The sequence below is a fragment of the Cherax quadricarinatus genome, chromosome 48, assembly GCF_038502225.1.
Source record: "Cherax quadricarinatus isolate ZL_2023a chromosome 48, ASM3850222v1, whole genome shotgun sequence".
Classification (NCBI taxonomy): domain Eukaryota; kingdom Metazoa; phylum Arthropoda; class Malacostraca; order Decapoda; family Parastacidae; genus Cherax; species Cherax quadricarinatus.
The window spans coordinates 26,307,454-26,379,542 of NC_091339.1; the positions used below are offsets into that span (position 1 = coordinate 26,307,454).

A 72,089-nucleotide genomic window follows, 5' to 3' on the forward strand; every position below is an offset into this window, starting at 1 on the left:
AGAACTCTAGTAGGTTTGTGACACAGGATTTCCCGTCCCTGAAACCATGTTGGCTGCTGTTGATGAGATCATTCCTTTCTAGGTGTTCCACCACTCTTCTCCTGATAATCTTCTCCATGATTTTGCATACTATACATGTCAGTGACACTGGTCTGTAGTTTAATGCTTCATGTCTGTCTCTTTTTTTAAAGATTGGGACTACATTTGCTGTCTTCCATGCCTCAGGCAATCTCCCTGTTTCGATAGATGTATTGAATATTGTTGTTAGGGGTACACATAGTGCCTCTGCTCCCTCTCTCAATACCCATGGGGAGATGTTATCTGGCCCCATTGCCTTTGAGGTATCTAGCTCACTCAGAAGCCTCTTCACTTCTTCCTCGGTTGTGTGCACTGTGTCCAGCACATGGTGGTGTGCCCCACCTCTCCATCTTTCTGGAGCCCCTTCTGTCACCTCTGTGAACACTTCTTTGAATCTCTTGTTGAGTTCCTCACATACTTCACGGTCATTTCTTGTTGTCTCTCCTCCTTCCTTCCTTAGCCTGATTACCTGGTCCTTGACTCTTGTTTTCCTCCTGATGTGGCTGTACAACAGTTTCGGGTCAGATTTGGCTTTCGCTGCTATGTCATTTTCATATTGTCTTTGGGCCTCCCTTCTTATCTGTGCATATTCGTTTCTGGCTCTACGACTGCTCTCCTTATTCTCCTGGGTCCTTTGCCTTCTATATTTCTTCCATTCCCTAGCACACTTGGTTTTTGCCTCCCTGCACCTTTGGGTAAACCATGGGCTCATCCTGGCTTTTTCATTATTCCTGTTACCCTTGGGTACAAACCTCTCCTCAGCCTCCTTGCATTTTGTTGCTACATATTCCATCATCTCATTAACTGGCTTCCCTGCCAGTTCTCTGTCCCGCTGAACCCCGTTCAGGAAGTTCCTCATTCCTGTGTAGTCCCCTTTTTTGTAGTTTGGCTTCATTCGTCCTGGCCTTCCTGCTTCTCCCTCCACTTGTAGCTCTACTGTGTATTCGAAGCTTAAAACCACATGGTCACTGGCCCCAAGGGGTCTTTCATATGTGATGTCCTCGATATCTGCACTACTCAAGGTGAATACTAAGTCCAGCCTTGCTGGTTCATCCTCTCCTCTCTCTCTTGTAGTGTCCCTTACGTGTTGGTACATGAAGTTCTCCAGTACCACCTCCATCATCTTAGCCCTCCATGTATCTTGGCCCCCATGTGGGTCCAAGTTCTCCCAATCGATCTCCTTGTGGTTAAAGTCACCCATGATCAGGAGCTTTGCCCTGCATGCATGAGCTCTTCTGGCCACTGTAGCCAGTGTGTCAACCATCGCTCTATTGCTCTCGTCATACTCTTGCCTTGGCCTCCTGCTGTTCTGTGGTGGGTTATACATCACTGCTATTACCACCTTGGGACCTCCAGAGTGAAGTGTTCCCGCTATGTAATCACTTTCTTCTCCGCTGTCTCCTCTGTCCAGCTCATCAAAATTCCAGCGATTTTTGATCAGCAATGCCACTCCTCCACCCCCCCTGTTCCCTCTGTCTTTCCTCAGGATTTGGTATCCCGTTGGAGAGATGGCATCTGTTATCATACCTGTAAGCTTGGTTTCTGTGAGAGCTATGATGTCCGGTGATGCCTCTTTGACTCTTTCATGCCACTCCTCCCACTTATTTGTTATTCCATCAGCGTTTGTGTACCATACCTTCAGTTTCCTTTCCAACACTGTGGTTTGGGGGGCCTGTGAGGGTGGGAGACCTGGTAGCTCGGTGTTGGGTGGAGGCTGTGGGTATGGATTGTAGTGTGTGTTGGGATGGTGTGATAGGTTGTATGGTTCTGAGAATAGTTGTGTGTGTATTGCCCTTGCTGTTCTGTTCTGCTCTGACTGACCTCTGCTGGTTCCATCCTTGTCTCTTTTCCTAGCTCCTTTCGCTTTTTTGTCCTCCCCCTCAGCTGCTGTCGTTCTGTCTCTGTCTAGGAACACCCTCTTGTACTCTTCCGAGTATTTCAATCGTGGTTTCTCTTGGAGGATCCTGTTCCGCACTGTTTCCGTCCTGAGAATCAGCTTGATTGGTCGGTTTCTCCCCTTTGAGTACCCCCCTATTCTCTGAAAATTTACAATCTCGTCCATCTCTTCACCTATTTCCATGATGATTTTCTCAATCTCCTTTCTTTCTTCCTGCTGCCTTTCAGTGTGTGTCCTTTCCTCTCTCTCCTGAAGCCCATGGATAAACACTGATTTTGCCCTTTCCTCCTCCCGTTGCCTCACCCTCTGTGACTCTGGATCCTGCCTGTATGTGTGTGTGTGTACTCACCTAGTTGTGGTTGTGGGGGTCAAGTCACAGCTGCTGGCCCCACCTCTTCAACTGGCTGCTACTCAGTCACTCTTCCTGCTCTGTAAGCTCTATCATACCTCTTCTTAAAGCTGTGTATGGATCCTGCCTTCACTACATCACTACCCAGGCTATTCCACTTCCTGACAACTCTGTGACTGAAGAAATACTTCCTAACATCTCTTTGACTCATCTGGGTCTTCAACTTCCAATTGTAACCCCTTGTTTCTGTGGAAAGAAGGTGTCACAATTGTCAAAATAGAGAAGATTGTCACAATAGACATGGTGGACAGAGACATCCTGTCTCTGTCCACCTTGTCTGTTCTATGCAGTATTTTGTATGTCGTTATCATGTCTCCCCTAACCCTCCTGTCCTCCAGTGTCGTCAGGCCGATATCCCTTAACCTTTCTTTGTAGGACATTTCCCTTAGCTCTGGAACTAACCTTGTCACAAACCTTTGCACTTTCTCTTAATTTCTTGATGTGCTTGATCAAGTGTGGGTTCCAAACAGGAGCTGCGTACTCCAGTATGGGCCTGACATACACGATGTACAGTGTCTTGAACTATTCCTTACTAAGGTATCGGAATGCTGTTCTCAGGTTTGCCAGGTGCCCACATGCTGCAGCAGTTATCTGGTTGATGTGTGCTTCTGGAGATGTGCTCGGTGTTATACTCACCCCAAGATCTTTCTCCTTGAGCGAGGTTTGCAGTCTTTGGCCACTGCATGCATGCATATGTGAACGTACATACATAGTACTCACCTATTTGTGGTTGCAAGGGTTGATTTGCAGATCTGGCCCTGCCTCTTAACTTATGACTCATTAGATTCACTCCATCTTATCTTCATTGCCCCTATTGTACCTTCTGTTAAAACTGTGTATGGAGCCCCTGCCCTGCTGTTTTCTGTAACCTACTGATCATCCCTCTCCCCTCCTTCTGCTGCCCAATTCCCTTGCTTCCTTCCCTACCCTGCAGCTCTGTATAGCCCTTGTGGCTTAGCACTTCCTTTTTATTATAATAATAATAATGTGTATGGAGCCTGCATCCAGTACTTCCTTACCAAAATCATTCCATTTCCTGACCACTTTGAGACAGAAGAAATACTTCTCAACATCCCTGTGGCTCATCTGTGACTTTAACTTCCAACAGTGTCCCCAAGTTCTTGTTCTTTGCACTCAGACAGCCTAACCTTGCCCACGTCATCAATTCCCTTGAACATTTTGTAGGTTATTGTGTTCCCTGGTTCTTTTGCCGATCAATATTCTTAGCTCAGGAACAAGCCTTCTTGCATACTTTTGCACTTTCCCCAGTTTCTTAACATGCTTTCTCATTTGCAGGGTCAATACTGGTACTGCATACTACAAGATAAGCCTAATGTATGTTCTATAAAGGGCCCAGAATGACTCTTTGTTGAAATATCTGAAGGCTACACTTAGATTTAGCAAACATTGGCTGCAGAGGTTATTCAGTTAGTGTGATCCTCTGGTGGTTTACTAGGTCTTTGAGTGAAATCCACTCCCTCACAATTTTTCATTTTTTCGCCTCCCTCATATCTAGTTGAACCAAGGACTCTTTGTTTCTGCATCTTCTTGGCATGCAGGTCTCCTCAGCTTCCCTGCATTTCTCAGCTAGGTACATTATCATCCCATCCACTGACTTACCTTCCAATTCACTGTCACAATCCACTACATTCAGGAAGTCTGTGGCCTCAAAATTTCCTCTTCTAGTCTTGCATTTTGTGCTCTCCACTTACTATATTTCTCTACCTTTAGTTCTGCTATGTACTCAGTATTCAGGACCATGTCATCACTAGCACCAAGAGGGCTCTTATTTTATTTCACCTATGTCAGTTGTACCTGTGGTAAACACTTCTCCAGTCTTGCTGGTTCCTAATCTCTTTCTCTTGTCATATCCTCAGTGTGCTGACTCAGAAAGTTTTCTCTAAACATCTCTATCAGCCAAGCCCTCCACATTTGTGGTTCCCCATGTGGGAACCAGTTCTTCCAATCTATTTCTCTCTGGTTGAAATCTCCTATCATAAGAAGCTTCACTTTAGCTCTAAATGCACTCCTGGCTGCTTCTGCTATGAAGTCAACCATCACTTGGTTGTTGTCCTCATATTCCTGCCTTGGTTTCCTGTTATTAGGTGGTGGGTTTTAGCGTATATCACTGCAGCAACTACTTTGAGTTCCTCGTCTTAACTGAGCACACTAGGATATCGTTCTCCTCTTGGCTGTTTATTCCTCTTTCCTTTTTTCAGAATTTCCTCGTTTCTAGTCTTTCCTTAACATTAGTATCCTATTAGAAATACAGCATTTAATTTCTGTAACTGTCTCAGCAATAGCTATTATGCTTGGTGGGACCTCAGCTGTTCTTTCAACTCTTGCATTCATGCATATACATTTACCCAGCTAAGTTTGTAATTATTGTGCCTATTTATGGTTATGTGAATAAAACTGCTCTTGGTGTTGTTTCTACGTCATTTCATTCGTCCTAATCATACGAGAATGCTATAATACATTAGTTGTTGTACGAACACCTTACTCCTACAGCTATACCGTTTGTCAAGTACGGAAATTGTTTTTTACTTCTTTTAGCACTTGTGAAAGTGTTAATTACCAGAGATTATATATCAGAATTTCCAGTAGGCATTAGGCTTAAAAAAATTTAGCTTGGAGTTGGCCTATCAAAATGTTCCATAATGTCTAAGGGTCATAATTGTAGTGATGTAAGGCTGTTCACCTTCTTTAGTTTCAATGTGAACATTAAGAATTTTGATGGAAACAAGTTCAAATTGATCTCATGGAGTGCCTCGTAAATGTAAATTTATATTTAACAATTTTTTTTTAATTTTATAGGCTGATTACAAGTATTAACCAAACAAGTACATATATATAAATGTAGCAAAGAAAAGCAGTCAGGAATGGGAAGTCATCAGTGAAACAAAATTATTTTCCTATTATATAAACAATTTTAGGTGTGTTGTGATGAAATATACCTGTATCTAGGATCTGTAGTATATTTGCTTATCACTAATTTTTTCTACAATTAAATTTTGGATTTCCCATTTATATTCTTTTATTTTTCCTTATAACCATTAATAATATAATCAAACTAAGCACTAAACCTGAATGGGTAATACAGTGCTACAGGTGGAATGTGTTTAAGAAGGAATATGCAAAGGTAAGAGTGTGAAAAAGGTAGCATTAGCAACAGTAGTGAGGAGTGCTAAAGGTAAAATATAATCAAAGTTGATACAATAAGTTAATTTCCGATAAAAAGTTAAAAGAGGGAGTCTGTGTCAAAGGTGGGACTTTCAGTGAGATCAGTGTGTGTTAGATGATGAAGACATAGGAAGTAAACTCTTCATCACTGTAATGGGGAGTGCTAAACCCGTAGGATTATACAGGGCACCTCGTGGGAGGGGGGGGGGATTATTCAGACTCAATTCAGGGAACCACAGCACAGATCCAATTCCCTTAATCAAGAGCCCTTCATCAGCATCAAGGACCTCCCTTGAGGGGAGTAAATTCTTCATGCCCGCTGACAGACAGGACAATATTAACCCTTTGACTGTTTCCGACGTATAAATACGTCTTACGAGCCAATGTTTCTGACGTATTTATACGCACAAATTCTAGCGGCTTCAAATCGAGCGCCAAAGGCCTGATAGGCCTACACGGGAGAGAATGGGTCTCAGTGGTCGGTGTGCACCCTGTGAAAAAAATCTGGGACCTAGCGGTGCATTGTGGGAACGCCATGTTGTCAGTCCATTTTCACCATGCCTCTCGGTAAGAAGTTCCTCACTCCTCGGCGGATTGGAGGTCTTTTGTTCCCAAGTGATAGCTCTAACAGCGATGAAAGTGTCAGTGACAGTGAATTCAAGGGTTTTCAAGTGAGTGTTACCGAAAAAAGTGCCCAGGATAACGTAAATAGTGACGAAAACCCAGATGACCCACAACCTTCGACCTCTGGTGCTGTGCCGGCTTGTTCACGTTCACGTTCGCCTGTACCAGGACGAAAGAGGAAACTATTTGGTCGTGTACAACACCCTGATGATAGCAGTGATAGTGATAGTGATTTCAAAGTCATTGAAAGCAGTTCTAGTGACAGTGAGAGTGAATATTCCCCAGTGAAGCGCCAGTATGTACGACGTAGCATGCGGTCTGGTAGTGTTTCATATGTTGTTCCAAGGGGAAGGAGAAACTCTGGGAGCACATCCCGTGGCCCAACACCACGACCTGATAGTGAAGATGACGATATTGTAACGATGGGTATGAATGGTGACAGTGAGGGAGGAGGCAGTGGTGGTGATAGTGAGGGTGGCACGGCCCATGTGGCACCATCACCGGGCCACGCTACTAGCCACGCAGCTGACTCAGCAGACCAACCAGCCTCACCCTACCCCACACTGCCACAACCTGCACCACCACAACCTGCACAGCCACAACCACAGCCACAACCACGGTACAATATCCAGACCCCACCAGCAGACCGCATCTGGGATTGGCAGGACGGTGACGAGTTTGTTCCCAGTCCCCATGACTTTGATGAAACACAAAGTGGAATAAAGCCATCTTGTCCACTTGGGAACAATGCCAGTGAACTGGACTGCTTTGAGTTATTCTTCGATGAACCCCTGATGGACATCATTGTCAGGGAAACCAACACATACTGTGAATACACCATGGCAAATACAATTCTCTCACCAAAATCACGGCTACACAAGTGGAAGGAGACAACTGTGGCAGAGATGTACCTGTTTTTTGCCACAATAATGCTTATGCCACATGTGTATAAGCACACTGTCACCACATACTGGACAACAGATCGCCTGATTTCAACTCCAGGTTTTAGTGACATTATAGGTGTCAATCGTTTCCTGATACTGTTGCGTATGTTACACTTTTCAGACAAAACCAGGCCTGACAGAAGCGACAGGTTATATAAGATAAGAAATGTGTTTATGTACCTGAAACAAAAGTGCTGCATGTATTTTTATCCCTTCAGGAAGCTTGTTATTGATGAGTCCTTGATTTTATTCAAAGGAAGACTCTCATTCAAGCAATATATACCAAGCAAGAGGAAACGCTTTGGTATAAAGCTATTTGTACTGTGTGATTGCAGAAGTGGTCTTGTTTTAGATATTATTGTGTACACTGGCAGTAATACTTTGAGAGATACCATGAAGTTATTGGGTATCTCTGGTGATGTGGTTCGAACAATGATGGAACCATATCTTGGTAAGGGGCATATGTTATTTACTGATAACTGGTACACAAGCCCCTTACTCAGTGATTTCTTGCGAGTGAACTTGACAGACGTGTGTGGCACAGTGCGTGGTAATCGCAAACATATGCCAAGGTTCGACGCTGGCACTCGCAGAGGTGAGGTGCAAGCCTTTGCTGCCAATGACATCATGGCATTTCGGTGGCATGACAAACGTGATGTCACATTGTTGACATCAGTTCACACAAACGAAATGGTACCCAGTGGCAGGGACAACAGAGAGACCAATGAACCCATTCTAAAGCCTGCAGCTGTCATGGACTACAACCTCAATATGCGCTTAGTGGACAAATGTGACATGCAGATTGGGTTTGCAGACTGTGTACGCAAGAGTTATAAGTGGTATATCAAACTTTTTTTCCATCTTGTTTATATCTCTATGCTAAATGCTTATAACATATACAAGTTGAAGACCAACAAAACACCAAAATATGGTGAATTTTGCCTGTCAGTAATCAGACAAATAATTGCAAAGTACAAAGGAGCAACTCCTGCAATAGACCAGCGCCCACAGACGTCATCTCGTTTGAGGCCTGGTGATCACTACCCCATACAACTGCCTCCTACTACTGCCAAGAAAAATGCTCAGAAGAGGTGTTATGTATGTATGCATACCACAAAACGCCCACAAACACGCAGAGACACTCGTTTTATGTGTGAGGAGTGTGAAGTGTCCCTCTGCATATACCCATGTTTCAAAGAGTTCCACAAGCTGCAGCAGTTCTAGGAACGTGGTTAGTGACTGTACATATGTATATATATTATGGAACAATAGTAATAAACATTGTTTTGTATTGTTTGTTTGTGTAAACAAAGTGTATACACAAACTAATAGTGATAAAGTTTGTTCTGTTATTGTGTTGTAAATAATGAGTGTATATTTGAACAATGCACCTTACATTGGTCTCACAGGCCACATAAGTTACCTGGAAAAGAAAAATATTGAAAAATGCAAGAAACCTTTGAATTAGAGTAAATAAAAGAATACCGGGTGGGCGGCAGTCGCCGCTGTTGCCGTACACACGTCAATTTCTGCAAACTTTGCGGCTCTATATCTCGGTAAGTACTGATGGCAAAAATTTTTTTTAGGCTTAAAACACTAGTAAAAATATTCCTAACATTTTCATAAGAAAAAATAATTTTTTTTTTTTCGAATATTTGGCGACATAGAATGACAGTTTCAGAGAGGGGCCTGAAACAGTCAAAGGGTTAATATCACACAAGGCCTACTATTTTCTATGCTAATTCAGAATATACACCTAAAAATGTAAAATGAGAATTTTAGCATCACGCAATGCCTTAATTTAAAGGTAATTCCTAATGGAGGTAGCAAATATTTTCATTAGGACTATGCGTTATGGAAAATAAACTCGTGAAAATTCCTAAAAATAAGTTACCAAAAATAACAAGAAATGACTAAAAATTATGAGAAATAACAAAGAATTTGGAAAAATAACCATAAATTTTGAAAAATAATTACCCCAAAAAATCACTCCATTTCAAGCACTTTTGATGCTATTTAAGAACATGCATTTAAAAACATGAAAAAAAAAAAAAAAACAGTTTTAGCATGATACAAGGCTATTTTCTCTTGTCTGTTTCTTCCCTGTCTGAGGTGCTTTTTATGGCATATTTATCTTATAAAACTCTCATAACCATAAACTGGGGTTTTACCACCAAATATCTTATCACAATCACTGGATCATGAAATTATTAGGAGATTTAAGTGTAACGACATGAAGTGATACAGAAACTGGGTGCAGCAATGGATGCTGACTCAAACCATGGAGTACCAGGCTTTTGGCATAAATTTAACATTGCAGATGCCATCAGCCAATGTCAAAAATGCCCCAGCCAGCATTAAATGCAGGCTGGGGGAAAATTATGGCCTAGAGTGGTCAATAGCTTTACATATTGACCACATTTTAAGGTATTTTTTATAATTTACAATTTTGGAGAGATCTGCTGCTGTGATAAAAATTAAAATGTGATTATTTATTAATTTGTAAAAAAAAATAAAAAAATAAAAAAGCCATGGCACAATGGAGATAAAATAATTTTTTCTATTTCAAATTCTTCCTACAAAGTTAACAACTGAAACAACAGGAGATATCAATACATTTATTTAACTTCATATTAGAGATATTGATGGATAAAACATAAGTTCCCAACCACAAAAGCATGTTAAGAAAGTATTTGTAACATTCACTACTTGATTAGCTTGTTCAATAAGATGTCAACATGTGGGCCCCAAGATGTAAACCTAAAAAAAAAAATTTGAAATATTATACCAATAAAAAAAAAAATCCCCAATACTTTACTCTAATCTTAGATGTACATAGGGAAGACATTATGCATAAGCTATGATGTCTATAACGAATATTAAACTAGACTGATCATTATCTCCTGCACTATTTATTGCACTGTAAATACCTTCACTATTTTTATTTTACCTTGGCCAATTATTTCTAATTATGAATTCTGGAAAAACTATGTATTAACTTCCTTGTACATACTGAAAACTTAAAACTCACTTGAAAACATACTATTCAATTACTTTCAAAGCTGCAAATTAAATTTAACAATGATTTCATTTCTTGTATTGTACTATGTATAAACTGTAATATATATGTATAGAAATAATAACTTGGAAGCTTGATAGTTTACTTCAGCAGACTGCATTTCTCTAAACTGACATTACTCTCAAAATAATTTAAACATTAAACTGACAAAATAATTTTCTTTATCCCATTCATAAACCACAAAATATTTACATATAATAGAATAATGAGCTGAAAAAAATCACTTAAAACCCTGGTACTATATGACCCCTATTTTTCATTTTCTTCATCTTCTTATTTAGTTTTGCTTCTTTTCGAATCTTAATATTCTTCTTCCTGGTATTCAGCTTTTCTGTTTTTTTCTTCTCGATGATTTCTTTGCGCTGTTCCCAAGTCTTTTGACTGGTTTTCTTGTTTGATTCTTTCTTCTTGATAGTCTTCTTAATCAAATCTACATCATTTCGTACCTGTTTTTACATGAATAACATGACCGTTAACATTATAGCAAATTTTGAAGATAATTATGACAATTAAATTATATGCACTGATTTTTTATTGGAGGAAAAAGGATATACAGTGGACCCCCGGTTAACGATATTTTTTCACTCCAGAAGTATGTTCAGGTGCCAGTAGACCGAATTTGTTCCCATAAGGAATATTGTGAAGTAGATTAGTCCATTTCAGACCCCCAAACATACACGTGCAAACGCACTTACATAAATACACTTACATAATTGGTCGCATTCGGAGGTGATCGTTATGCGGGGGTCCACTGTACAGTACTATATATAGGCATTGTTAAGGCTTCAACAGTTCTGTATGGGACATGTATTGACAGAGTATAGTGTATGATTATTCACATGACTTAATTGTGCACACAAGATTAAAACTGCATATAGAAAATTAACAAAGATATAATTCAACCTGAAAATGGGACTGGTTCTTAAAAATAAAAACTAACACTTACTTTTACTCCTTCTGCTTTCTGCAAGGCACTTGACCATGCACTCTGTTCAATCACTTCTGAAGCCTTTTTTGTATGACCTTTCTGCTCCATCCGTTTTATCTGCAACATATACCACATTAGTAATTAGCAATATATCTCAAATTTTTGTAGGCTATAACAACAAACTTGTCTATAAATTTCAACTTGCTATGATATTCTAGTCATATATAATAAATTTTTTAAATTTTCTCATAAAAAAAAATTTGAACACACAAGTATAAGCCTACTGATTGCTTTGTCACAGTCACAAATGTTGCCTCTGAGTATTTTAACCCTTTCAGGGTCCAAGGCCAAAATCTGAAGTCACGCACCAGTGTCCAAGAAATTTTGAAAAAAAAAAAAATTATTTTTTCTTACAGAATTAAAGAGCATATTTTTGTGAAGGTAATAAAACAAAAAAAATTAGAATCTGATCAGTACTTACCGAGATACAGTGCCAAGAAGTTTGTAGAAAATGATGTGGTGGCGGCAACATCGACGAATTCCACATACGCGTATTATATTATTTTGTTGTTTTAGTTGTTTTTTCTTTTCTTTTCCATTTTTTTCTATTCCTACTAACATTTGGGGCCTGAGAGACCAGTACTGTATATAATTTATATATATAAACTCACTGTATTGAACACAATAACCGCACTAAAGTTATTATCATATTATTGTTTTCCACTGTTGTTTATTACAATAAACATGCACAAATATTGTATAATACTAATGTTCTATCATATATTTACATATTTACAATCACTGGACATGGTTTTAGAACTGCTGGAGCTTGTGGAACTCCTTGAAACAAGGCACCATGCACAGAGGCACCTTACATTCCTCACACATAAACCGAGTGTCTTTGCGTCTTTGTTGCCGTCGTTTTGTTTGTGCACAGACAATGCATCTCTTCTGAGCAAATTTCTTTTGAGTTGAAGGAAGCTGTATTATGAAATGATCACCTTCTTTCCTCAAACGCTTGGGTATATTGTGATGAATTCGAGGACCATGTTGTATTGCAGGTGTTGTTACCTGGTACTTCATTATGAGTTGTCTGACAACAGACAAACAAAATTCACCATACGGTGGTCTGTTACCAGTCTTTATTTGGTACATATTATATGCATTCAGCATTGAAATGTCCATGAGATGGAAGAAAAGTTTCATGTACCACTTGTAACTCTTACGAACACAGTCAACAAAACCAATCTGCATGTCACACTTGTCAACCAAGCGCATGTTTTGTGTATAATCAATCACTGTCACTGGTTTTCGAATACGTTCATTAGTCACTCGATCAACTTTGCCACTGTCTTGCATTTCATTACGGTGAATGGTTGTCAACAATGTGACATCTCGTTTGTCATGCCACCGTAATGCCATGATGTCATTGGCAGTAAACACCTGCACGTCATCACCACGAACACCTGCGTTGAGCCTGGGCATATGTTTACGATTAGAACGCACTGTGCCACACACATCTGTCTTGTTCACTCGCATGAAATCACTGAGTAATGGGCTTGTGTACCAGTTATCGGTATATAATGTATGGCCCTTACCAAGATAAGGTGCCATCATGTTTCTCACTACGTCACCTGATATACCCAATAACATCTTGGTATCTTTCAATGTTTTACTACCCGTGTATACAACAATATCCAACACCAGGCCACTGTCACAATCACAGAGTACAAACAATTTTATACCAAAGCGGTTCCTCTTGCTCGGTATATACTGCTTGAATGACAGTCTACCTTTGAACAAAATCAAAGACTCGTCAATTACAAGATTCTTGAATGGATAAAAGTACATCCTGAACTTTTGTTTGAGATACATGAAAACATTTCTAATCTTGTATAACCTGTCACTTCTGTCAGGCCTGGTTTTGTCAGAGAAGTGCAACATACGTAAGAGTAAGATAAACCTGTTCACTGGTATTATTTCACTGAAGGATGGGGTACAAATTAGCCGATCTGTGGACCAGTATGCTTTTATATTATGCTTATAGACGTGAGGCATAAGCATTATTGTTGCAAAAAGCAAATACATTTCTGCAACAGTCGTCTCTTTCCACCTGTGTAGTCTTGACTGTGGTGATAAGATCGTATTTGCCATGGTGTACTGAAAATACTTATTACTTTCCCTGACAATAGTTTCCATCAATGGCTGGTCAAAGAATAATTCAAAGAATTCCAGTTCATTGGCCGTGGTTCCAAGGGGACAGGTAGGTAGAATTCCACTTTGCGAGTCATCAAAGTGGTGAGGGCTGGGAACAAAATTGGGATTTTGCTGCCAATCCCAGATACGGTTTGCTGGTGGATACTGGACATCATAGGCTGGTTGTACGGGTGGTTGTGGCGGGCTGGTGGGTGACGCTCCGCTTTGTCCTTGAACTGACGAGTCAGCAGCGTGGGTTCCCGCGTGGCACAGCGAGTCACGCATGGCGGTGCCACTACCACCACCAGCCCCACTAACACCATCCACTGATGTCTGTGGCCCATCCATGCCAAGTGTAGCCACATCATCCTCACTATCACTACCTAAAACGGGTGTAGGGCCACGGGATGTACTCCGGGATGTACTACGGGATGTACTCCGTCCCCTGGGCATAGCATAGGGTACACTACCCGAGCGCATGCGGCGGCGCACATACCGACGCTTCACTGGTGAATATGTTTCCTCACTATCACTACTCGAATGATCGTCGAGCGCAATAAAATCACAATCCACGTCAGAATCATCGTCATTACTGAAGTCAGAGGCCAGGCCACGGGAAAATATTAGTTTTCTCTTACGTTTAGGAACAACCGACCGTGAGTCACGAGTGCCCACACCAGAGGTAGAAGGTCGAGGATCGTCGGGGTTTTCTGCACTATTATCGATATCCTGGTCATTATTTTCGGTCACTAACTCATCAAAGCCGTAGAATTCGTCTTCATTTCCACTTCCATCAGTGTCAGAACTATCAGACAGGAAGAGGAGAGTCCCAATTTTCCGGGGAGTGAGAGCTGACTTGCGACGAGACATGGTGAACAAGGGTAACTGAGCCGGCGTTCCCACAATGCTATGCAGGCGCCTAGATTTTTTGTTTACGGCGCACACCCACCGCGCAGACCCATTCTCTCATATGTAGGCCTATGAGCGCTTTCGCGCTAAATTTGACGGCGCTAGAATTTTGGCGTAGATCTACGGTTTGGACACTCACCGACCAGCCGTAGATCTACGGGACGGACCCTGAAAGGGTTAAACTAATTGCTATACTACATAAGGCATTGTGCAGCAAAAAAAAAAAAGAATAATTTCCACCACAGCCAAAGCTAGGGTAGTGAACAAATCGATTCCTCATTATTTTGTCTATTTGTAGGAATGCATAGATACTGTCTTCTGCATCTGTAAGCTAGGTTCAGAGCCCCACAACAAAGTATGGTAACTTGTGCTTTAAAGCTCCAATCTCACCTATAATTTTTGAATTTGGCACTTATTCTTTTTCTCATATGCAATGAATTATAAACATAGCAACTTGAGGTGTTTTTTTAGGATGGGTTATATGGATTAATTGGTTGTTTCTTGGTATCAATTGAAAGAATGGAAGACATACTATTGAAATAGCGATGATTTTGGTTGGTTTCAAGTAGCTTGAAATCAGCCTCAAAGTAGCAGAAATATTAGATTTCTCTCAATTTTCCTGAGGATGGGTCTGGCCTCTCTACGCTCTCCCAGTCTGTTTAATGGGTTTTTACTAGGTTTGATTTCATTATTGGGATGCCATCAACCATGACCAATCATTCCAGGTTATATTTTATTATCCAAGAGATAGGGTAAATCTTGAACTTTTTGTGATAAATCAAAATGGAAGGCAAGTGTACTACAGGAGAGACCTGGGGACATGATCAATAAACAGAGGAAATGTTGTTCTAGTGCCTGGAATGTATACAGTGTTTATTCTGAACTGTTTTTAAATTAGAATTTCCCTAAAATTGGCCAAATTATTGACTTGTGTCCACTCAACAGGGTAATTCTGCCATTTGAATGGTCAATATCGCATGTTCAATCGATGGAATAGAAGGCATACTACAGAAGTAGCTAAGAATTTGGTCGAATTAAGCAATGGAATTGGCTTAAAGTAGGACTCAAAATTAGTGAAACTGCCAATGCATAAATTGTTCACAGACTGCTAACTTTGCACCATCGAATTTTTTATTCTTGGTGTCATTACCTTCAGAAAGATTCTCTACCATAAAAAAAATTGTCTGGATGACAATGAAAGGGTTAATGAATCTAGGGATCACTGTCCCTGAGGCTAGGTCTTAGACCAGGCCTTCTTACCTAGAAAGGAAATACAACAGGAATAAAAAGTGCTGAGGTAATGATGCCACTTTTTGCACCATCACATGTGGATGACTCATTTTCTTTTACAAACCTTTTCTTTCTCTTTGAGAGCCTTTGAAAGTAACTGCTTTAGGTCTGTGGGTTTTAAGCTAGTGTCAATTTCCCCTGATGTTGAGGTGTTTGAGAAGTCAAATTTACTGAACACTAGCTTTCCTTCCTGATTGTAGATTGTATGTTTTTGTGACTTTGTACCTGTAAGATAAAGATTATTGCAAGTATTACATGGTGAACAGAATACGTAAACTTTAATACAAATGACACTTTACAAATTTGTAGTAATAATTAAATCAATGTGTATGATGTACACTATCCAAAACCTTGAATAAACAAAGAATGACTGATCTTCCTGGCAGATTATTTTCATTATGAGCACTTACATCTAATAGTCATGATCTTGATATAATATGGTTTGAAACCAAAAATTAATATGAATAAAGCTGGTTTACATATCACCCAGTGCCTATATTTTCATTTACATACAAAAACATGACTGAAAAAAAAAAAAGGTAAGCAGCACAATAATCACAACCTCTGAAATAAAACTTTCCATACAATACCTTGATCCATATAAAAATCATTAAAACTTTATAAATATTCACTATTATCTGCACTAACATTCTCAAACATTGTCATAAGTTTCTTCCTTCTATGTGTGGGTTATTTGCGTATTGCTCAAGTCATGATAATGTACCCTTTTACTCTTTATTCTCATAAACACTTAGCCTATCAGCAGACATTCATATCTCAGCCTGTACTGAGGCCACTCCTAAATATGACAATATTAAATCTACACTCTCACATACCCCCATTTCCTTAGAATCCTTATGCTTACTGTTACATCCACAGTAACTACTACTTCCACATTACCTCATACTGTCTACACTATATTTTGTGTTCATAATTGAAGGTAGGGCAGCGAGTTCGTGCACTGGGAAGGGAGGAATATAATAAGAATAACACCACAGGAACATCATATAACAGTGAGAAGGAGCCTGCAGTATATGTGGAAAAAGTGTGTTTACAACTACATCTACTATCTTTGGGTTCCAGTGAAGTGTACCAATTTATTTTTAATAAAAATATTCTCGAAGATATGTCAAATATTCCTCTTCTTCTTTCAACAAACCAGCCATATCCCACATTAAATTAGGATTACACCATGAAGGATGGTATCTAGTACACCTCCTACCCCTCCCAGAGATAATCTGCATACCCCTGGGGGTACACACACCAGCTTGAGAACTACTGGTATGGACCAAAGTATGTATAAAGTAGTTGAACACAAATTTTCATAAGAACAGCCACTTCTCAAGCCTCTTTTCTTACACTGCCTATCTATAATTTCATAAGCTTGCCTCTACTCCTAATAATTCCTGACGACCCTGTTTTATGAAAAATTAACTTTGCAACAATTTCACTTACCCTGACTGAAGCCCTTCTCTGTCTCAACATCTACCTGCTGGTTTATTCCTTCATGTTTTATGTTTGTTTTTTGTCTCTTATTTTTTCTGTATTGTAATCTGCTGAGCTTCTTTTTCAACTTGGACTCTTTTTTTCTTGCTGCAGGGTCCCACACCTTTTTTCTATTACCTTAAAAGATATAGCATTGTATACAATATTAAACATTATATGACTTCAAAATTTAACTAATTTTTAAATTTTAATTTGATAAGATTTATAAGCTATTCTAGATTGAGGGTAATACTTTATATGCCAAATTTAGTTGTAATGCAGTACTTATTAATATAATTTATGGGGAAGTAGTAAATCAGTAAGGATCATCTCGAGCCTGGTGAATAGGAAGCAATAAGGTTTGTTTCAAAGTGGAGGGTAACTCTAATTTCCTGGATGAAGAGCCATTTAGTAGTATTAAGGCACCTCCCTTAAAGAACAGTACTAATAAAATCAACACTGCAGTCTGCATGGAAAGTTATGATGCCAATGAAAAAAAACATTTATGATTATGTAAACTAAGCAATATAATGCTTACCAGTGAAATTAATACTTAGTTAATTCCCTTTGTGCTTCAGGCAATCCTCAAACCTTCAAGAAATATTGCCAGATTAAATCTGAAGGGTTGTAGGTGAAAATGAAGCCCAGATATCTTTAATTAACAGCTGCGTCTAGCTTTGGGACGTTTCATTTGTGACTACAAATGTTTTACTGGGTTTAGGTCTGAGCTATCACCTGGAGAGTCACTGACATAGGGCATTTCACAATCACTTTTTGACACATTTGGCAGTGTGACAAAGAGCATCGTCTTGTGTAAATAGTTACGCTAAGGCTTTCTCAAGGTAATTGCCTAACTAATGGATTAAAAAGCACCAAATAATTATATTTAATCGTATTTTTGGAAACCTCCTGAAAGATCAACACCTGAACAACAAGACTTACTGTTGGGTATGTGTATTTCAATGTACATACCAACAAAATCATGGTCCCAGACCAGGCTTCCTGATGGATCAAGGACTGGCAAACCATGCCATTACTTTAAGACGAATTACTAATTCCTCAACACAATAATAGGTGAAACATTCCCACGCCATGAGGGATGGAAGGTGTTTCAGTCTTGGCAGTGTACTCTGGGAGGTAAGTCAGAATCAGGTGCCTGGTACACCCTTCCTCTACTACTAGTCTCTGTAAAGGTTGATTCACCTGGCCACAAAATGTCCCTCTATTCCTCCAAACTTCATTTACTGTATTTCTTGCAAAATTTTACTCTCTTCTGCTTTTGCTTAACTGTGAGAAACAGTTTACTGTGGGCATGAAGACTTTCAAATCCCAAATCATGTAGTGTCTGATGAAGACATCCAAGGGACATGATCTGACAACTGTGAATCGTTGGCCTTCACTTCCAGAGTCCTTGGGGAGGTTAATTTAACCCTTTCACTGCCGAGATCCATGCTCACAAACTTGCTCTCAGTGTCGAAAAAAAAAAAACTTTTGAAATGATAGAGAATCTTTTTCTGATGATAATGACACCAAAAGTATGAAATTTGATGGAAAACTTACTCCTTTTGTTCTATCGATTGAGTACAAAAACTGCCCATTTACCGATTTCAAATACCCAATAGTGATCAGAAATTGGTAATTTGGCCAATTACATACACAATTCAAGGGAGGCCAATTTCAAAACAGGGTCCAGAATTAACAATGCAAACATTCATAGCACTAAAATAACATTTTCTCTATTCATTAGTCATGTCTCCAGGCCCCTCTTACATTACACTTGCTTTCCATTTTGAATTTTTATTCACACACAAAAACAGAAGATTTACTGTTATACAGACTACTGCATTATTGTAAAAATGGTATAAATAATATCAGGGCATTTGTGAAAGCATATTAGACCCACCAGTTGACATGTATTGGACACGTAATGTGATCTGTTTACTCTTGAACACTGACAAAAATCAAACATTTCCGCTAATTTGAGCTCAATTTCAAGGTACTTTTAGTCCGTAAACCATTCAAAGTCATCTCTAGTTCTGTAACATATCTTCCATTCTATCAAATGAGACCAAGAAAGCAAAATTACAACAATAAATACCAAACAAAAATACACTGCAAAGTCAGTTTTAAACAAAGAACACAGTTTTTTTTTCTCATTATGCACTGCATGCTGAAGGATTCTTTTTATACTGTGCACATTGACCACTCAGACCCATTCTTTCATATGTAGGCCTACCAGCTTTTTCCTGCAAGACTGGAAGTCGCTAGAATTTTGGCGTACTATTACAGGATCAACACTCGCTTGAAAGCCATAATATTATGGGACCAACAGTGAAAGGGTTAAGCCTACCAGTCCTGGCAAGAGGGACTGAAACATGGTCTGTCCCTGGTCACAAAAACATCTGATATGATGTATCGAATGCAATATCAGTCCTGTTTGATCAGAAATGTGTATCTTGGTCACTTGTGCAAGGCAATCACAACCAAAATATATTATTTTACTATTATCACACTGGCCGATTCCCACCAAGGCAGGGTGGGCCGAAAAAGAAAAACTTTCACCATTATTCACTCCATCACTGTCTTGCCAGAAGGGTGCTTTACACTACAGTTTTTAAACTGCAACATTAACACCCCTCCTTCAGAGTGCAGGCACTGTACTTCCCATCTCCAGGACTCAAGTCCAGCCTGCCGGTTTCCCTGAACCCCTTCATAAATGTTACTTTGTTCACACTCCAACAGCACGTCAAGTATTAAAAACCATTTGTCTCCATTCACTCCTATCAAACACGCTCACGCATGCCTGCTGGAAGTCCAAGCCCCTCGCACACAAAACCTCCTTTACCCCCTCCCTCCAACCTTCCCTAGGCCGACCCCTACCCCGCCTTCCTTCCACTACAGACTGATACACTCTTGAAGTCACTCTGTTTCGCTCCATTCTCTCTACATGTCCGAACCACCTCAACAACCCTTCCTCAGCCCTCTGGACAACAGTTTTGGTAATCCCGCACCTCCTCCTAACTTCCAAACTACGAATTCTCTGCATTATATTCACACCACACATTGCCCTCAGACATGACATCTCCACTGCCTCCAGCCTTCTCCTTGCTGCAACATTCATCACCCATGCTTCACACCCATATAGGAGCGTTGGTAAAACTACTCTCACACATTCCCCTCTTTGCCTCCAAGGACAAAGTTCTTTGTGTCCACAGACTCCTAAGTGCACCACTCACCCTTTTTCCCTCATCAATTCTATGATTCACCTCATCTTTCATAGACCCATCTGCTGACACGTCCACTCCCAAATATATGAATACATTCACCTTCTCCATACTCTCTCCCTCCAATCTGATATCCAATCTTTCATCATCTAATCTTTTTGTTATCCTCATAACCTTACTCTTTCCTGTATTCACTTTTAATTTTCTTCTTTTGCACACCCTACCAAATTCATCCACCAATCTCTGCAACTTCTCTTCAGAATCTCCAAAGAGCACAGTGTCATCAGCAAAGAGCAACTGTGACAACTCCCACTTTGTGTGTGATTCTTTATCTTTTAACTCCACGCCTTTTGCCAAGACCCTCGCATTTACTTCTCTTACAACCCCATCTATAAATATATTAAACAACCATGGTGACATCACACATCCTTGTCTAAGGCCTACTTTTACTGGGAAATAATTTCCCTCTTTCCTACATACTCTAACTTGAGCCTCACTATCCTCGTAAAAACTCTTCACTGCTTTCAGTAACCTACCTCCTACACCATACACCTGCAACATCTGTCACATTGCCCCCCTATCCACCCTGTCATATGCCTTTTCCAAATCCATAAATGCCACAAAGACCTCTTTAGCCTCATCTAAATACTGTTCACTTATATGTTTCACTGTAAACACCTGGTCCACATACCCCCTACCTTTCCTAAAGCCTCCTTGTTCATCTGCTATCCTATTCTCCGTCTTACTCTTAATTCTTTCAATAATAACTCTACCATACACTTTACCAGGTATACTCAACAGACTTATCCCCCTATAATTTTTGCACTCTCTTTTGTCCCCTTTGCCTTTATACAAAGGAACTATGCATGCTCTCTGCCAATCCCTAGGTACTTTACCCTCTTCCATACATTTATTAAATAATTGCACCAACCACTCCAAAACTATATCCCCACCTGCTTTTAACATTTCTATCTTTATCCCATCAATCCCGGCTGCCTTACCCCCTTTCATTTTACCTACTGCCTCACGAACTTCCCCCACACTCACAACTGGCTCTTCCTCACTCCTACAAGATGTTATTCCTCCTTGCCCTATACACGAAATCACAGCTTCCATATCTTCATCAACATTTAACAATTCCTCAAAATATTCCCTCCATCTTCCCAATACCTCTAACTCTCCATTTAATAACTCTCTTCTTCTATTTTTAACTGACAAATCCATTTGTTCTCTAGGCTTCCTTAACTTGTTAATCTCACTCCAAAACTTTTTCTTATTTTCAACAAAATTTGTTGATAACATCTCACCCACCCTCTCATTTGCTCTCTTTTTACATTGTTTCATCACTCTCTTAACCTCTCTTTTTCTCCATATACTCTTCCCTCCTTGCATCACTTCTACTTTGTAAAAGCTTCTCATATGCTAACTTTTTCTCCTTTACTGCTCTCTTTACATCATCATTCCACCAATCGCTCCTCTTCCCTCCCGCACCCACTTTCCTGTAACCACAAACTTCTGCTGAACACTCTAACACTACATTTTTAAACCTACCCCATACCTCTTCGACCCCATTGCCTATGCTCTCATTAGCCCAATCTATCTTTCAATAGCTGTTTATATCTTACCCTAACTGCCTCCTCTTTTAGTTTATAAACCTTCACCTCTCTCTTCCCTGATGCTTCTATTCTCCTTGTATCCCATCTACCTTTTACTCTCAGTGTAGCTACAACTAGAAAGTGATCTGATATATCTGTGGCCCCTCTATAAACATGTACATCCTGAAGTCTACTCAACAGTCTTTTATCTACCAATACATAATCCAACAAACTACTGTCATTTCGCCCTACATCATATCTTGTATACTTATTTATCCTCTTTCTTAAAATATGTATTACCTATAACTAAACCCCTTTCTATACAAAGTTCAATCAAAGGGCTCCCATTATCATTTACACCTGGCACCCCAAACTTACCTACCACACCCTCTCTAAAAGTTTCTCCTACTTTAGCATTCAGATCCCCTACCACAATTACTCTCTCACTTGGTTCAAAGGCTCCTATACATTCACTTAACATCTCCCAAAATCTCTCTCTCTCCTCTACATTCCTCTCTTCTCCAGGTGCATACACGCTTATTATGACCCACTTTTCACATCCAACCTTTACTTTAATCCACATAATTCTTGAATTTACACATTCATATTCTCTTTTCTCCTTCCATAACTGATCCTTCAACATTACTGCTACCCCTTCCTTTGCTCTAACTCCCTCAGATACTCCAGATTTAATCCCATTTATTTCCCCCCACCGAAACTCCCCTACCCCCTTCAGCATTGTTTCGCTTAGGGCCAGGACATCCAACTTCTTTTCATTCATAACATCAGCAATCATCTGTTTCTTGTCATCCGCACTACATCCACGCACATTCAAGCATCCCAGTTTTATAAAGTTTTTCTTCTTCTCTTTTTTAGTAAATGTCTACAGGAGAAGGGGTTACTAGCCCATTGCTCCCGGCATTTTAGTCGCCTCATATGACACGCATGGCTTACGGAGGAAAGATTCTTTTCCACTTCCCCATGGACAATAGAAGAAATAAAGAAGAACAAGAGCTATTTAGAAAAAGGGGAAAAACCTAGATGTATGTATATATATATGCATGTGCGTGTCTGTGAAGTGTGACCAAAGTGTAAGTAGGAGTAGCAAGATATCCCTGTTATCTAGCGTGTTTATGAGACAGAAAAAGAAACCAGCAATCCTACCATCATGCAAAACAGTTACAGGTTTCTGTTTCACAGTCATCTGGCAGGACGGTAGTACCTCCCTGGGTGGTTGCTGTCTACCAACCTACTACCAAAATATTTTTTTTTTTATTATCACACCGGCCGATTCCCACCAAGGCAGGGTGGCCCGAAAAAGAAAAACTTTCACCATCATTCACTCCATCACTGTCTTGCCAGAAGGGTGCTTTACACTACAGTTTTTAAACTGCAACATTAACACCCCTCCTTCAGAGTGCAGGCACTGTACTTCCCATCTCCAGGACTCAAGTCCGGCCTGCCGGTTTCCCTGAATCCCTTCATAAATGTTACTTTGCTCACACTCCAACAGCACGTCAAGTATTAAAAACCATTTGTCTCCATTCACTCCTATCAAACACGCTCACGCATGCCTGCTGGAAGTCCAAGCCCCTCGCACACAAAACCTCCTTTACCCCCTCCCTCCAACCCTTCCTAGGCCGACCCCTACCCCGCCTTCCTTCCACTACAGACTGATACACTCTTGAAGTCATTCTGTTTCGCTCCATTCTCTCTACATGTCCGAACCACCTCAACAACCCTTCCTCAGCCCTCTGGACAACAGTTTTGGTAATCCCGCACCTCCTCCTAACTTCCAAACTACGAATTCTCTGCATTATATTCACACCACACATTGCCCTCAGACATGACATCTCCACTGCCTCCAGCCTTCTCCTCGCTGCAACATTCATCACCCACGCTTCACACCCATATAAGAGTGTTGGTAAAACTATACTCTCATACATTCCCCTCTTTGCCTCCAAGGACAAAGTTCTTTGTCTCCACAGACTCCTAAGTGCACCACTCACTCTTTTTCCCTCATCAATTCTATGATTCACCTCATCTTTCATAGACCCATCCGCTGACACGTCCACTCCCAAATATCTGAATACGTTCACCTCCTCCATACTCTCTCCCTCCAATCTGATATTCAATCTTTCATCACCTAATCTTTTTGTTATCCTCATAACCTTACTCTTTCCTGTATTCACCTTTAATTTTCTTCTTTTGCACACCCTACCAAATTCATCCACCAATCTCTGCAACTTCTCTTCAGAATCTCCCAAGAGCACAGTGTCATCAGCAAAGAGCAGCTGTGACAACTCCCACTTTGTGTGTGATTCTTTATCTTTTAACTCCACGCCTCTTGCCAAGACCCTCGCATTTACTTCTCTTACAACCCCATCTATAAATATATTAAACAACCACGGTGACATCACACATCCTTGTCTAAGGCCTACTTTTACTGGGAAAAAAATTTCCCTCTTTCCTACATACTCTAACTTGAGCCTCACTATCCTCGTAAAAACTCTTCACTGCTTTCAGTAACCTACCTCCTACACCATACACTTGCAACATCTGCCACATTGCCCCCCTATCCACCCTGTCATACGCCTTTTCCAAATCCATAAATGCCACAAAGACCTCTTTAGCCTTATCTAAATACTGTTCACTTATATGTTTCACTGTAAACACCTGGTCCACACACCCCCTACCTTTCCTAAAGCCTCCTTGTTCATCTGCTATCCTATTCTCCGTCTTACTCTTAATTCTTTCAATTATAACTCTACCATACACTTTACCAGGTACACTCAACAGACTTATCCCCCTATAATTTTTGCACTCTCTTTTATCCCCTTTGCCTTTATACAAAGGAACTATGCATGCTCTCTGCCAATCCCTAGGTACCTTACCCTCTTCCATACATTTATTAAATAATTGCACCAACCACTCCAAAACTATATCCCCACCTGCTTTTAACATTTCTATCTTTATCCCATCAATCCCGGCTGCCTTACCCCCTTTCATTTTACCTACTGCCTCACGAACTTCCCCCACACTCACAACTGGCTCTTCCTCACTCCTACAAGATGTTATTCCTCCTTGCCCTATACACGAAATCACAGCTTCCCTATCTTCATCAACATTTAACAATTCCTCAAAATATTCCTTCCATCTTCCCAATACCTCTAACTCTCCATTTAATAACTCTCCTCTCCTATTTTTAACTGACAAATCAATTTGTTCTCTAGGCTTTCTTAACTTGTTAATCTCACTCCAAAACTTTTTCTTATTTTCAATAAATTTGTTGATAACATCTCACCCACTCTCTCATTTGCTCTCTTTTTACATTGCTTCACCACTCTCTTAACCTCTCTCTTTTTCTCCATATACTCTTCCCTCCTTGCATCACTTCTACTTTGTAAAAACTTCTCATATGCTAACTTTTTCTCCCTTACTACTCTCTTTACATCATCATTCCACCAATCGCTCCTCTTCCCTCCTGCACCCACTTTCCTGTAACCACAAACTTCTGCTGAACACTCTAACACTACATTTTTAAACCTACCCCATACCTCTTCGACCCCATTGCCTATGCTCTCATTAGCCCATCTATCCTCCAATAGCTGTTTATATCTTACCCTAACTGCCTCCTCTTTTAGTTTATAAACCTTCACCTCTCTCTTCCCTGATGCTTCTATTCTCCTTGTATCCCATCTACCTTTTACTCTCAGTGTAGCTACAACTAGAAAGTGATCTGATATATCTGTGGCCCCTCTATAAACATGTACATCCTGAAGTCTACTCAACAGTCTTTTATCTACCAATACATAATCCAACAAACTACTGTCATTTCGCCCTACATCATATCGTGTATACTTATTTATCCTCTTTTTCTTAAAATATGTATTACCTATAACTAAACCCCTTTCTATACAAAGTTCAATCAAAGGGCTCCCATTATCATTTACACCTGGTACCCCAAACTTACCTACCACACCCTCTCTAAAAGTTTCTCCTACTTTAGCATTCAAGTCCCCTACCACAATTACTCTCTCACTTGGTTCAAAGGCTCCTATACATTCACTTAACATCTCCCAAAATCTCTCTCTCTCCTCTGCATTCCTCTCTTCTCCAGGTGCATACACGCTTATTATGACCCACTTCTCGCATCCAACCTTTACTTTAATCCACATAATTCTTGAATTTACACATTTATATTCTCTTTTCTCCTTCCATAACTGATCATTTAACATTACTGCTACCCCTTCCTTTGCTCTAACTCTCTCAGATACTCCAGATTTAATCCCATTTATTTCCCCCCACTGAAACTCTCCTACCCCCTTCAGCTTTGTTTCGCTTAGGGCCAGGACATCCAACTTCTTTTCATTCATAACATCAGCAATCATCTGTTTCTTGTCATCCGCACTACATCCACGCACATTTAAGCAACCCAGTTTTATAAAGTTTTTCTTCTTCTCTTTTTTAGTAATTGTATACAGGAGAAGGGGTTACTAGCCCATTGCTCCCGGCATTTTAGTCGCCTCATACGACACGCATGGCTTACGGAGGAAAGATTCTTTTCCACTTCCCCATGGACAATAGAAGAAATAAAAAAGAACAAGAGCTATTTAGAAAAAGGAGAAAAACCTAGATGTATGTATATATATATATGCATGTGCGTGTCTGTGAAGTGTGACCAAAGTGTAAGTAGGAGTAGCAAGATATCCCTGTTATCTTAGCGTGTTTATGAGACAGAAAAAGAAACCAGCAATCCTACCATCATGCAAAACAGTTACAGGTTTTTGTTTCACAGTCATCTGGCAGGACGGTAGTACTTCCCTGGGTGGTTGCTGTCTACCAACCTACTACCTCTACCAAAATATCCTCCTTATTTACACTTCTGTACATTTTTGTTGGTCACAGAAACAAAAACATGGCCCTCCAATGTGTGTACAGAAAGTTAAGGTATGATAAAATACTTCCATGTTACTTTTATAAACAATAAAATTACAGTGAAGCATGTGATGGGGTCAGGTGATTAGACAGACAACCCATAGCAGTTTACTGCTCACTTAGCTACATAACCAATTCTCAAGCACTTATACATCAACATGCAAGAGAACAAGAAATTCAAGGTATGATCAAATTCTTTCTCGTCACTATTATAAATGATAAATTGTATAATGTAACTGTATCATCTCCTCAAATATATGAAAGGTGTCACTGTGATAAAACCACAAACAACTCAGCCATCTACCCTATAATACAGTGGAATCTTGGTATGTGACCTTAATTCATTCCAGAAGGCTGTTCGAGTGCCGCTCCGTTTGAGCATCGAACAAGTTCTTCCCAACCAATTTTCTGTTTGGTTGGCTGTTATCGCTAATCTTCATAGGCCCTATGGTGACTTATTTACACACACACACACAAAAAAAAAAAAAAAAAAAAAAACACACCCAACAATGTGAAGAAACACGAAATAGTTTACAGCAAAGTTCAGGCTGGTAGTATTCGCTTGGTCAAGTGCTGAGCTTTGTTGGAGTAGGGAGCTGGTCATATATTTTGGTTCCACTGTACTACTTAAATTGGCATCTACTGCTAATGTCTGCATAACACGTTTTCATGTAACACCAATTTTCAGGAATGAAACCACTGTGCTATTCGAGTCTACTGTATTAGAAACCACTGTGCTATTCAAGTCTACTGTATTACAAAATAATGTTAAGAGTTGAACAAAGCATTGTCTTTCATATAGAATTCTTTTCAAATGGAAAAAAATAACAAATTTTCCATCTTACTAAAGATATTTTTAAATGAGACTTACCTTTCAAAGCAGCTAGTGTACTTAAATATTTCTCCTGGAGCTCAGCAAGGTCTGCACACTTTTCTTCACCTGTAGCAAACAAAGTCAATACTGTACCTATTTGTACTCTACAAAAAATAATTTCAATAAAGAAAATTCAGAACAATGTATACATTATAGGTAGTAAAACCAACAATAAAAATTTAACTCAAAAGAATTTCATTCACTTCTTTCTGATATGTAGACAAGACAGTCATCTGGTAATTCTTAGTGAAGCTTTATTTGACAAGTAAACATGTCAATCTTGTGCTTACTTTTCAAACTTACAATTAGTAAATAAATTATGAAATCATAATTAACTTCTAAATATGGCTATCCTAAAATTCATAATAAAACTCACCCTTAAACTTTTTTCGCTTTGTACCTTTCTGCTCCCTCTGTTGTCTCTTTTTGCTTGTGGGACCTAAAACAAAAATTCAGCATCAGTGCTCTTTATATGGAAAACCATGTCACTTAGCAAGACTCCTCAACTACGTTTAGCAAAACTATAATATTTGTCCTGAAGTTAATACTGTATTGTATATATTAAAACATATTATACAAATCTAGTTTCATTTTACATAATAAATGAATGTTCTTTCTCCTTGGGGAAAAAAGTTAATTTCATACAATATTTTCATTCATATTTTGTAATTATTAGTGGTATGCCAAACGTGTTAATGATTGAAGAATACAACATCATCACTTTTCTGGACTTCTCAACGCTTACATCTTCATACAATTATTTCACATGGTTACTTGGGTGTATGATATATCTATGACCAGTTTTAAATCTTCGTATTCCCATAGCCTGACCAGGGGTGAGGCCTCTATGGTGCTTGCCTGGTCAACAGGTTGTTGGTAGTTTGCTAGCTTACATATCCATCAATGCATGGTTCATCTAGTGGTTCTCTTAAGATATAAAGAAAAACACAAGACACATATACAGTGGACCCCCGCCTTACGATATTAATCCGTTCCTGAGAGCTCATCGTAAGCCGAAATTATCGTTAGCCGAATTAATTTTCCCCATAAGAAATAATGGAAATCAAATTAATCCGTTCCTGACACCCCAAAGTATTAAAAAAAAAAATTTTTTACCACATGAAATATTAATTTTAATACACACAAACTGAAGAAGACATGCACAGTTACTACTCTACTAAGAATAGAATACATGACACTTGCCTTTATTGAAGATCTGGTGATGATTGATGGGATGGGAGGAGGTGAGAGTGGAAGTTATTGTTTAGAAGGGGAATCCCCTTCCATTAGGACTTGAGGTAGCAAGTCCTTTTCTGGGGTTAGTTCCCTTCTTCTTTTAATGGCACTAGGACCAACTTGAGAGTCATTGGACTTCTGTCGCACAACAAATCTGTCCATAGAGCTCTGTACCTCCCATTCCTTTAAGACTTTCCTAAAATGGGCCATAACATTGCCAACACGGTTTGCAGTAGCTGTGTCAGGGTGATTTTCATCTGTAAAGGTTTGCAGTTCAACCCACTTCGCATGCATTTCCTTAATATCTTTTTTCAATTCCATACTAATTCTTGCCCTTTTTACCACAGGGATGGCACTAGAAGCTTTCTTGGGGTCTGTGGTGACTTATTTTGGAGTTACAAGCACTAAAAACACTGGGATAATGTGAAATGTACCAAATGTATGCATAGATGCGACCACACTGGCTGGCTTGTAAACACTGGCATTGAGGCCACACGTGGGACGCGTCCCAGACGAATAACGTAAGGCGAGTTTTTTATCATGAGGCGAGGCAAAATTTTTGCGTTCAAATGCTTCATATGGCGGATTTAACATAACGCGATGCGTTCGTAAGGCAGGGGTCCACTGTACCTTGAAGGTAAAAAAAAAAAAAAAAAGATTTCCCATACAAATAAACATTGTTTATTTTTTTAAATTAAAAAAAAAATACAAACAACAATGAGATGACCACTGTTCTCATGGGGCAGTCACTAGAGTAGCCCTAAAACAATCAATAAGCTCTTTATTCTAAATTGATTTAACTTTGCAGGTGCAAAGAACTGCTATGAAGTACATGTGATTTTTTTAACATACTGGTCGTCTCCCCACCGAAGTAGAGTGGCCCAAAAGAGAAGACACACTTTCACTATCACTCACTCTCATCACTTTCTTGCCGGAGGCACACTAATATTTCAGCTCAAAACAGCAAATATCCCCACCCCTCCTCCAGAGTGTAGGCACTATACTTCCCACCTCCATGACTCGAATCTGGATAGATTGGTTTCCCTGAATCCCTTCATAAATATTGCCTTGCTCACACTCCAACAGCACATCAAGTTACAAAAATGCTTATCTCCACTAACTCATATCTAACATGCTCACATACAATTCAACTATATCTTTTCTTTTTTATTTTTTTAACACATCAGCCATTTCCCACTGAGGCAGGGTGACCCAAAAAGAAAGAAAAATACTCTCATCATTCAACACTTTCACCATCACTCATACATAATCACTGTCTTTGTAGAGGCACTCAGATACAACAGATTAGAAGTCCCTCTAAACTGCCAATATCCCAAACCCCTCCTTTAACCCTCTGACTGTTTTGGTCGTATATATACGTCTTACGAGGTACCGTGTTGGACGTATATATACTCATAAATTCTAGCAGCTTCAAATCAAGCAGGAGAAAGCTGGTAGGCCCACATGTGAGAGAATGGGTCTGTGTGGTCAGTGTGCACCATATAAAAAAATCCTGCAGCACGCAGTGCATAATGAGAAAAAAAAACTCCAACCGTTTTTTTAATTAAAATGCCGACTTTGTGGTCTATTTTCGTATAGTATTTATGATTGTTTTCTTGTTTTCATGGTCTCATTTGATAGAATGGAAAACATATTATAGAACTAGAGGTGATTTTGATTGGTTTTACTATAAAAAAGAACTTGGAAATGGAGCTCAAAGTAGGGGAAATGTTTGATTTTTGCCCATGTTCAAAAGTAAACAAATGATGTCATTGTCCAATAAATGTCCAACTAGCCATTCTAATATGCAGTCATGAATGGGTTGACATTATTTATACAATTATTACAGTATTGCAGTAGTCTGCATAACAGTAAATTTTCTATTTTTTATTTGAATAAAAATTCATAATAGAAAGCACGAGTATTATCAGAGGGGCCTGAAGACATGACTGATGAACAAAGAAAATGTTATTTTAGAGCCAGGAATGTCTGCATTGTTCATTCTGGACCTTATTTTGAAATTGTCATATTTTTTAATTTTCGTGAAATTGGCCAAACTGCAAATTTCTGACCACGTTATTGGGTAGTTGAAATCGGTAAATGGGCAGTTTCTTGTACTCAATCGATAGAAAAAATGGAGTTCTAAAGAAATAGCTATGAGTCTGATCGACTGAACAATGGAATTAGCCGAAAACAGGGCTCAAATTGGGCGAAATCACCGAATTGTAAATATCGCTGAGGTCGCTAACTTCGCGAGAGCGTAATTCCGTCAGTTTTCCATCAAATTTCGTGTTTTTGGCGTCATTACAATCGGGAAAAGATTCTCTATCATTTCATAAGAAATTTTTTTTTTTGAAATTTTGCAACACCAGGAGACACCTCAGGATTGGGGGTTGCGACAGTCAAGGGGTTAAAGTGCCGACATTGTACTTTTCATTTCCAGGACTCAAATCCAGCTAACCAGTTCCCTGAATTCCTTCACAATATCTCTATAAAACCATAATTAATCAAAGAAGACAGGACACCACAAGGACATTACTACTTTGTAATACAGCCAACTACATTACAAAGTCATTAAATAAGGCAACACTAACCTTCTTCACTATCTGCTTTCTGAGGAGCAGGCATCCACTTTAAGAAGTTTGATATAAATTTATTTTCTTCTAGTAAAACACTCTTAACCTGAAAACACATTTATATTGTTAATGTAGCTAAATACTTTTAAGTGTAATGCCAAATATTTACTCAACAATATAAATGCAAAGTTGCAAGAATATTCAATATTCACTTTAATTTCTGAAATTTCTCACATGTAATCGGAAAGGCAGACAAAGTAATATCCAATCCATAATTGTTTCTATTAAAGCCACTTGGTCAAATCAGTGTTTTAAAGCACTTCCAAGATTTTTCTTTTTTACATCAGCTGCAGAAATTCCCGAGTGATGTGCAACAAATAAGACGGCTTACGTGTCTTTCTAAACCAACAAATAAGACCCACAATGCCTGTCCTTTCATTGCACACCTGAAAGATTACAAGTAGGACTACTAGCATTCCAACAGGGCTAGAATATCTTTTTTAATACTATATCATTACCATAATATACAGTGGACCCCCGGTTAACGAACTTTTTTCATTCCAGTAGTATGTTCAGGTGCCAGTACTGACTGAATTTTTTCCCATAAGGAATATTGTGAAGTAGATTAGTCCATTTCAGACCCCCAAACATACACGTACAAACGCACTTACATAAATACACTTACATAATTGGTCGCATTTGGAGGTGGTCGTTAAGCAGGGGTCCACTGTATATGGTGTGGACTGTATGTTGAACGAGAGTTAATGTGTGAGTATCTAAGTGAATATGTACATGCCTGTGGGATAGTAGGGAAGAAACCTCATAACCCTCACAGTTACTTAATAAATAACTCCATGTCACAAAAGAGCACTCGAATGATACATACTACTTACCATGTAGTGACTGTAGCATGTCTCTGTTGGGGCAAAAACTATCTTAGCTTGGAGCTGCCCATAACTGACCCAGACACTGGTACACATTCAATAACTGTTTTGCGAGAGACGCAGCAGCACCAGGTCAAACTATTTCCTGAATCATAACATCCCTTATCCATCTATCAGAATGCATGCACTGTGCTTTCCACATTCTGAACTCAGGTCAGGTTGACAATTTTCCCCTCAATACCTTCATAAAGGTTGTCCTGCTCACACTACAAAACCACACAAATCCCATAAACTACCAGTCTCTGTGTTTTGCATTTGGTATAAATTTAAGTTCCTATTCAATTGTCCATTTGAACTTAAATAAAGCCTACAAAACTTTAGTTAAACAAGTTAAACTTTGTAACAAACTATGTTTGTATGTGCTTAGCAAAACTTTTTCCCTGCTGAGAGTACAAATGTTATGTCAAAACAGTTTCACTCCAAAAATCATATGCCATCACTCAAGTAGTGACTGATGGTCTAATAGCATCAATACTTACATATCTATTAGTCTAATAGTATTACTGTATCATATGGTGGGCATGGCATATCTTACTGTGCTGCGTAACAGCATAAAATTAACCTACTTATAAAGCAACAACACATAGTAAGAATTTCTGTGATTGAGAGTGCATCCTTTTTTGCACAGCACTGGAAAAAGGCTTGAGTGTATGTTCACTAAATGTGAAATTTTTTTTCTATCTGACCCCAAGCAGAGTCAATGAATCAAGTGTTAAAAGACACAAAGCTCCTTTCATTTCCTACTGTTACCCACAGTTGTTTTCTGGGATGTGGTATGTCATACTCTGTTTATCAAACTATTTTGAATTTTTTCATTATCTAATTTTATCTTTGGCTATTAGCCACTGTACCCAAGAGAATCATGAGTGATGCTGGAGGTGCCAAGGAGAAAACAGTAAGGCCTTGATTTAACCCTTTCAGGGTCCGTGCCGTAGATCTACGGCTTTACGTTGAGGGTCCAAACCGTAGATCTATGCCATGAGCTCAGCTCACCCTGATGAGCTGTGAGCGGTAAATTTGGGCCTAGATATGAGAGAATACATCTATGTGGTATGTGTGCACCACATAAAACAAATCCTGCAGCACACAGTGGATAATGAGAGAAAAAAACTGACACCGTAATTTTTGATTAAAACAGCAACTTTGCAGTGCTTTTTCGTATGTTTTTTTATAGTTATATTTGCGATTTCTTGGTCTCATTTGATAGAATGGAAGATATATTGCAGAAATAGAGATGATTTTGATTGGATTTAGTACTGAAAATGGCTTGAAACTGAGCTTAAAGTAGCAGAAATGTTAAATTTTTGCCAATGTTCAAGAGTAAACAAATGACCTCACATGTCTAATACATGCCAGCTGGTGGGTCTAATATATGTTCACAAATGTGCTGATATTATATATACAATTATTACAATATTGCATGACAGTATATCTTCTATCTTTTGGTTTGAATAAAAATTTATTATGTGAATTAAAAATCAAAATGGAATTAATTTGTACAGGCTGAAAACGTAACTGATAACAGAGGAAATGTTAGTTTAGTGCCAGGAATGCCTGCATTGTTTATTCTGGACCCTATTTTGAAATTGGAATATTTTGAACTTTGCACTAAATTGGCCAAATTACCAATTTGCAATCACTATTTTATAATTGAAACAGTTGAGTTGGCGATTTCTTGTCCTCGTTTGATAGAATAGAAGTAATACTAGTCAAATAGCTAAGAATTTGGTCGACTGGAATAAGGTAATTGGCCTAAAATGGGAGACAAAGTCGGCAAAATCGCCGCTGCGTAAATATCGCTGACACATCAAAATTAACGAGAGCATAATTTCCTCAATTTTCCATCAAATTTCGTACTTTTTGTTTTAGTACCTTCAGAAAAAAAATTATCTACCATTTCACAAGAAAAAATAACAAAGTTATTTTTTGAAAATTCTTGGACACTGGTGCGCACTTTGAAATTTGGCCTCTTGGCTCTGAAAGGGTTAATGGTCAAAATCCACTGCCCAGATGAAGACCAGAAAGAATGGACTTTGTTTCCAAATCAGACCCTGTCCACACATTTCCATGTCAACAAGCAATGACAATTACAGTGTAATGTTAGATAAACTGTGGTAATTTCTACCTTTTAGAATACAGGCTCTCCTCACTCAGCATCGTACTTGTTTACCGACGACTCGGACTTACGACGGGCTCTCTGACCAGTATGCATACCCAAATAATGTATATTAGAGCTGATTTCCTCTATTCTCTTTATTACAATACACAGTACACTACTGTATAAACATTTAAAAATATATCAGAAATGTTATAAATGGTGCAAAGGTAACATTAGAACATTATCAAAGATGGTTGACACAAACCCACTACCATTATAGTATGCTCCTGACTTAGCGACAAATTCATTTACCAACATGGTCTTAGGAATGAAACTCCATCGTTAAGTGAGGAGAGGCTGTATTTAAAAACAAAAGTTGTTTGGAAAATTTGGTGGTCTCTAGGCTAGAGCTATTTTTTTTCACGTATTCTTCACTTCATATACCATGAAGTTTCAGGCCATATCTTCCAAGTTATGCAAAGGTTTACTGTAAATACAATATAAAGTATGCAGTGTGACGTCTAACATTTAATTATGTAACGTCTCGGGTAGGTGTAGGAAATGTGCACAGGTATTACTGTGTAACGATGTACGTTACACCAAGTAAAAGAAGCTAAATAAAAACACACACACATACACTAAATGTGTGTGTGTTCATTCATCACACAAGTTAACAGTAGTACCATACTTACTTGTGGCCAATCAGTTAAGTCTGCTGCAATATCTGAGTTGTTGTCTGCAATGCACCCGCTGTCAATGCTCTCTGCTGCATCTTCAGTTTCTCTGTTATTTAATTCCAAGTGGCTCCTCTTCCTGCTACCTTCTGTGTTTTTATTTCCTTTTTTCTTTTTCTTTTTTTGATATGGTTCCTGTTCACTAGACAGAGGATCTTTACTTTCTACATTACCTTTCTGCTTGGATTTTTTATTTTTTTTATTGAACTTAGAGACAATATTATAACTTTCTGTCACTGTCTTTGTGTTCATTTCATTTGCTACACGACTTCGATGCCTTTTTTTAGACTTTGGTACTTCATTTATTACACTATTAACACCTAATACATCCTTTGCCATAATGAATTAATTTTGCACTAGCTGTTGGGAGAAAATATAAGTTTGATGAAAGACAAAAATATGGCTCAATAAGACAAGTTAGGCAACATTAATTTATATATGACCTAAAGAAAATAAAGATACAAACATTTTAAGAAAAAATTACAGTTAGGGTAAAGTCAGAGTACTTACAAATTCAAGCATCTGACAGAGTAAGCCATGTCATATAACAGTACTGTACTGTACATAAAAAACTGTTTGATGTTAACCTAGGATCTCTGCACTTTTTCCAGTTTCTAAACGTGCTTGACCAGGTGTGGGTTCCATTGTGTTGCTGCATACTCCAATATGGGCCTTGATATATATAGTGTAGTGTCTACATAGTGTCGTGAATGACTCCTTACCTGAAACTTAGGTAAGGTAATGGTACAGGTACAGGTAAAGGCACAGGTAAAGGTATGGTAAGGTCAAGGGCAAAGGTAAGGGTAAAGTAGTAGGTTGGTGTGTGTGCATACATTAAATTTTAGTTTGTTTTCATGGTGTATTCCTAAGAATTTACCCTTGTCCTGCCTATCAATTGGTGTACTGTTAATGTCAAAAGTCATAATAAGCAGTAGCTTGCCATAGAGACCAAAAGAGGAGTTTGGTTCAAAACATAATATCACCGTGACTCACGAAATCATAATGACACGATTGCAAACAAACCATACCATGGGCGGGACTGAACCCGTGGTCAGAGAGTCTCAAAACTCCAGACAGGGTGTTCAGTTGCACAATGTAATTAATACTGAAGAATTTACATAAACACCCAGGAAGTAAACACTGACTATAAAGTTAACATTAACCATAATGTAACCTAAATTATTCTGTCTGATAACCAATGGTACATTTTGCTATATATTAAGTCACAGAACTTGCTGCCTAGATAACTCGCTGACACTGACGATTTGAAAATTACTGAAGTTGCTAGATTAGTATTCTCTACGATTACAACTGTCTACTGTCTTGTACAGTAATATGTATGTATTACCTTCGGATAATTTAAAAAAATCAAAGTTAATTATTGTTCGTGAGGTCCCTGCAAGTTACAGGAATATTGTACATGTATGTATGTACATAGTACATACATATGTACATACATACATAATATATATATATATATATATATATATATATATATATATATATATATATATATATATATATATATATATATATATATATATATATATTAGATAGATAGATAGTGACATTTTGTAATTACTCAATATCTCCTTACAAATCTTCAAAGATAAGCACCATAACATTAAGTTTTTAGTTAGGATTTATGTACATACATTTTTTTAAAGGCCTTGAGGACTAGATATTTGGTGCACTTAAAAAATATATACTATATAATGTATACTTAACCTAGGATAACCAAATAGTCAAAGAATGTAACTTTATACATTTCACATTAATGTCACTGACGAGGACCACAATGAAAACAATAAGTTTATTTAGACACAGGTATACAATAACAATTATCATACTTAGTGTAAATTACCTAGAATAACAAAAGTCTAAGTGACATTTCCAAGACACGTTATCCTAGGTAATTTACAGATACGTTGCTATGTATAATAATTGTACTTATATGTACCTGTACCCAAATAAACTTACTAATACATGGGAAGTTTGTTATAAAATACAAACTGCACTGATTATTATTATTATAATCAACGGGAAGGCGCTAAACCCGTAGGAACAAACTGCACTGACTTAAGCAATATGGAAACTTTTAGACGAATATTCTTTTGGTTTTCTCGAAGAACATTTTTTTTCAAATGAAAAGTCGCCCTATATAAAATTCCCATAGTGTCTACTCCAACAAAAGAAATTATAATGTAGAAATTTAAAAACACGTTCCCACACAGTACATTAACGGTAATCCCATAACATATTTCAGCCTCCACTTCCCTTAACTGCTGTTTTAATGAACTTTATTTAAGCAGACCTATTTCAGCATTGCTTCCCATTAAAGCAGATACATTACATTACGCAAATTATAATAAGCTTGCAAAATCCTCGAGGGATATCAGTCCATTATTAACACTTATTTCCCCCTAGACTACACATCCCTAGAGCTCCCTGTATGACCTATGGCTAGTCAATCACCTGCCATTACCTCAGTAGTACACCTCCTCTCACCTACCTCCTCTATACCACCAAAATTCTGAAATTCTTCAAAAAATTCTGAAAGTAAAGCAGCACATGTGGGGCGACTGCCATGACACCATCACACATACAAACATTTCGTGACAAAATAACAACGAGAATGCAAACGAACAGATATTTAATGTAATTGGAATATTGTTCATTATAAATGGTAAATGATGTATAATGAGACAATGATATAATTTTTTTTTTATCAGATGGTTGGATTACGTGGAAGTGTGTGGAGACGCTGCTGATGGAGTGGTTACCATGGTAACAGCGTCCATCTCTGGTAACTGCTCACAACATCCCCTCATGGAAGGTTCCTTGATGTTAGGATTTCGGATTTCGTTCGGATTTTTAACCCCGGAGGGTTAGCCACCCAGGATAACCCAAGAAAGTCAGTGCGTCATCGAGGACTGTGTAACTTATTTCCATTGGGGTCCTTAATCTTGTCCCCCAGGATGCGACCCACACCAGTCGACTAACACCCAGGTACCTATTTGCTGCTAGGTGAACAGGACAACAGGTGTAAGGAAACGTGTCGAAATGTTTCCACCCGCCGGGAATCGAACCCGGGCCCTCCGTGTGTGAAGCGGGAGCTTTAGCCACCAGGCCACCGTTGGTGGGGCTCTTGATTTAGGGAATTGGATCTGTGCTCCAGTTCCCCGAATTAAGCCTGAATGTCTTCCACATCCCCCCTCCCCTGGGCGCTGTATAATCCTACGGGTTTAGCGCTTCCCCCTTGATTATAATAATAATAATGCTCACAACATACATGTTTGTTTAGTAATTAAAAAAACTGAGTGAGTGAGTTAGTGAATGAGTCAATGAATAACTGGATGAGTGAGTGAATGAATGAGTTAATGAATGACTGGATGAGTCAATGAATGCATCAATGAGTGAATGAGTGGATGAATGAATGGGTGTATGAGTCAATGAATGAATTAGATGAGTGAGTGAATGAGCTGAATGAGTCAATGAGTGACTGAATGAATGAGTCAGTCAGTGAGTGAGTGAATTAGTGAATAAGTAAGTAAATTTATTTAGGTACAATTACACAAATTTTGGATAATTATAATTACTTATTTGGATTACTGAGTTACTTTGGCTTATTTGGTTTAAATCCCACCTACTACAAGAGGGTCATCAAGGCTTCACGTTCCCTATACACCACTAGTTAATTATACATTAATCTCTAAAGCAGGGATTGTAGTAACTTCTCAGAGCATGTTAGTTCAATAATCCTTATTATTCATCCCCCATACCCATCCTTCAGTGTATGTATACACTGAGAAATACACATCTCTAATTATTATTATTATTATAATCAAGGGGGAAGCGCTAAACCCGGAGGATTATACAGCGCCTGGGGGGGGGGGGGACGTGAAAGGCATTCAGGCTTAATTCGGGGAACTGGAGCACAGATCCAATTCCCTAAATCAAGAGCCCCTCACCAACATCAAGGAACCTTCCTTGAGGGGTACACATCTCTAAGAAGCACTGTTCCAGCTATCTTATACTTGGTCATTTATATACAATTTTAAGTTTTCTTTCATGTCACAGTGCCACCTGTATTCTGACGTGTCTCTCATATTCCAAAGCTTTTGAGTTCTGCATAGGTTAGTAAGCTTATTTGTTACAGGTACACATAAATACAATTATCATACCTAGTAACATATGTTGACCCCCAGAGCATCTTCCAGGTATATTCCGGGTGTGTGATTACCTAGGGTAACCCAGAAAAGTCGGTGACTATATGTGTGGTTCATACACTGGATTACATTAAGATACATCAGTCATTAAATATTGAAGTTATTCAGATGTAGACACAATCCCACGAGGCCTGGTCTCAGACCGGGCCGAGGGGGCGTTGACCCCTGAAACCTTCTCCAGGTATACATGTGATTGTGATGATTAAACGGGAATCGAAATTTCACACAATTCAACACATAAAATGGCCAAATTTGAATTTCATTCTCTGCAATAGTCTAATTAAAAAAGTTATCAATAGTGAATACTAAAATAAATAATATTAATTATCAAAGACATAGAAGAGAAGAATTTTTTTTAAGTGATCAGGTGCTATCAGCTGAGATCCCCAGGGGCTCCCTCTTACCCCCTTTAGTTTTTTTTTTTTTTAGGCCACTTCACATTGTGCCTTGCGGCATTATTCATTGGCACTGATTTCTCAGTTTACGTCACTGCTCAGTTTACTTCACTGCTCAGTTTACTTCACTGCTCAGTTTACTTCACTGCTCAGTTTACGTCACTGCTCAGTTTACGTCACTGCTCAGTTTACTTCACTGCTCAGTTTACTTCACTGCTCAGTTTACTTCACTGCTCAGTTTACGTCACTGGTTCTCACTGAGTGAGAACAATTAGGTCATTTGAAGAAGTTCGAGTCTGGAGTTTACCTGGAGTTTACCTGGAGAGAGTTCCGGGGGTCAACGCCCCCGCGGCCCGGTCTGTGACCAGGCCTCCTGGTGGATCAGCCCCTGATCAACCAGGCTGTTGCTGCTGGCTGCACGCAAACCAACGTACGAGCCACAGCCCGGCTGATCAGGAACTGACTTTAGGTGCTTGTCCAGTGCCAGCTTGAAGACTGCCAGGGGTCTGTTGGTAATCCCCCTTATGTGTGCTGGGAGGCAGTTGAACAGTCTCGGGCCCCTGACACTTATTGTATGGTCTCTTAACGTGCTAGTGACACCCCTGCTTTTCATTGGGGGGATGGTGCATCGTCTGCCAAGTCTTTTGCTTTCGTAGTGAGTGATTTTCGTGTGCAAGTTCGGTACTAGTCCCTCTAGGATTTTTACCAAGTTCAATTCTTATACTTTATCACCACTTTCGCCTTTAGAGTGGCTTATTATTTATCTTCATATTCAGGTGAATATTTGTAGCTTTGTTCCCAAACATTATTTAGTGTTATAAACAGCCATTCTGTATTGATGACAATATATATCTTTCCAGGTTCGACATTAACTGTGTTGTTAGCACAGCCGAATCTGTTTTTGAGATTGTCTTCGAAGAGAATTGATTTAAGTTCCTGTAAAGCATTAGGGAGGTCGTTGATGTAGATGAGGAACAGTAAAGATAATGTCTAACTTGTGTATGGAGTCTGGGATTTTGCTGGGTAGATTTGTTTCTAGAGTCAAGAACAATTATTTTTGATTTGTTTACTGTACTTCTTTCAAAATGTTCATGAGTCACGACATGGGGTTTATGGTATTTTTGTTAGATGTTTCATCTATTTTATTAATTTTCAACTGATACCTGGAGAGAGTTCCGGGGGTCAACGCCCCCGCGGCCCGGTCTGTGACCAGACCTCCTGGCGGATCAGAGCCTGATCAACCAGGCTGTTACTGTTGGCTGCACGCAAACCAACGTACGAGCCACAGCCCGGCTGGTCAGGAACCGACTTTAGGTGCTTGTCCAGTGCCAGCTTGAAGACTGCCAGGGGTCTGTTGGTAATCCCCCTTATGTGTGCTGGGAGGCAGTTGAACAGTCTCGGGCCCCTGACACTTATTGTATGGTCTCTTAACGTGCTAGTGACACCCCTGCTTTTCATTGGGGGGATGTTGCATCGTCTGCCAAGTCTTTTGCCTTCGTAGTAAGTGATTTTCGTGTGCAAGTTCGGTACTAGTCCCTCTAGGATTTTCCAGGTGTATATAATCATGTATCTCTCCCGCCTGCGTTCCAGGGAATACAGGTTCAGGAACCTCAAGCGCTCCCAGTAATTGAGGTGTTTTATCTCCGTTATGCGTGCCGTGAAGGTTCTCTGTACATTTTCTAGGTCAGCAATTTCACCTGCCTTGAAAGGTGCTGTTAGTGTGCAGCAATATTCCAGCCTAGATAGAACAAGTGACCTGAAGAGTGTCATCATGGGCTTGGCATCCCTAGTTTTGAAGGTTCTCATTATCCATCCTGTCATTTTTCTAGCAGATGCGATTGATACAATGTTATGGTCCTTGAAGGTGAGATCCTCCGACATGATCACTCCCAGGTCTTTGACGTTGGTGTTTCGCTCTATTTTGTGGCCAGATTTTGTTTTGTACTCTGATGAAGATTTAATTTCCTCGTGTTTGCCATATCTGAGTAATTGAAATTTCTCATCGTTAAACTTCATATTGTTTTCTGCAGCCCACTGAAAGATTTGGTTGATGTCCGCCTGGAGCCTTGCAGTGTCTGCAATGGAAGACACTGTCATGCAGATTCGGGTGTCATCTGCAAAGGAAGACACGGTGCTGTGGCTGACATCCTTGTCTATGTCAGATATGAGGATGAGGAACAAGATGGGAGCAAGTACTGTGCCTTGTGGAACAGAACTTTTCACCGTAACTGCCTCGGACTTTACTCTGTTGACTACTACTCTGTGTTCTGTTAGCGAGGAAATTATAAATCCATCGACCGACTTTTCCCGTTATTCCTTTAGCACGCATTTTGTGCGCTATTACGCCATGGTCACACTTGTCGAAGGCTTTTGCAAAGTCTGTATATATTACATCTGCATTCTTTTTGTCTTCTAGTGCATCTAGGACCTTGTCGTAGTGATCCAATAGTTGAGACAGACATGAGCGACCTGTTCTAAACCCATGTTGCCCTGGGATGTGTAACTGATGGGTTTCTAGATGGGTGGTGATCTTGCTTCTTAGGACCCTTTCAAAGATTTTTATGATATGGGATGTTAGTGCTATCGGTCTGTAGTTCTTTGCTGTTGCTTTACTGCCCCCTTTGTGGAGTGGGGCTATGTCTGTTGTTTTTAGTAACTGTGGGACGACCCCCGTGTCCATGCTCCCTCTCCATAGGATGGTAAAAGCTCGTGATAGGGGCTTCTTGCAGTTCTTGATGAACACGGAGTTCCATGAGTCTGGCCCTGGGGCAGAGTGCATGGGCATGTCATTTATCGCCTGTTCGAAGTCATTTGGCGTCAGGATAACATCGCATATTGTGTTTTATTAGCATACTTGTTGGTATATTTTACCATTAATGTATATATATCTTTCCTTCAGACTATGGCAGCTGAAGTGAACACTGGCGAGTCTTTAAACACCAATGTGCAACTATTGGCACCCGAGACCACAGAGACCAGTGTACAACCACTGGGACCTGAGACCAGTGTACAACCACTGGGACCTGAGATTACAGAGACCAGCGTACAACCATTGGGATCCGAGATCACAGAGACCAGTTTACAACCATTGGGACCCAAGGCCACGAAAATCAGAGAGAGACTCCGCAACAACCTGGATGAGTGAGAACATATTGTTTTTCCACTTGCCATGATCATAATTGTTATATCCATATCCATCGTGTGGGCGGTAACCAAATGATTACAGAGACAAATTCTGGGTAACAATGGTAACGAACTGGTAATAATCGTAACGAATTGTTTACTTAGACGTGAACTAGGTCACAGGAAAAGGGAACATTTGTAACATTTAGGGATCGTTATTACCAAGACGTTACGTCTTCTTCATCGGATACATTAGTGACCAGTGTATTTGAGACAGTTGTAAGACAAGTAGGGGAATGTCTTATTCATCTACTTGTCGGTCTTGAATATATTAATATAATGAGCCACGGGAACATTACAATATAATTAAATGTGCGTAGGAGTTATCTATATTAGCACTCAATATTTTAGCAAGTTATGGTTGAATTTTGACAAGCTTAATTAACTATATTATTAATATTATATATAAGAAGCAGTACACCAGTAGGGGCACACAACGTCTGCAAAATGGGAGGCACTCAATTTCGACCCAAGGAAGAGAACAGTCCAAATCCTTGTATCAAGTGCCCCTCACTAGCATCAAGGGACCTCCCCCGAGGAGTATTGACAATGTGTGCGCGTCTCTCAGATTGAAAGTTAAGCATTTTTAAGTGTGGTCAGTAACTGGAGAGATAACCACATAACTAAAAAGATTGTATGTAACAAACCAATGAAAAATTTACTGATCGTCGAGGGGTATGCCATGATCAAATATTGGTTTATTAGGTATAAAACCTATCGTCTACAACAGGGTCATGAATGAAGTTTAAGAATTACATCTTTGTTATGCACCCTATACCCATCCAGTGGGTGGTTGTCGAAGCATTACAGGCACATAATAGGTCCAGGGACTTGGTTCCAAAGTGTTGATAGCTAAGCAAGGATACTTGAAATGCAAGAATAGGAATTAAGGTCTCAGTGTATATGCTCTAGGTCTAGGAGATACTTATTGCCCAAATTATATATATGTACTGTCGTCCGCAGAGATCACCAGAGAGGGAGACTGATCTATCTGATACGTTTTTCACTGTGGTTACTTTGCATAAAGTAATTATTGAGAGAATATGAATACTAATTGAGATGATATCACCAGTGAGGAGAACACCGAGTTGAGCAGAGAGGACGCAAGTGTGTTAAAGGCTACACAGTCAGGAGAGAGGTTCACTCATGCTCTCCTTCACCATGAACACACCCTACACACCCTTGTGAAGCATGGATGTACCATGGTGAGTTAAGCTTACATCAATGCAAGAAGTATGAATATAAGTCACATTGTCGTGGCCGGAACAATCCACCACTCAATTTACAAATGAAAACTGGACGAGGCTTTTGGTCCCCAGCCATTTTTTGTTTTACACATATCGATTTTATAGGCTAAGAGCTGTTATCTTACCTCAGCCCATTTCCTTCAGTCGATTAGATTACTTCCTATTCCCCAAGTCGCTCCCACTATAAAATAAATTAGGGGATTAAATAGACAATTAGTGTAGTTATGGATAATTGAGGTGGTAACGGTAGTGCTTACAGATAGTAGATTACGAGGGATAACTGGAGTGGTGATGCAGGTAGGGAATGTGGAGGTGGCGGCACTGAGTGGAGAGGTAGCAGCCGTGGTGGAAAGTGAGGGACGTCAGGACGAATGGAGGAAAACCTTGGAGGAGGACACCCGCAAGACCAACCTAGTACTGGAGAAGATACAACAGTACTGGCAAGACGCTATCACACTTGCTGTGCCTGAGGAGCTCTATGACAGTCTGTGTCAGCTGAAAGGTCAGTGTCGGCTACGAGGACAGTATTAGGTACAAAGTCTTTGTCAGCTACAAAGTCAGTGTCAGATACAAGTGCAATGTCAGCCACAAGATCTTTGTCAGCTACACAGACAGTGTAAGCTGCAAAGTCAGTGTCACCTGTACGGTCAGTGTCAGCTGCAAGGTTTAGTGGCTCATTTCACTTCCAATCCTTTCAAGGAGTTGCCGCAATGCCTTGAAGGGTTCCTGATCCAAAGAATTGGAGCTGCCTTCCCCTTGGATCAAGCCTAATTACCATTCACTAGGAGCTATATGACCCTTGTGGGTTTTGCCCTGGCCAATGGATTTAATAATAATAAATAATTCTTGCACTGACCACGTTCGCTTAACAGCAAATAGGTACCAAGGAGTTAGTTAAGTGTTGTGGGATGGGTTACACTGGGTAAATAAATTTCCTTGGTTCAATAACTCTCAAGATGCCATCCACTACGTACGCCAGAGTGGAGCCAGGAGTTGATAGAACAGAAGCAGCAGGTGATTGAGGGTTTGCGGGAAGAGCTTCGAAGCCTGGACATCACCTACACAGAGGAGATGCTGCAACATACCCGCCAGAGGTGCGAGTTGCTGCGTCGCATCATAGAACACGTCACAGAGCTACACCAATCCTACCGCGCCTCCCTTAGACAGGTCCAGGTGCGTCACTAGGCGTGCATGAGCGTGTTCGATAGGAGTGAATGGAGACGAATGGTATTTGGGACCTGACGATCTGTTGGAGTGTGAGCAGGGTAATATTTAGTGAAGGGATTCAGGGAAACCGGTTATTTTTACATAGCCGGACTTGAGTCCTAGAAATGGGAAGTACAACGCCTGCACTCTAAAGGAGGGGTTCGGGATATTAGCAGTTTGGAGGGATATGTTGTGTATCTTGATACGTATATACTTCTAAACTGTTGTGTTCTGAACACCTCTGCAAAAACAGCGATTATGTGAGGTGAAAGTGTTGAATGATGAAAGTATTTTCTTTTTGGGGATTTTCTTTCTTTTTGGGTCACCCTGCCTCGGTGGGAGACGGCCGACTTGTTGAAATATATATATATATATATATATATATATATATATATATATATATATATATATATATATATATATATACATATATATATAATGTGCCGAATATGTAAAACTGGTCAATTAGCAAGAACTCATTTAAAATTAAGTCCTTTCTAAAATTTTCTCTTATACGTTTAAAGATATTTTTTTTCATTAATGTTAATGTAAAAAATTATAATTTTGCACCAAAAGAATCTTAGAAAACTTACCTAACCTTATTATAACAAGAACAATTTATTTTAGCCTAACCCAACTAAATATATTTTAGGTTTGTTTACAATAATTTAATACTAAACAAACACAGTGAAATATATTTTATTCGTTAGGTTCAGAATGATTTTGGCGAAATTATTGCATACACAAATTTTCGCTTGTCTTATATGGCAAGATGAGCGTTGCTATTTAAGCCAAGATCGCAAGTTCTGCCTATTCGGCACGATATATATATATATATATATATTAATTGTGTGTGTGAATGAAGTCTTTGAGAAGGCTCTATTGTGGGTGAAAGTGCTTATGAGTGAGAACTTTCTATGAAAAATCTCTTGGGAATGTTGCGGTTTTTTTATTCTTTGGATCGTGATGTTCCATGCACTACTATAGAGACAGATGGAGAACGAGTGATGGTGAATATCTTGTTCATAAAAGAAAAAGTGCTCCAAGTTAGACGAGAAATGTTGGTGTTTGCAGGAGGTGGCCGACAAAGAGAGGGCAGGTCTAGTACAGTACTACGGAGAGGTGTGGGACGAGGCTGTGACCGAGCTTAACCAGCAGTTACAAAGGCTCCTCCACGAACGCCTTCACAACAGGACTTCACGTATGGAGCAGATCATCGAACTCAAACTTCACGGTGCCGCCCCCTACACTGCCATCAAGGACAAACTTGACTCTGATATCGAGAAGGTTGGTGCTCAGAGAAAATCAATGTACCTCACCAGGTTTGCATTGAAGAATGACTTCACGCATACATAAAACACCGTAGCTATTATTATACTTTTCTATTTAATTTATGTTATTCTGTCTAGAGTATTTTTAAGCATGTTATTTCAGTCTAGCTGAACAGAAAAGAGTGAAGCCAACGTTTACTAGTTGTGGAAAATTGCATTTAGCTGAATGTATCATTATTTACATAACGGTAAATGAACAAAGATAATTATTATTTATCAGTTAGACAAGTAGGAATTTGGGACACCTAGGTCGCAAAAAATGTCCCCCTTCGATACCTACCACTGTCATATCCACAAATTGCTCTGGACCTATTAATTACAAATGAAAAATACATCACCAGGAATGCTGGTAAATATATAAATTTGTGGACTGTATATTAAATTAAAAAATGATTATATATAAACACATATACATAACAGAAGGAGAATATCTTAAAATCATAACACTCACCAATTTGACTGGAGATTAATGTGTCATGTACAGGACCCCCCCTTTTGCCTACATTTATGAAGAATTTTACTGGCCAGAAATTAAACATAAATTAGACAGCTTATCTGAGGTTCCTGGAGTTGTCCTCTCCTGTCGCCTGATACTCAAATTATGCAGGAATGCACATCCAACAATTTCGCCTCCTATTTGAGAGGTGTCAGCCCGATTTTAACCTCTAGAGCACGAAAAATTCTTCCCATTATTCACGACGTGTTATTCAATTCAAACAAAATGGCGACTGACCTCCCCAGCCGCAGATTTGCCATTTTCGATAACATATTCTTTTAAAAATACAATATAGGGCATCTATTTACCTATAAATTACCGTATTTCCGGAAAATATGTACAGTATTTTCCACACTAGTGTTGATTATTATATGTAATTATATTCATGAAGAACGCTAAACCCGTAGGAGTAACTGAACATGACTGTAACCGTACCACCCAGCTCCGGACCTTAGGAATGGGATGTAATCAGATTTGATCCAAGGAAGGGGAGGGTAGCTCTAATTGCTTGGATCGAGAGCTCTTCATCGACATACAACTAGTACCCTTTGAAGAGGTACTAGTGTTGAACGAGGAATTTTAAATGCATGTAAATTCACACTGTGATAAGTGTTGGAGCCGAATGATTAAGTCGCTTTGCATCACATAGAAAGAAATTTCTCAGTCATATTAATATTTGCCTGTGTTACTTGTATATAGGAGGATGGACTTCATCACTATGGTCAGTCTTTTTACATCCAAGCTGTATGACCCATGTAAGTTTAGCTCTTGTTTTCGAATATAACGATAATCCTCCTCCTCCTCCCTCTTTATCTCTGATTCGATGCGTTTTGCCTAATTTGGTCTGTCCATGTTGAGGACAATCCCCGGTCGGGGAAACCAAGGACACAGTCACAAAGATGGACTACAACAGGTCTCAGAGCGGTAAGGGGCCCCGATGATACCAACTTTTTAAACTGCATGCAGTGTTTGCACAGGTGATGGTAGAGGTGATGCGAGTGAAGGCGGCGCAGCAGGTGGAGGAGAGCCAGCTGAGGTACAGCCAGCAGGTGCTACAGCAACAGTATCGAGAGACCACCGCCCTCGTCAGTGAAGCTCGTCGAACTCTTAACGCTCTCACACCCAAACTAAACAACTACAGGAGGAAGGTGAGGCTTTGTCATCTGTGTGTCTCCTGCCAATAAACATCCAGAGGTGAATATCTCTCTGTTCTGATTGTGGGATTAAACTATTCTTGGAATTAGCGTAAATGTGAATAGCAACCATAATTAACTGCTAGTGGACGTTGTTTCCTGTCATTGTGTTCCGCGGGTGTTAAGGGCAATATCTTTACTATGCACACCATACCCGTCCTGTGGGCGGTAGTCAAAAGATCAGAGGTACATAAAGGGTCCAGGGACTGGGCGACAAGGTTTTTGATAGCTGAACAAATTACAATGGTAATGAACTTTACATGTTTAATCTGGTCACAGTCGTAATGAGTTATTTAGGACGGACACACATACAACGTGGTAATGCTTTATTTACAGTGAACAAAGTCGGGGTATTTTTCCCAGAATGGTTTATAATATACCACTGTGGATAAAATACTTTGACGTATCTTGAACATTTCTGAGTAAGTTGTCTCCTGAATTCATTAATTTTATCGCATTCCGGTGCATAATGACGCAAAGTGTGACAAATGTCCATCTGGCAAAGTTTACATTTCGTTAAGTCTATATCTAGTGGTGATTTAACCTCCCTGGTGACATCTTCGTTTTCAAATTTTGCTTTTTGTTGTTTACTTTTCCATCTTTTCAGTGTTGCACCTCTTGGGTGAAAGAGGGAGACATTTTAGGGTTAAATAACTTTAAGGTTGTCTTCTTCCTTATAGGACTTTTGCTATAAGGAACTGGAGCTATTTTCCCCAACCTTTGATCAAGCCGGATCACCTTCCATTATCCAGGCGCCCTTCATGGATGTAACACTTCCCCATGAATACAGTAATAATGTTTTCTTCTACTTTGCAGGCGGAGGCAGCAGAGGACCGACGTGTAGCAGGAGAGAGGGCGACGGTGCAGGAGAGGACGAGGATGCAGGAGTTAAATAAGCAGTATCGGCAACGTCTGACTTCCACCAACGCCACCTTCAGCCAGCGAGTGCAGGGGCTCTGTCGCATGCATTACCAGGAACTACATGCCCTCGTCATGCAGGTCTCTTTATCTCTCGACTTTTATCCAAACTTATAGGTGTAATAAACTGAGTTGCTGATGCAAACGATCCAATATGCATTTGTATTTTTATTTGATTCGCGTGGAATGCTAAACCCACAAGACTCGTACAACATCAGGGATTCCATATGAAGACAGTTTGCTGAAGGCGTCGGTGTGAAACCGAGATATACTGTACTCGTCTTTTGTGTCTTAATGTCTACATTTAGCTGTCTGTCTGCATTTTATATTGAGAGATCATTTAGAGAGCAAAAACTAATATTATCATATGCTATATATACACAGTTCATGAAGTAAGGAATGCTCATTAAGTGTCTGGTTTAGCTAGCATCAGTCTCTTTATTGTACATTTCATTTAGCATTACACGTTATATTTTAATACAGTAATTTAATTTATAGGTAGTACAGATCTAGGGCTCATTTGTCCAGTATTTACAGATAATTTTTTTGACACATTTTATTGTAAAAATCATAAAAAATACTACTTCATATTTTAAAAGCAGTTACTGTGACACACTCTGAAGTAGGAAAACAGATTAGTCTGTAAAAACGAGTAAAAATATATAAACAAAGGTTGTCATTACAGCTAAAGTCGTAGCCACAAGTTACAGGGGCGGTCACGGACCGGGCCGCGTGGGCGTTGACCTCACAACACGCTCCAGGTATACTCCGGGTATGTGTGGCACATCCATCATTGCTCATTGGCTACTCATTGTTGTAGTTACTGAAGCGCTAAACTCGCGTGGGTGATTCAGCGCAAGTAGGCTCGGCCCGATCCCAAGCCATACATTTCTATCAGTAATGAAAATGTGAATTTTCCTCCTCTTTTTTTAGGTTTCCCCTCGTTACTGTCTGTGACGAGTTTAGAGCTTCACATTAGTTATGTGCAGCTTCATTTGTTAGATATTCCTTAACTATGAAATTAGGCCTATCATATTTCAAGTGTGGGTATGGTTACCGAAGGTGGTGGAGGTAGAGCGAGCCATCCAGCACGGAGTGTATGCGAGGGAGTGGGTTGAGCCTGATCTCTCCGCTCTCACAGACCTGGCCCCACAAGCACCCAACTTGCGGCACACAGGTGCACTCCACGCTGCTACCAAGATCCTCAGGCCCTCTCAAGGTCAGCACTAAATAGAATTCTTGCTTTCTGCATGTCGAGATTGCTGTTAGAATTGAGTGCATATACTTACTGTTGACCAGGCACTGTGTATCGCCACCAATGGAAATAAGTCACTGTCTGACTTTTTGGCTTATCCAAGGCTCTCTTTACATATTCTGCTATGTATGATAACTGTATTTGTGTATACCTGAATAAACTTACTTACTGACCAGTGTATCAACCACTAGTACTTAGGTGTTTTTTGTGTTATCACCATGACAGATGGGTCAGTAGATGGGGAAGGAGGCAGACCGAGCTTGAAGGAGCAGTTCCTAACCAGCCTGGCGGAGGACGCAGCTTTCCTTATTACTGCCGACACCTCACACCTTGCGTGTCATGGTCCTCTCCTCATGCTCGAACATATATTTTGGGTATGTCACGTCTCTGGCGCATGCTCTTTATATCCATACCTTAAGGACCTCTGCTTATGTTTGTAAAATAACTTGGATAACGCAAAAATATCTTGCTGATTATGGGGCTCTCAAGATCCGCTTTTTTACCTCTCTATTTATATATATTGAGCTTTTGCATCGGTACGGATTGCAATGGTACATAATGGGTACAGGGACTGGGCCCCAATATTATGTTAGCTAAGTTTCAATAGTATCAGCTTAGTAAAGAACCCCCTACTACAGGTGCTCTGTATTTAAACTTATATTGCCCAACAATATTGGTTCCTTGCCTCTTGGGCCCAATTGTATCTACTGTGTAATATATGTATGGAACTTTCGTGTACTCCATGCTCAGAAGTTCATCTCACTCCCTTGCAACAGGAGTTGAGTGTGCACTCGGAAAGGGACGTGGTGCGCCTCCTGCAGGTTGCTCAGCGACGTGTGTCTCAGCGTTCCCTGGAGTTGCCTGACAGGTACACCAACTTTTATTTTCGTATCTTTAACAAGGGCCTTGGGGTGCTTCACAAGTAAAACCTAGGGGTTATTTTTTTGTGTCCATTATTTTTTATTATGCATGTGTGATAACGTAATTGTATGGCTCATAGCATTTAAAAAAAATGTACACGATTTGCCGCACTTGCTGTGTGGCGCAACACATTACAGTTGTATATAGTTCTGCTGTCTTCTAATTATGTCCTAGAATCTGTATTAATAAAGCCACTGGATGGCGAAACGTCTACAGTAAAGATATCCAGATGTTGCACATGTGTCTAAACTTTCACATTAAAGTAAACTCACCTCTAGGAGCAAAATCTTATATTTAATCTTGTTTCAGGAGGGCTGAGGTCAATGAGGTTAGCGGTAGTGGCGACGAAGGCAGCCTACTAACAAGTTAGTATTGTGCACTGCTACATTAGCTATAATGTACACTACAATGCCATGTACACTAGGCTATATAATTCATAAGGCTATACAAAAAAATCTTTCGTAAAGATGTTAAAACATTAGCACAAAACAAGAGACACTGAATTAACTTCTTATTTGATAAATTTCAACAATATAGTATTTTTTAACGATAAATATATGTGACCCTTTATTTTCATTGTTTTTGTTATATCTATGCCCTATATTCCTCTTTCAGGAAGTGAGCGATTGTTTACTACAGAAGACGTATTGAATGTGCTTATAGAATTCTTAAATGACAGGTGAGTATACCTACGAGGGTGGTGGTGACTTCTTGACCTTTGACCTTTTCTTTTAACTATCGGTTGACTAGCACGAATTAGCTCTCCTGTGACTGAGCTTCTACCGCGTCGGTGACTGAGTTGTTCCACGTTTTTATTATCCTGAAGAAGTGTTGTCTCATGTTCCTGTGACTCGACTCATTGTATTGATTCCATTCATGTCTTCTGGTCCTGGATTTGTTCTTACTAAAAATGTCCATAGTTTATATATTGCAGAAGTATTTTGTATATCAAGATAAGAGATAAGATAAGAGTTCGTTCGGATTTTTAACCCCGGAGGGTTAGCCACCCAGGATAACCCAAGAAAGTCAGTGCGTCATCGAGGACTAACTTATTTCCATTGTGGTCCTCAGTCTTGTCCCCCAGGATGCTGTGCGTTCCTCCATGGCTCAGAAATGTGAAAATGGTATGGTGATACAGACGAGATGTGCAAACATACGTAGAGTTCAGGACATTTATTTGTGGAAACGTTTCGCCACGAGTGGCTTCTTTCAGAAGCTACTCGTGGCGAAACGTTTCCTCTAATAAGTGTCTTGAACTGTACACGTATCTTGTTACTCATCAGAGATGTGGCTTGCGTAGACATTCCTCTTGAACTCGATCCTTCCATCCTCACCCTAGTCTAGAGGAGTATTGTATCTTGGACCTTTTTAGTTTCGCTTTGGTGCCGGGGAAGAGCTCTTGATCAAAGGGACTGGATTTATCCTTCCCTTCCTTAGATCGACTCTGAATGCTTCTTATTCCCCAGGCACTATACGACCCTAACTGGTTTAGTGCTTCCTTCTGATTAAAAATACGTCAACAGCTTTCTGATGTAGGGTTCCAAAGTGGGTTGATCAGAGCAAGAATACATATATGATGTATTGTGTTTTGAAGACATCTTTGGATTTCCAAATGCTTACCTGGAGAGAGTTCCGGGGTTCAACGCCCCCGCGGCCCGGTCTGTGACCAGGCCTCCTTAGGTCAGTGTCCCAGGATGCGACCCACACCAGTCGACTAACACCCAGGTACCCATTTTACTGATGGGGAACATAGACAACACAGGTTGAAAGAAACACGTCCAATGTTTCTAATCTGGCTGGGAATCGAACCCAGGCCCTCGCCGTGTGAAGCGAGAGCGTTAACCACCAGGCCACCAGAGCCCCACATTTTTTTAGCTGCACATTTTTTTTTACTAATCTATCATATCTTTTGACCATGCCCACAGTATGGGTATGAAGTGCATAATAAAAATATTAAACTAACATATACCGCTGTTATTGTCTTCGGGAGATTAAGGGGCTAGTTTTGGTGCGATGCTGCTTCAAGGTGTTTTGCCTTGATTCCATGAGTTGTCTTCACGGAGGGTACTCTCTTCTCTACTTTCCCCGACCTATTTCAGTAAACTGTTTCAGGCAGTCATTTATTTGATCGTTCCTGTGGACTATATAGGTCTTCTTGTGGTTTTCCTCTTCACTGTCTTGAAATCAACCACTACACAATTATTGTCAGCACTATGAATTATTATTATTATTATAATCATGGGGAGCGCTAAACCCGTAGGATTATACAGTGTATGTGGGGGGATGAAAGGTATTCAGACTCAATTCAGGGAACCGGAGCATAAATCCAATTCTCTAGATCAAGAGCCCCTCACCAGCATCAAGGAACCTCCCTTGAGAGGTCAGCACTATGAAGAAACCTTTATTCGGATTACTGATCCCGGAGCATTAGTGGCACGTGTTAATGCAAGAAAGACAAGAAGTGTGGCTCATTTCAGTTGGGGTCCTTTTTAGATTCTCCCAGGATGAGACTCTCAACAATCTACTAACTAGTAGATATTTATTTACTGTTAGGCAGCAGGGGCAGGTGGTAGGAGACTTACCCATGTATCCCGCCTCACCCAGGGTTTAACCCAGATACTGTAGCAGCATTCTGCTACAGTACCATTTACAGTTTCCCATTAAAAAACTCTATATCCTTTATATGCATGGATATTTGCTGTAATGATAATATAGGCTCCATTTTTTTGTGGGATAGCCTTAGAGAGAGACGGTAATTGCAATTACTTGATGATATCCTCATCACTCTACTGAAATCTCCCTGCTCAGGCTGAAAAATCAAATACAGTAAATGTGTGAAATCCTTCTTGAGTGATAAAATACGTCAGGTAACTATTGTTAGATTTGGTTGTCACAGGATAAACTACCATATAGAATAGGGTAAAGGACACTGCGGGTGCACCTAATTTTGTTTAAAAAAAATTCTCTGGGCTGAGCACACAGGCATTCTGCAGGGGGTAGATCTTTCGGGGGAGGCGACTGCGAAGAAGATCTATACACTCAAGAAGGAGAAGAAGCCGCCCGCTGGACCGCCTTTCTTGAGACGTTTTGCAAGAGAACTAGGACGTGGGCGACGACCAAGGATGCTCTTTCCAAATACAAGGACGTTCTCACAGGTGGGTGTTGGTGGGCTGTCTTAGTGAGGATGGATGCTAGTTCTGGTTGGTACTGATGTAGAAGGGTGGTGTTGGTGTGGGTAGATAGAGTAAGTGGGGAGGGTTGATGGTGAAGATATGTAAAGACCATGCATCACTGGTCCAGTTAATATGTAAAGCAAGTGGTTCATAGGTTGATGAGATATTTAAGAGAGACCTTCACAAGCGATAAAGTAGATACCTACTACCACTCTTTCACTAGACACATGCCTCCTGCCCTCCAGGACGTCTCGAGGAGATGAAGAAGGTGGAGCGTCTGCAGAGGGAGAATGCTGAGCTCAGGTATCTCCTGCAGGGTGTTGCTAGCGATCTATGATCTGTAGGATGTCAGCAGCGATCTATGACGTGCAAATTGTCTTCAACGATCTACTGCAGGGTGTCGTCAACGATCTATGACCTACAGGTGTTTTCAGCTATCTGTGACCTGCAGGGGTTTCGTCAGCTGTCTATGATGTGGTGCAGACTGTTAGTGACCTGTTCTGATACCACACAGTATGCTCACTTAGGAATATATTATAAAAACATGTGGGGCGAGAAAAGTAGAGAAGACTACTGTAGAGGCCGGATTTTTGCTGAATTGGTATTGTGACTTTTCATTTTCCTGAATGTTGGTTATTTCAGAACTTCAAATTGGTGCCTTGAAAGGCCCCTGATCCAAGGAATTAGAGCTCTCCTCCCTTTCCTTGGAATAAAACTGATTATATCTCCTTCCCATGCGCTGTACGGCCCCTACGGGCTTAGCGCTTCCCCATGAATATAAAAATTTCAAGCCCAAATAAAGATAGACTATACACTCACTATAAGCTCAGTCTTATTTACCTCTGTCTCATGTATTTATGTGCCAAAAACAGGTCTTTCTCAACCTATATTAGTTTCATTGAACTTTTCCCTATGGGTTCACAAGACAGGGAGACCTAAACAGTGAGGCACTATTCCCTTGATAAGGCTAAATAATGAGGCACTATTCCTTGAATTGTACTTGCTCTTACTTTCTTTCCTTCGAACCTAGTTACTTCTTATTCCCCAAACGGCTAACTGGTTTTCTTGTGAAGGGATTCATGAAAACCGGTTAGCCGGACTTGAGTCCTGGAGTGGGTAGTACAGTGCACTCTAAAGGAAGGGTTTGGGATATTTGCTGTTTGGAGGGATATCTGAACTGCCGTATCTGAACGCCTCTGGATGGCTTAGCGCTTCTTTTTTATTATAATAATAATGAGCGCCTCTGGCAAGACATTGAGTGTAAGTGATGGATGGTGGAACACTTTCAATATATATATATATATATATATATATATATATATATATATATATATATATATATATATATATATATATATATATATATATATATATATATATATATATATATATATATATATATATATATATATATATATATTATATATATATATATATATATATATATATATATATATTATATATATAGATTTATTTTATATTTTTATTATCACACCGGCCGATTCCCACCAAGGCAGGGTGGCCCGAAAAAGAAAAACTTTCACCATCATTCACTCCATCACTGTCTTGCCAGAAGGGTGCTTTACACTACAGTTTTTAAACTGCAACATTAACACCCCTCCTTCAGAGTGCAGGCACTGTACTTCCCATCTCCAGGACTCAAGTCCGGCAGGCCGGATTATATATATATATATATATATATATATATATATATATATATATATATATATATATATATATATATATATATATATATATGAAGCCATTCTCTTTGGCACGAAACATAAACTGAGAAGGGTAAATAATTTTAATGTCCAGTGTAATGGGGAGCCCATCACTTTGGTTTCATCAGTAAAATATCTGGGAATCCCCTTTGACCCATGCATGTCAGGAGAATTGATAGGGAACAATGTAGTAAAGAAAGCGAATGCCAGACTGAAGTTCCTGTATAGACAAGCAGTGTCTACCTACTGAGGCTCGCAGGACCCTATGTCTAGCCCTTATACAATGCCATATGGATTACGCTTGCTCTTCATGGTACTCTGCCTTGACAAAAAAAAAAAAAAAAACTGAAAGATAGACTGCAAATCACCCAGAACAAAATCATAAGATTCATCTTGGGGCTGGGACCAAGAGAACATGTAGGCCAAGATGAATTACAGCAGTTGGATATGCTGAATGTTGAAGACAGAGTAAAACAACTGAAGCTAAATCATGTTTATAAAATTGCTCACAAACAGTGTCCAGAATATCTTGCTGTCAATTTTGTCAAGGTTGGGAACCAAAGGAATCATAGTACTAGGTGGAGAGAGCACAACTTTGTAGTACCCACAGTCATTGGCCAGGCTTCAAACACCTTTTATTGTACAGCAATAAAGGAATGGAACAGAGTACCCGCACATGTCAAAGCCAGTCATAGCATGAACCAGTTCAAGAAGAGTGCCAAAAGGTGTCTGATGAATGTAGCTACAGAAAGGGAGGGGAATGATTTTACATTTTTTAGTTAACATACGTGTAAATTTTACCTTATTCCTAGTAATGACCATCGTATTGTAGATAGTCTTAATGACCCTCGTGTAGTAGATAGTCTTTTTAGTATGATAATAAGATGTTATCTTCATTATAGAATAATAAGAAAATATTATAACCTTTATATTATAATAATAAGGTAAAAAGACCCCAATGGAAATAAGTCACTCTGTCTGACTTTTTTGTGTTATCCCAGGTTCTCTACACATCTGCTGCTATGTATGATAATTCTATGTAACTGTATTTATGTATACCTGGATAAACTTACTTACTTACTTATATATATATATATATATATATATATATATATATATATATATATATATATATATATATATATTTATATATATATATATATTTATTTATTTATTTATTTAACATGCTGGCCGTCTCCCACCGAGGCAGGAGACCCATCATTCACTTTATTACTGTGGAAAATTACATTTATCTGAATGTATCATTATATACATAACAGTAAATGAACAAAGATAATTATTATTTATCAGTTAGACAAGTAGGAATTTGGGACACCTAGGTCGCAAAAATGTCCCCCTTCGATACCTACCACTGTCATATCCACAATTTGCTCTGGACCTATTACAAATGAAAAATACATCACCAGGAATGCTGGTAAATATATAAATTTGTGGACTGTATATTAAATTAAAAAATGATTATATATAAACACATTTACATAACAGAAGGAAAATATCTTAATCGTAACACTCACCAATTTGACTGGAGATTAATGTGTCATGTACAGGACCCCCCCTTTTGCCTACATTTATGAAGAATTTACTGGCCAGAAATTAAACAATTTAGACAGCTTATCTGAGGTTCCTGGAGTTGTCCTGTCCTGTCGCCTGATTCTCAAATTATGCAGGAATGCACATCCAACAATTTCGCCTCCTATTTGAGAGGTGTCAGCCCAATTTTAACCTCTAGAGCACGAAAATTCCTTCCCATTACACTAACGTTGTATCCAATTCAAATTAAATGGCGACTGTCCCTTCTCCCCAGGCTCTGTTTCTCATTTTCTATGACATAAATGTTATTAAATACAGTATGGCCATCTATATGCATATAAATACTGAATTTCTGGAAAATATATACAGTATTTTCCACAATTACTGTCTTGCTATTTATAATATTTTATATCGGTAACCTGCTGTATAGTCCTTGTGGCTTAGCGCTTCTTTTTTTATTATAATAATAATATATCGGTAACCTGTAGGGTGTTATTTTTCACCACAAAAAATCAAATGGGGTCACAAGTGTTAGTGAAGCTGGAGGACTTGCAGTTAAAACAGCTTTACCTGAGATGATGAATAAGATGTATGTGCATCACTTGGGTGTCTTTATTGTCTTTATTCCTGTGTAGCAGGCTAAAAGTATTCTTGAGATGATCAGTTTCTCAGCCTTGACAAATGGTCAGTCCACCAACCTGAGATTTGCAGTTTTGTTTGTGAAGTCATCATTCCCATATTTCCCACACTGAGGAGGGTTAGGTCCCCTGCAGGCAACCATATGTTAGAGTAATTGCGAGGTATGTAAATGCCACAAGTCGTACTGGCTGGGCTTTCCACGACGACAAAGATACAAATTGCAGAACACGTTATTATCACAGGTACAGGTAGGTTCGCCAGAACGGGCTCTGACTCGGCGATATGCCATTTAACCCTGGGTCAGAAAGGCCTTGGTTGTCGAGATTTAGAGCTGCCATTATGTGTTTTCCGTATATGATGACCCAGAATGTCCTGTCTTCCTCACTTGGAAGTTGAGCCTACTCACTAAGCTGTGATTCATTGGTGGACAATACGCTTCTTCGATAAGAGGCAATAGGTATAAAGGGAAGTTTAGTAATGGTCATCTGAGTCAAGACCTCTAATGATTCTTCGACATTACCCCTATGGGGTAAAAGACTTGGCAGACGATGCTCCATCCCCCCAATGAAAAGCAGGGGTGTCACTAGCACGTTAAGGGACCATACAATAAGTGTCAGGGGCCCGAGACTGTTCAACTGCCTCCCAGCACACATAAGGGGGATTACCAACAGACCCCTGGCAGTCTTCAAGCTGTCACTGGACAAGCACCTAAAGTCAGTTCCGGATCAGCCGGGCTGTGGCTCGTACGTTGGTTTGCGTGCAGCCAGCAGCAACAGCCTGGATGATCAGGCTCTGATCCACCAGGAGGCCTGGTCACAGACCGGGCCGCGGGGGCGTTGACCCCCGGAACTCTCTCCAGGTAAACTCCAGGTATGGCCAAGAGCCGTCTTTTGTTAGTTACCATGTTGAGTAGACTAATGAGTATGAAATATCAAATATGATTTATATTTTTTTTATGTTCCACCAAGGATGACCCATCTAGACTCGATATGATTTTTTTTTAGGAATGAACCTGGGGCGATACAAAACCACCTCCGTGGCCGCCAACGAAGTATCCGGGAGGCTGCCTTTCTCTTCGATCTCAGGACTGGTGTTAATAATTTGAATATTCTTCTCCATCTGTTATTATAGTAAAATATATGGTAGCTCGTGGCTCAGTGGTGGCGCCATACATTCACATTTCCCTACACCTGTTGCCGTTCACACAACAGTAAATAGGTACCTGTGTTAGCCAACTCTTGTAGATGGTATCCCTGGGAAGAAGACCAAATGATCCCAATGGAAATAAGTCATTTTCCTTGGTTTTGTTAGTTTATGCTGGGTTACCAACCCTCGGTATTAACAATCAGAATAAAATATTCATCATATTTACAGATAAATATTAACAAAAAATATATAGTATAGTTATTCCTAAATCTCCATTTTCTCTAATGATAATTTTTTCTTGAATAGTGTAAATGTTTCTAGTCTTTAGAATGCCTAACTGAGATGTCACGAATATTGTCATAAACTCATTTTGACTTAGCTCAGGATGGTAATAATATGAAGAGTAGATGAGAGATGGATTTATGGGAAGGTAGGCCTTGGATGATGGAGGAGGAGGCTGGAGGAAACACACCAGTTTCTGACTTGCTGGTAAAATATCAATATTTGACAACACGGGAGAAGCAGACGACGCTGGCAGGAGGTGGAGGTAATACTCCCTTGTCTCTCTCTCTTTCCACTGAGCTGGATAACATAAACTCTCACGGGCATACAAGTAACAAGTTACTTTAAAATGTGTGTGTGTGTGTATGGTGGGAGGGAGGAGCTTGTGTGGCACTGAATGACTCGTAGAATCACCTGTCACTCGTGACAAACTTGTCACTGTGGCACTGTCATGCAGTGTCTGTGGCACTACTGGCACACTTACGTTAGGAAATCCAAAGAGGACGCACACTTCTTACTGGTGATTGAAACATTTGTAGTGTTTGTCAGTGTGGCTGTGTGAGAGATTGACTGTCACAGACCGTGTAGGTTTTTAAATCCATAGGGTTGTACTGAGTACAAGAGCTGTACTTGTTATTATATTGAGTACTATATATGTCACGGTCCCATTAATAAGGTCTTTGCTGTAAAATTTCCTGCAGAAGAAAAGAACACGATTAAATTTTCTGTAATTACAAATGTAATGCTTTCACAGCAATCCCTTGTGCTGAATGTATTGAGTACGGCTCAATAAAAACATAAAAATAATCATTCTTACAATCATAACTAAGCGCTAAACCTACAAGGGTTACACAGCTAAGAAAACCATTTTAAATAGTGTGATTATGGTGGTGGTTTGTAGGAGGAAAGACATGACATAAGTCCAGGTTTTAGTGAGGTTAAACCCTTGTGTGTTTAGCGCTTAGTTATGCTTATAATAATAGTGAGGCTAATATCTCATCAGGCAAGGTAAGAGTGTGGCCAAACCTGCATGACTGAGACCTTTTAAAAGTCCGTTTCACATTGCCTTGGTGTGTATGTGTGAGACCTCATATCTCCCCAGGTCTAAGATTATGGCAGTTCCACATTTGCCCAGGTCTTTGCAAGACTAGTAGACCCATATTTTCTCAGGTCTGTGCAAGACGATGGTAGTCCCATATTTCCCCAGGTCTAAGGCTATAGTAGTCCCACATTTTCCTGGGTCTGTACAAAACTATGGTGGCCCTTGGCCTTGTAGACAATGCTCTCAACTCACACAAAGTGTCTGTGATTTGATCTCCAGCAAGGGTGGAAACATTGAGCATGTTTCCTTACACCTACTGCCCCTGTTTACCTAGCAAGTAATTAGGTACCTGGGTGTTAGTCGACTGGTGTGGGTTGCATCCTGGGGGACAATATTGAAGGACCCCATTGAAAATAAGACAGAAAGTCACTTGATGATGCCCTGCCTTTCTTGGGTTATCCTGGGTGGCTAACTCTCTGGAGTTTACCTGGAGAGGGTTTCGGAGGTCAACGTCCCCGTGGCTCAGTCTGAGACCAGGCCTCATGGTGGATCACGGCCTGATCAACCAGGTTGTTACTGCTGGTTAAAAATCCAAACAAAATCTTAGGCCAGTTTTGTATAAAGGTGCTACCATATATCCCGGGTTTGTTGCATTACTCGGGTCTGTGGGAGGCTAGTCCCTTTGAAAGAGCCAGTGAGGAGATCTTGATCCAAAGAATTGGACCTGCCCTCCTTGAACTAATATCCTCATCATTTCCCAGGCACTGTCTGGCCCCAGAAGGTTTAACGCTCTCACTCCCTCCCTTTTGAATGTAATGTAATCAGAGTGAGGTTATTCTCACATTACCTGGGTCTGAGAGAGATTAGTTTAACAATACCCCTAGTCTGTACAAAATTGATATTATATTGGGTTTAATTTTGCCTTTTTTTTATGTCCACTTGTTATAAATGCAAAAACTGATATTACATGGTGGCATTAAACTGAATTAACATCAGGTTAATGTTTGCGTTATCCTGGCTAATTTACACTATATGTGATAATTGTACTTTGCGTGCCTGTACCTAAATAATCTTACTAATGTTACGTTCTGCATAATATCTAGAAAGAGAATTTGACAATAATCTTGTACTGTATACATTGTGTAAGTGTGTAGGGTATGCATGTATATTTGTATAATGTGGGGTTAAAAGATGAAGAATCTAATACAAAGTGGGAGTTGTCACAGTTGCTCTTTGCAGACGACACTGTGCCTTTGGGAGATTCTGAAGAGAAGTTGCAGAGGTTGGCGGATGAGTTTGATAGGGTATGTAAAAGAAGAAAATTAAAAGTGAATATAGAAAAGAGTAAGGTGATGAGGATAACAAAAAAATTAGATCACGAAAGATTGGATATATTGGAGGGAGAGAGTATGGAGGAGGTGAATGTATTCAGATAGTATTTAGGAGTGGACGTTTCAGCAGATGGGTCTGTGAAGGATGAGGTGAATCATAGAATTGATGAGCGGAAAAAGGTGAACGGTGCACTTAGGAGTCTGTGGAGACAAAGAACTTTGTCCATGGAAGCAAAGAGGGAAATGTATGAGAGTGTAGTTATATCCAGTGCTTTTATATGGGTGTAATGCATGGGTGGTGAATGTTGCAACCAGGAGAAGGCTGCAGGCAATGGAGATGTCATGTCTGAGGGTAGTGTGTGGTGTGAATATAATGCAGAGAATTTGTAGTTTGAAAATTAGGAGGAGATGCAAGATTACTAAAACTATTATCCAGAGGGCTAAGGAGGGGTTGTTGAGGTGGTTCAGACATGTGGAGAGGATGGAATGTTTTAGAGTGTATAAATCTGTAGTGGAGGGAAGGCAGGGTAGGGGTCAGCCTAGGAAAGATTGGAGGAGGGGGTAAAGGAGGTTTTGTGTGCGAGAGGGCTTGGACTTCCAGCAAGCATTCATGAGCATGTTAGATAGGAGCGAATGGGAACATGGTTTTTAGGATTTGACGTGCTGTTGGAGTGTGAGCAAGGTAACATTTATGAAGGGATTCAGGGAAACCAGCAGGCTGGACTTGAGTCCTGGAGATGGGAAGTACAGTGCCTGTACTCTGAAGGAGGGGTGTTAATGTTGCAGTTTTATAACTGTAGTGTAAGCACACCTCGGGCAAGACAGTGGTGGAGTGAGTGACGATGAAAGTTTTTCTTTTTCGGGCCACCCTGCCTTGGTGGGGGACGGCCAATGTATTAATAATAAAAAATTATACAAATAAACATGCATTATACATTATATTGATCAGCACTAGCTCTTAAGAATCCTTATTTTGATGATTAAGACCAGATACATAAGTGCTCAAGTATGCAAGATTGTTTTAGACTTTGTGAAGGATCATTTTTAAACTTTCAGTACTCAAAACTTGTATGAACATCACACAGACAAATTAGCTGATATGAAGCTATTACAGAATTACCAGTATATATTATTTATTGCCTAACCATATTTCAATTTATTTATTTAATATTAGTCTAGGGTTTTCTTAATAAAAAAATTTTCAAAATATAAATTTCAGATTTTAAATATTGTCCAGTATAGCATACAGTGTACTGTACTGTTTCATTGTTAAAACTAATATTTTAACACCTGAACCTTTTAAAAACTATGGAAAATGACACTTGTGTACAGTTCAGGATATTTAACAAATGTCCTGAACACTCGGTAAATGTCCTGAACATTCAATAAATGTCCTGAAAATTCAATAAATGTGCTGAACTGTACACAAGTGTTCATTTTCACAGTTTTTCAGTATCATTATTCCATTTAAACCTTTTATAAACTAATTTAGTTTTTGGCACTAAATTACTGCATGTCAGTGTGTGTCATGTGAGGAAAGGTGTGGCATATGAAGAAGGGTGTGGCACATGGGAAGGGTACATACAGCATTTGGGAAAGCATATGTGGAAGGGTGTGTAATATGAAGGGGTTCAGCATGTAAGGAAGTTTGTGGCATGCGAGGAGTGGTACGTGAGGATGGGTGCAACATGTAGAAAAGGGTGTGGTGTGTGAGGAAGGGTGCAGTACATAAGGATGGGTGTGTCATGTGAGGAGGGGTGTGTCATGTGAGGATGGGTGTGGCATGCAGGGAGGTACTAAGTCTTGATCTTATCTTTATCATTGCATATTTATATAATTGTAGTATTGCTCTCTGACATCACTCACCTCTCTACTGTGCAGCACTTGTATAGGTTTATTGCTTTCTTTTGCAGTTAAGTGTGAAATAAAGTACAATACATATTTTTTAATTAACTGCAAGTTGTTGAATGTGAAACTCATAAGTGCATTTAGAGATTAACAGGAGTATCTGGCAGTGTCTGGGTTGTTGCTAATATTAAATTACCAAGTTTTCAAGTAATCAGCATATCCTGGATGATTTTTGGGGGGTTAGAACATGAATACAGTATTATATCTTTGAAATCCTATTTTAAATAAGATACCAGCACCATAACTTTTCACTAAACTCAGTGTACTTCACTTTGCAGCATCATTCATGTTCATACTCAACTTTGCACCTTTTTACTGCAGAGTATCATTCATATTCACTAATCACTTGGGCACACTTGCTTTTTGGCCATATTCATCTCCACTGTTTGACCCTGTACATCATTGCTTCCTAGGTACCATTCATTTTCACTATTGTATGTTAGATGATCTAGTGTTCCCAGGTAAATGCTGTTCAAATTATTAACATGGTTGGGCTGGAACTTTCTTAGACTTTTTTTTTAATTATTATTTTTTGGTGGTTTTGGTTTTATACTCAACATTCCCAAAATCTTGGCATAAAAGATTTCATTAGGTTGGCTTCAATTTTTTTTTTTTTTTTTTAGTACATAGGGGATTTCTCTTTGAGGAAGGGAGGTACAAAGAAACATGTTAATCATCATTCATCAATGGTATCAGAGGCCTCTTGTGTGAATTAAGACCAGACACTTATTTTCAGTTTTATATGCAGTACGTATTTGGAAATTCTGTCACATCTTATTAGGCAGTGCCAAATAAATTGGAATTCTGTTGAAATTTTCCATATTTGTAAATTATGTATTATCATTTAGTATTGTACAATGAAAGATGTAAATGTTTGTTCAGTGACTTAATGTTCATTGTACTTATTTTTGAAATGGGAACCAAATGGTTAGCATAAAAATGTTTGAAATATACTGTATTGTATTTCTATTTTGTGTTGCAGGTTACCTCCAAGACAGGCAGTAGAGTATGTAGGGTAGCTAAAGCAGAGTGCAGTGTGGCATCTCGGCCCACTCGACGTGGGGATAATGTGACAGCTTGGACTCCAGCGTCTTCTCAAGAGCTAAGGCTGTGATAGTAAAGGATTTAAATATAATACTGTACTGTTTATAGAAATAGGAAATATAGTTAATCTTAAATAAATCTTCACTTTTGTTAACTTTTCACAGTACAGTACAGTAGTTGTATTTAAAAAGTTCCTTAGAAAAAGCATAATAGCTAGAACACAGATCCTCATATATTATTTATTTATTGATCACTGAAATTTATATCAGTGTTGCTCAAAACACATTTAAAAATAATAAATAAAGCAGTTAATCAGAATTCTCATTAATAAGTTAGAGGCTAGATATTTATAACTTTATTACACTACCTATCACCAAGTACTGTATAAACAAGCACCCAACTTAGTCATTATCAGACGTCATTAAAGTAGTTATATCATATGACTGACTATCATATTTTGTCAAATCATTAAGTCTATAAAAGGACAATTTTAGCTGCCAATAATTTAGGCAGCCAAAATTCTACGTGGGAGAAAATTTCGCCCTCATCGGAGCCGCCTCAGAGGAAGGATGGCGGCAGTTGAGGGTCAGGCAACCCAGCTGGACTTTCATCAAGCTATGGAAGACTTCAAAACTATGTTCCCAGATGTTGATGCTGATGTTATTGAGGTTAGCACACATTCTACTACCATTTTTTTTTATACATAAGGAAAGTGTTAATGAGACAAACATGGAAACTGTAATTATAATTTGTCTACCTGCTAGCAATTAGCATCTACTGTACTTCCTGTATGTATGTTTACATGATGTAGTGCTGTACAGGCCACTGAATTCTAAGTTTATTATTATGCAATCTGGTATCTCAAGGTCAGTAGTTACTCTGCAACACTTCAAATCATTTGCCTTTGTCAAATACTAAAATCCTGCTAAGTCATCTAGTCATTTTGAGAACTAAATTGATGTAAATGGCCATTTGTAGAATGATTGAAAGTACAATAGAGTCTACATAGCATATAAACAACAAACAGTGCATATACTGTATTGTAACAAAAGAAAACATACAGTAATAAGAATGCTGCTTATTTTGGCAGCTACTTTGGTTTAAATATAGGTAGTACTGCACTGCACAATTTAAAGGTAAACTTTATTGTTTAATGTAATAGCCATTATAGATTTCTGGTTTATGTTACTGAGAACCAAGGTAACTGCATGGCCTTTTGCCTACAGAATAACCGTTTATTGTTTTTTAATTTTGTTCTTTATAAAGTAGTGAAATAATGCCTTAAAATGGCTCATATAAATGTTAAGATGATTGAGCAGCATAGATTTGTGTAATTGATACTGTCTTCTTAAAATATATTATGAAATTATAATTTTTTCCAGAATGTTTGTTCAAGAAGAGTGTGGTGCTTAAAGGCTAATCGAAATGTTGCTCTTTCATAATGGATGAACAAGTCTTTGTTTGTTGATAGATTCAAGTATTTTAATCCTGCAATCAAGATCTGCTTAGCCAGAACAAACCTTTCATTTAAGGTTCTCCTTATTCTTGATAATTCCCATTGTCATCCTCTAATCATGCAGTCTATAGACCCTTTATAGGATGCTTGTATTTTTACTAACTAGTATGCCATCTTTGATATAGCCACTGGATCAAGGAGTTATTAGTCAAGTGTCTCAGTACATAGATGGTAATGGAAAAAACTCATTGCAGCTGTGGTATGGGTTGATTATGGCCTTTGGTGGTAAGGAGTCAGGTCTAGGAAATTGTGACTTTGGCAAGAATTGTAAGACACAAGGGTCTTGAAGATGTACATGAAAAAACTGTATAGGAACTGTTAGAGGATAATGAAGAACCAGTTTAATATCTTTATTATGCACCCCATACCCATCCTGTGGGCGGTAGTCAAAAGATTACAGAGGTACATAATGGGTCAAGGGACCGGATCCCAAAGGTATGATAGCTGAACTAGTTACAAAGGTAATGAACTCCAGGTAGATCTGGTCACAATCATGGCAAGTTACAAAGGTAATGAACCATCTGCACTCCTATACATGGCAACAATCATGAACAAATTACAGAGTAATGAGCCACTGACACGTTCACACCCAGTCACAATTGTAATGAGTTATAAGTATACAAATATTAAGTGGGTCATACACCCACACGAGCATGTGCGCACACACACATGAAGGTGCACGCACAGATAGACACACACACGAGCATACAAACACGTACACACACACAAGAAGCTGCTAAGGGACATCGATACCTCAAAGGCAATGGGACCGGACAACATCTCCCCGTGGGTCCTTAGAGAGGGAGCGGATGTGCTGTGTGTGCCACTTACCACAATCTTCAACACATCCCTGAAAACTGGGCAACTACCTGAGGTATGGAAGACGGCAAATGTAGTTCCCATTTTTAAAAAAGGAGACAGAAAAGAGGCACTAAACTATAGACCTGTGTCACTGACGTGTATAGTAAGCAAAGTTATGGAGAAGATTATCAGGAAGAGAGTGGTGGAGCACTTGGAACGGAACAAGAGTATAAACGCCAACCAGCACGGATTCATGGAAGGCAAATCCTGTGTCATAAACCTTCTGGAGTTTTATGATAAAGTAACAGAAGTAAGACACAAGAGAGAGGGGTGGGTTAATTGCATCTTGTTGGACTGCAAGAAGGCCTTTGACACAGTTCCTCACAAGAGATTAGTGCAGAAGCTAGAGGATCAGGCACATATAACAGGAAGGGCACTGCAATGGATCAGAGAATGCCTGACAGGGAGGCAACAACGAGTCATGGTACGTGATGAGGTATCACAGTGGGCACCTGTGACGAGCGGGGTCCCACAGGGGTCGGTCCTAGAACCCGTGCTATTTTTAGTATATGTGAACGACATGATGAAAGGGTTAGACTCAGAAGTGTCCCTGTTTGCAGATGATATGAAGTTAATGAAGAGAATTAAATCAGATGAGGATCAGGCAGGACTTCAAAGAGACCTGGACAGACTAGACACCTGGTCCAGCAACTGGCTTCTCGAATTTAACCCCGCCAAATGTAAAGTAATGAAGATCGGGGAAGGGCACAGAAGACTGCAGACAGAGTATAGGCTAGGTGGCCAAAGACTGCAAACCTTGCTCAAGGAGAAAGATCTTGGGGTGAGTATAACACTGAGCATGTTCCGGAAGCACACATCAACCAGATAACTGCTGCAGCATATGGGCGCCTGGCAAACCTGAGAACAGCATTACGATACCTTAGTAAGGAATCATTCAAGACACTGTACACCGTGTACGTCAGGCTCATACTGGAGTATGCAGCACCTGTTTGGAACCCGCACTTGATCAAGCACGTCAAGAAATTAGAGAAAGTGCAAAGGTTTGCAACAAGGTTAGTTCCAGAGCTAAGGGGAATGTCCTATGAAGAAAGGTTAAGGGAAATCGGCCTAACAACACTGGAGGACAGGAGGGTCAGGGAAGACATGATAATGACATATAAAATACTGCACAGAATAGACAAGGTGGACAAAGATAGGATGTTCCAGGGAGGGGACACAGAAACAAGAGGTCACAATTGGAAGTTGAAGACTCAGATGAGTCAAAGGGATGTTAGGAAGTATTTCTTCAGTCATAGAGTTGTCAGGCAGTGGAATAGCCTAGAAAGTGACGTAGTGGAGGCGGGAACCATACATAGTTTTAAGACGAGGTTTGATAAAGCTCATGGAGCAGGGAGAGAGAGGACCCAGTAGCAACCAGTGAAGAGGCGGGGCCAGGAGCTAAGACTCGACCCCTGCAACCACAAATAGGTGAGTACAAATAGACGAGTACACAAGCATGCACACACACGTGATAATGCTTTATTTACAGTGAGCAAAGTCAGGGTATTTTTCCAGAATGGTTTGTAATATACCACTGTGGATAAAATACTTTGCCATTTCTTGAACATTTCTGAGTGAATTGTCTCTAAATTCATTAATTTTATTGCACTCCAGTACATAATGATGCAAGGCGTGACAACAGTCCATCTGGCGAAGTTTACATCTCATTTGGTCTACATCTGGTAGTGGTGATTTAACTTCCCAAAGATACTTTTAACCCAGCTGGAGGCGGGTGGTAGTGACGTCCAAGAGTCTGCTTAGTTAGGAGGGAGGTAGATATGAGAAGAAGATGAGGTAGAAGAACTTGTAGATAAACAGTTAACACTGCATGAATTACATGAATTTCAGACTTTTTTCACTGTAGAGGAGCCTGATACATCTTTAAGCCAAATCTGGAGCATGTAGTGATGCCTTATCATAAACTGCAGAGTGAAACAGATGAGATATGTTGTGGATGCTCGAGCACTCCAGTAGAACCTGACTATTGACAATTCTGTATCCAAATCACCACAAGAACTACAGCCATCCACCTCAGGCTGATAAATCCACACCAACCCTCTCCACATGCTTCCATGTCAACAAGTAATGACAACTGAATTTTAAAAATCTGTGGAACATGACTATTTTTCCCATATGTTCTTCATTTTATATATATTTTAATAAAGTCTTGATTTTCAGAACATACTCTTTACTGTACTACATATATACATTCTTTATGAGATGCACTTGAAATGCTACTTTTTAGTTGGACTTTGTGGTGTTTTTCATAACATTCGAAGGTTTGTTTTTGGATATATGTACAGTAATAATAACAGCAACAATAATAATGCCTATGTTTTCTGAAATTTCATTGATTTTTTTATAAAGATACAATAGATTTCTCTCTCTTTTCAAATCAAAGGTGAATAGTGGAAACCTTTTTTCCAGTTAGTTGAAAATGCAATACAAAATGTGGAGATCCAGTTTGAAGGGCCTGAAATTATGTTGTGAGGATAGTGTGTATGCTTCTATGTGAATCTAATGTACATCACAGAATGTTTGCTTTTATCTCATGCTATTTGATACCTTTAGGAAATTTCCCTGTAAGGAAGAGGCTATGGCAGAAAAATCTTGAGAAATCTGTTATCTTCTCCTGTTATTTTGTATTCAATAAGTACAGTACCCTCCCTCTTTATCAGGCAGTGTTACGAGCCAACCAAGGAGCTGTTCATGAGACCATTGACCAACTGTTGACAATGACCACAGACACTGAAAGTCAGAGTGAAAGTGTTGGCAATCAGTTGGCACCACATGGAGGAAGTGGAGGTGTAGGGGCCTGCAATGAATTGCCACCATCATATGCCCTTTCTGCGACACCACCCCCAAGTTATCACCAAGCGGTTCCTTCTCCACATCGTTCTCCACTGTTAGTCCCTATCAATATAGACTGCAGACATGTAATTTAACAATGATGTATATTGTCTTTCAGTTTTAGAAAGGGAATGCAAGACATCTGTATTTTAACAGTGATGTATATTGTCTTTCAGTTTTTGAAAGGGAATACAAGACATCTAACTGTATTTCACACGGCGAGGGCCTGGGTTCGATTCCCAGCTAGAGTAGAAACATTGGACGTGTTTCTTTCCACCTGTTGTCTATGTTCCCCATCAGTAAAATGGGTACCTGGGTGTTAGTCGACTGGTGTGGGTCGCATCCCGGGACACTGACCTAATTTGCCCGAAATGCAGAGCATAACAAGGGAGTTTCTATATAGTAGTATGTCATTGTTGTCAGCTAGGACTGTATACCTTGTACATGTACTTGTAGTAAATAAAGATATTATTATTATATTATTATTAACTATGATATAAATATAATTCCACATAAGGAATAATTTACAGTGTTATTTTATACAAACTTTATGAATTCTAAAGAACATGTGTAGGTCTGTGTGTGTATATGTATGTATGTATGTATGTATGTATATGCAACACAACCACAGGGGTGATGGAAAAGGAACTAAAGGCCTTTCAGACTGCTAATCAGAAACTTACAATAGGGAAGAGTGGAAAATTGAGGAGAAAAAAATAAAAATTATACCAACCACTCATCACGAGGAGGAAGCAGTCGATAGTGGTAAATGCTGTGTGAGGTGGCTTGGGCCATCACTGTTAACAGCTGTGTGTGCCAGCATTTACTTGTTTATGTTTCAGGTTTTTAATGTTCTTGCACTCATTTTTAGTTTATATAGGCTAATCTGCAAAATGTGATAGTATTTGATATCTGCAATAAATTTAATACTCTAATGCAAAACCTCTAACGGCACCTCCATGTAACTTCTAACACCATCTTTGATCCTCATCATTATTTTCACTTCTTTCTTCTACCATTATTATTTTTCCCCATTAATCTCTTCAGTACAGTACACCGAACTACCACCTAATGTGATTTCCAACTCCATCTTTACTCTGCTAAAATCTTTGCAAGTAACAAGGATTAACCATTATAGATACAGTAAATGATTTTCAGATATATTTATAAATACAGATGTTATTTAAGTAAATTGTGCTTTAATAAATTCGGTTCATTTAATCTTATTTTAATTTTTCCTATTTTTGAATTTGAGCAGCACGACTAATGGTCTAGCATGTAACAAATTACATGATGTAAGCCAATATTTAATATTGTAAGTGCTTTGACTTAGGAAATTTAAGTTTGTGATTCTAATATTTATTTGCTGAAGTATTATGAAAGATTCATGTTGCATTGAGTGTTGAA

At 39.4% G+C, this 72,089-nt stretch overlaps 3 protein-coding genes across 5 annotated transcripts in view; 2 read left to right on the top strand and 1 right to left on the bottom strand.

The window, feature by feature from the left end:
* Nucleotides 1–9,739: 9,739 nt before the first annotated feature.
* On the bottom strand, nt 9,740–37,864 carry LOC128696026 (surfeit locus protein 6 homolog). Its single transcript, XM_070095022.1, has 9 exons — nt 37,754–37,864; nt 35,200–35,601; nt 31,484–31,571; nt 28,030–28,092; nt 27,651–27,719; nt 16,993–17,160; nt 15,602–15,762; nt 11,161–11,259; nt 9,740–10,660 (listed from the first exon to the last, which is right to left on the bottom strand). The coding sequence occupies exons 2-9, from the start codon at nt 35,578–35,580 to the stop codon at nt 10,439–10,441; spliced, it is 1,251 nt and encodes a 416-aa protein (XP_069951123.1). The 5' UTR covers nt 35,581–35,601; nt 37,754–37,864; the 3' UTR covers nt 9,740–10,438.
* A 4,902-nt stretch (nt 37,865–42,766) lies between these two features.
* LOC128696002 (dynein regulatory complex protein 1-like) lies at nt 42,767–55,601 on the top strand. The gene is made up of 14 exons (XM_053786980.2): nt 42,767–43,006; nt 44,121–44,253; nt 44,593–44,797; nt 45,275–45,468; nt 46,576–46,788; nt 48,306–48,476; nt 49,338–49,520; nt 50,502–50,658; nt 50,920–51,068; nt 51,471–51,562; nt 51,925–51,980; nt 52,231–52,294; nt 54,598–54,770; nt 55,034–55,601. Exons 1-14 carry the CDS (start codon nt 42,768–42,770, stop codon nt 55,123–55,125), a joined length of 2,121 nt encoding a protein of 706 aa, XP_053642955.2. The 5' UTR covers nt 42,767; the 3' UTR covers nt 55,126–55,601.
* A 4,646-nt stretch (nt 55,602–60,247) lies between these two features.
* LOC128696095 (CUE domain-containing protein 1) overlaps nt 60,248–72,089 on the top strand; it is a 79,644-nt gene continuing 67,802 nt past the window's right edge. The window contains exons 1-3 of one of the 3 annotated variants that reach the window (XM_053787162.2): nt 60,248–60,395; nt 65,394–66,123; nt 70,511–70,737. In XM_053787162.2, coding sequence (XP_053643137.1) covers nt 66,025–66,123; nt 70,511–70,737 — 326 coding nt within the window. In that variant the 5' untranslated portion in view covers nt 60,248–60,395; nt 65,394–66,024. Of the gene's footprint in view, nt 60,396–60,440; nt 60,462–60,498; nt 60,651–65,393; nt 66,124–70,510; nt 70,738–72,089 lie in introns of those variants that run through there. The other 2 variants (XM_070095024.1, XM_053787163.2) reach the window with 2 other exon arrangements.

Coding starts and splice junctions, on each gene's coding strand:
- LOC128696026 (XM_070095022.1), bottom strand. CDS start 35,580: ATGGCAAAGGATGTATTAGGTGTTAATAGTGTAATAAATGAAGTACCA. Junction 31,572..35,199: donor ACTTAACTGATTGGCCACAA/GTAAGTATGGTA, acceptor ATGTGTTTTCAG/GTTAAGAGTGTTTTACTAGA. Junction 15,763..16,992: donor AGAGAAGGGCTTCAGTCAGG/GTAAGTGAAATT, acceptor TTTATCTTACAG/GTACAAAGTCACAAAAACAT.
- LOC128696002 (XM_053786980.2), top strand. CDS start 42,768: ATGGCAGCTGAAGTGAACACTGGCGAGTCTTTAAACACCAATGTGCAA. Junction 50,659..50,919: donor GATCCTCAGGCCCTCTCAAG/GTCAGCACTAAA, acceptor TCACCATGACAG/ATGGGTCAGTAGATGGGGAA. Junction 54,771..55,033: donor ATACAAGGACGTTCTCACAG/GTGGGTGTTGGT, acceptor CCTGCCCTCCAG/GACGTCTCGAGGAGATGAAG.